At 39.5% G+C, this 72,089-nt stretch overlaps 1 protein-coding gene across 1 annotated transcript; it reads right to left on the reverse strand.

The window, feature by feature from the left end:
* Window positions 1-18,001: 18,001 nt before the first annotated feature.
* LOC137216534 (polyadenylate-binding protein 1-like 2) lies at window positions 18,002-20,585 on the reverse strand. The gene has a single exon (XM_067722618.1). It carries the CDS (start codon window positions 20,150-20,152, stop codon window positions 19,514-19,516), a length of 639 nt encoding a protein of 212 aa, XP_067578719.1. The 5' UTR covers window positions 20,153-20,585; the 3' UTR covers window positions 18,002-19,513.
* Between the last annotated feature and the right edge of the window lie 51,504 nt (window positions 20,586-72,089).

Raw genomic sequence — 72,089 nt, forward strand, 5'->3', positions numbered from 1 at the left:
AAAATATCAAACTGCGAAAATCTCCCAGAGATCTCCATCTCAACACCAGCACCCAGCTTCATTCAACGACCAGCAAGCTACAGTGCTAGACACCCTATGCAAAACAACTAGCAAAACAGGAACACAACCCCACCCATTAGCAGAGAGGCGCATAAAATCATAATAAGTTCACAGACACCCCAAAACACACTACCAGATGTGGACCTGCCCACCAGAGAGACAAGATCCAGCCTCATCCACCAGAACACAGGCACTAGTCCCCTCCACAAGGAAGCCTACACAGCCCACTGAACCAACCTTCGCCACTGGGGACAGACATCAAAAACAACGGGAACTACAAACCTGAAGCCTGCAAAAAGGATACCACAAACACAGTAAGATAAGCAAAAGGAGAAGACAGAAAAACACACCGCAGATGAAGGAACAAGATAAAAACCCACTAGACCTAACAAATGAAGAGGAAATAGGCAGTCTATCTGAAAAAGAATTCAGAATAATGATAGTAAAGATGATCCAAAATCTCGGAAATAGAAGAGACAAAATGCAAGAAACATTTAAAAACGACCTAGAAGAACTAAAGATGAAACAAACAGTGAGGAACAACACAATATATGAAATGAAAAATACTCTAGATGGGATCAATAGCAGAATAACTGAGGCAGAAGAACGGATAAGTGGCCTGGAAGATGACACAGTGGAAAAAACTACTGCAGAGCAGAATAAAGAAAAAAGAATGAAAAGAACTGAGGACAGTCTCAGAGACCTCTGGGACAAAATTAAATGCACCAACATTTGAATTATAGGGGTTCCAGAAGAAGAAGAGAAAAAGAAAGGGACTGAGAAAATATTTGAAGAGATTATAGTTGAAAACTTGCCTAATATGGGAAAGGAAATAGTTAATCAAGTTCAGGAAGCACAGAGAGTCCCATACAAGATAAATCCAAGGAGAAATACGCCAAGGCACATATTAATCAAACTGTCAAAAACTAAATACAAAGAAAGCATATTAAAAGCAGCAAGGGAAGAACAACAAATAACACACAAGGTAATCCCCATAAGGTTAACAGCTGATCTCTCATCAGAAACTCTGCAAGCCAGAAGAGATTGACAGGACATACTGAAAGTGATGAAGGAGAAAAACCTGCAACGAAGATTACTCTACCCAGGAAGGATCTCATCAGATTTGATGGAGAAATTAAAAGCTTTACAGACAAGCAAAAGCTGAGAGAGTTCAGCTCCACCAAACCAGCTTTACAACAAATGCTAAAGGAACTTCTCTAGGCAAGAAATACAAGAGAAGGAAAAGACCTACAATAACGAACACAAAACAATTTAGAAAATGGGAATACGAACATACATATCAATAATTACCTTAAAAGTAAATGGACAAAATACTCCCACCAACAGACACAGATTGGCTGAATGGATACAAAAACAAGACCCATATATTTGCTGTCTATAAGAGACCCACTTCAAACCTAGAGACACATACAGACTGAAAGTAAGGGGATGGAAAAAGATATTCCATGCAAATGGAAACCAAAAGAAAGCTGGAGTAGCAATTCTCATATCAGACAAAATAGACTTTAAAATAAAGACTATTACAAGAGACAGAGAAGGACACTACATAATGATCAAGGGATCAATCCAAGAAGAAGATATAACAATTGTAAATATTTATGCACCCAACATAGGAGCACCTAAATACATAAGGCAAATGCTAACAGCCGTAAAAGGGGAAATCGACAATAACACATTCATAGGAGGGGACTTTAGCACCCCACTTTCACTAATGGACAGATCATCCAAAATGAAAATAAATAAGGAAACACAAGCTTTAAATGATATATTAAACAAGATGGACTTAATTGATATTTATAGGACATTCCATCCAAAAACAACAGAATACACAACTTTCTCAAGTGCTCATGGAACATTCTCCAGGATACATCATATTTTGGGTCACAAATCAAGCCTTGGTAAATTTAAGAAAATTCAAATTGTATCAAGTATCTTTTCCGACCACAACGCCATGAGACTAGATATCAATTACAGGAAAAGACCTGTAAAAAATACAAACACATGGAGGCTAAGCAATACACTACTTAATAACGAAGTGATCACTGAAGAAATCAAAAAGGAAATAAATAAATACCTAGAAACAAATGACAATGGAGACACAATGACCCAAAACCTATGGGATGCAGAAAAAGCAGTTCTAAGAGCAAGGTTTATAGCAATACTAGCCCACCTTAAGAAAAGGGAAACCTCTTGAATAAACAACCTAACCTTGCACCTAAAGCAAGTAGAGAAAGAAGAACAAAAAAACCCCAAAGTTAGCAGAAGGAAAGAAATCATAAAAATCTGATCAGAAATAAATGAAAAAGAAATTAAGGAAACAATAGCAAAGATCAATAAAACTAAAAGCTGGTTCTTTGAGAAGATAAACAAAATAGATAAACCATTAGCCAGACTCATCAAGAAAAAAAGGCAGAAGACTCAAATCAATAGAACTAGAAATGAAAAAGGACAAGTAACAACTGACACTGCAGAAATACAAAAGATCATGAGAGATTACTACAAGCAACTCTATACCAAAAAAATGGACAATCTGGAAGAAATGGACAAATTCTTAGAAAAGCACAACCTGCCAAGACTGAATCTGGAAGAAATAGAAAATATGAACAGACCAATCACAAGCACTGAAATTGAAACTGTGATTAAAAATCTTCCAAAGAACAAAAGCCCAGGACCAGATGGCTTCACAGGCGAATTCTATCAAACATTTAGAAAAGAGCTAACACCTATCCTTCTCAAACTCTTCCAAAATATAGCAGAGGTAGGAACACTCCCAAATTCCCTCTACGAGGTGACCATCACCTTGACACCAAAACCAGACAAGATTGTCACAAAGAAAGAAAACTACAGGCCAATATCACTGATGAACATACATGCAAAAAACCTCAACAAAATACTAGCAAACAGAATCCAACAGCACATTAAAAGGATCATACACCATGATCAAGTGGGGTTTATTCCCAGAATGCAAGGACTCTTCAATATACGCAAATCAATCAATGTGATAAACCATATTAACAAATTGAATGAGAAAAACAATATGATCATCTCAATAGATGCAGAGAAAGCTTTTGACAAAATTCAACACCGATTTATGATAAAAAAAAAACACTGCAGAAAGTAGGCATAGAGGGAACTTTCCTCAACATAATAAAGGCCATATATGACAAACCCACACATAGCATCATCCTCAATGGTGAAAAACTGAAAGCATTTGCACTAAGATCAGGAACAAGACAAGGTTGCCCACTCTCACCACTCTTATTCAACATAGTTTTGGAAGTTTGAGACACAGCAATCAGAGAAGAAAAAGAAATAAAAGGAATCCAAATCAGAAAAGAAGAAGTAAAGCTGTCACTCTATCCAGATGCCATGATACTATACATAGAGAATCCTAAAGATGCTACCAGAAAACTACTAGAGCTGATGAATGAATTTGGTAAAGTAGCAGGATACAAAATTAATGCAAATAAATCTCTGGCATTCCTATACACTAATGATGAAAAGTCTGAAAGTGAAATAATGAAAACTCTCCCATTTACCATTGTAACAAAATGAATAAAACATCTAGGAATAAACCTCCCTAAGGAGACAAAAGACCTGTATGCAGAGAATTATAAGACACTGATGAAAGAAATTAAAGATGATACAAATAGATGGAGAGATATACCATGTTCTTGGATTGGAAGAATCAACATGGCGAAAATGACTCTACTACCCAAAGCAATCTACAGATTCAATGCAATCTCTATCAAACTACCACTGGCATTTTTCACAGAACTAGAACAATAAATTTCACAATTTGTATGGAAACACAAAAGACCCTGAATAGCCAAAGCAATATTGAGAATGAAAAATGGAGCTGGAGGAATCAGGCTCTCCAATTTCAGACAATACTACAAAGCTACTGTAATCAAGACATTATTGTACTGGCACAAAAACAGAAATATAGATCATGGAACAGGATAGAAAGCCCAGAGGTAAACCCATGCACATATGGTCGCCTTATCTTTGATAAAGGAGACAGGAGTGTACAGTGGAGAAAGGACAGCCTCTTCAATAAGTGGTGCTGGGAAAACTGGACAGGTACATGTAAAAGTATGAGATTAGAACACTCCCTAACACCATACAGAAAAATAAGCTCAAAATGGATTAAGACCTAAATATAAGGCCAGAAACTATGAAACTCTTAGAGGAAAACATAGGTAGAACACTCTATGACATAAATCACAGCGAGATCCTTTTTGACCCACCTCCTAGAGAAATGGAAATAAAAACAAAAATAAACAAATGGGACCTAATGAAACTTCAAAGCTTTTGCACAGCAAAGGAAACCATAAACAAGACCAAAAGACAACCCTCAGAATGGGGGAAAATATTTTCAAATGAAGCACCTGACAAAGGATTAATCTCCAAAATTTACACGCAGCTCATGCAGCTCAACAACAAAAAAACAAACAACTCAATCCAAAAATGGGCAGAAGACCTAAATAGACATTTCTCCAAAGAAGATAAACAGATTGCCAACAAACACACGAAAGAATGCTCAACATCATTAGAGAAATGCAAATCAAAACTACAATGAGATATCATCCCACACCAGTCAGAATGGCCATCATCTAAATATCTAGAAACAATAAATGCTGGAGAGGGTTTGGAGAAAATGGAATGCTCTTGCACTGCTGGTGGGAATGTGAATTGTTACAGCCACTATGGAGAACAGTATGGAGGTTCCTTAAAAAACTGCAAATAGAACTACCATATGACCCAGCAATCTCACTACTGTGCATATACCCTGAGAAAACCATAATTGAAAAAGAGTCATGTCCTAAAGTGTTCATTGCAGCTCTATTTACAATAGCCGGGAGATGGAAGCAACCTAAGTTTCCGTCATCACACGAATGTATAAAGAAGATGTGGCACATATATACAATGGAATATTAGCCATAAAAAGAAACGAAATTGAGTTATTTGTAGTGAGCTTGGTGAGCCTAGAGTCTGTCATACGGAGTGTATTAAGTCAGAACGAGAAAGACAAATACCATATGCTAACACATATATATGGAATTTTAAAAAAATGTGATGAAGAACTTAAGGGTAAGATGGGAATAAAGACACAGACCTACTAGAGAATGGAGTTGAGGATATGGGGAGGGCGAAGGGTAAGCTGTGACTAAGTGAGTGGCATGGTCATATATACACTACCAAACGTAAAATAGATAGCTAGTGGGAAGCAGCCACGTAGCACAGGGAGATCAGCTCGGTGCTTTGTGACCACCTAGAGGGGTTGGATAGGGAGTGTGGGAGGGAGGGAGACGCAAGAGGGAAGAGATATGGGAACATATGTATATGTATAACTGAGTCACTTTGTTATAAAGCAGAAACTAACACACCATTGTAAAGCAATTATACTCCAATAAAGATGTTTAAAAAAAGAATCCTCCTGCCAGTGCAGGCTGCATGGGTGCTAACCCTGGTCTAGGAAGATCTCACCTGTCGTGAAACAACTAAGCCTGTCCTCCACAAGTACTGAGTCTGTGCTCTCAATCCCATGAGCCACAACTACTGAGCCTGCGTTCCACAATTACTGAAGCTCTCACACCTAGAGCCCGTCCTCTGCAACAAGAGAAGCCACCACAATGCGAAGTCCACACACTGCAACGAAGAATAACCCCTGCTCACTGCAACTAGAGAAAGCTCGGCCACAGCAATGAAGACCAAATGCAGCCAAAAATAAATAAATAAATAAATTTATTTTTAAAAATTCATGTACCACAATGTTCATTGCAGCACTATTTAATAGCCAGGACATGGAAGCAACCGAAGTGTTCATCGACAGATGAATGTATAAAGAAGTTATGGCACATATATACAATGGAATATTGCTCAGCCATAAAAAAGTAATGAACTTGAGTTATTTGTAGTGAGGTGGATGGAACTGGAGTCTGTCATATAGAGTGAAGTAAGTCAGAAAGAGAAAAATAATACTGTACGCTAACACATATATATGGAATCTAAAAAAAAATGGTCCTGCCTCTCCTAGGGGCAGGAGAGGTATAAAGATAAAGACTCAGATGTAAAGAATTGACTTGTAGACACAGGGAGGGGGAAGGCTAAGCTGGGACAATGTGAGAGAGTAGCATTTATGTATATACACTACCAAATGTAAAATGGATGGCTAGTGGAAAGCTGCTGCATAACACAGGGAGATCTTTGTGACCACCTAGGTGGCTGGGATAGGGAGAGTGGGAGGGAGATGCAAGAGGGAGGGTATATGGGGTTATATGTATACATATCACTGATTTACATTGTTATACAGCAGAAACTAATACAACGTTGTAAAACAATTATACCCCAATAAAGATAAAACAAAACAAATCCAAAAAACCTAAAGCTATCATTTAAGACCATCCAATTCATAAAGTTTAAAAACAGTTTTAATAATAAGTGATCAAGTTTGTTTATGGAAATGAAGAGTCTCCCAGTGTTGATAGGAGTATATATTACTACAACCATAATAAATTGCAATTGGTGATTATAATAAGAAACCATCAAGATGCTAAGGTAAACGGTAATTTTTTTTAATCTTAAGATTTTAATTTTTCTTTACTTAGAATGTATTTTACCATTTATCTTGATATTTTACAATTCCAGATTAAAATACAAATATAAGAGCATTCAACTCAATTGTGGAATCATCAAAATTACAGAATTCATATTTCATAGCTTTAAAAATCTTAAAGATATTTTTATCTATGAATTCTTCTGACAATGTGTACCAAATTAATAATCTTTAAGATGAGGATTATCCTATGATCATAGCAGCCTTGATTTTTCAGAATTAATAAACTTTATATAGTAGAACTCTTTTATATTTACAGGAAAATTGAGCAGGTTAAACAGGGCATTCCCATATAACTCAGTCCTTCTATGCACAGTAGTTCCCCTTATTATCTTGTTAGTGTGGTACATTTATTACAATAAATGAAGCAATACTGATACCTTATCATTAACAAAGATCTATACTTTACACTATGTTTTATTAATTTTGTTGTGCAGTTCTATCGGTTTTAGCAAATGCATAGTGTTATGTATCCATCATTAAAGTCCCATAGAGAATAATTTCACCAAAAACATTCTGTACTTTACCTATCCGTCCTTCTCTCCCTCCCACAGAACCCCTGGCAAGCACTGATATTTTTATTGTCTCTATTGTTCTGCCTTTTCTGGAATGTCATATAGTTAGAACAGTATAGTATGTAGTCTTTTCAGACTGACTGATTTTGTATTTAATTCATTTAAGTATCCTCCATGTGTTTTTGTGGCATGGTAGCTCATTTCTTTTTCACACTGAAAAATATTCCACTCTACAGTATGAAAGTATATCTATTTACCTATTGAATGATATCTTGGTTGTTTCTAGATTTTGGAAATTATGAATAATGGCACTATACAAATTTATATGCAGGTTTTTGTGTTGACATGTTTTCAACTCATTTGGGTAAATACCTAGGAGCAGTGTTTCTGGATCTTACGGTAAGCCTATGTTTAGCTTTGTACAAAACTGCCAAATGTTTTTGCTACATTTTGTATTACCAGCAGCTATGATGGCAGTGTCTGTTTCTCTTCATCATTGCCACCATTTGTTGTTATCAGTGTTTTGGATTTTGACCATTCTATAGTATGTGTGTGGTGGATCTCATTGTAGTTTCAATTTTCAATTCCCTAATGACCTGTGTTGCTGAGCATCTTTTCATGTGCTTATTTGCTATCTGCATATATTCTTAGATTGGGGCTTCTGTTCAAATATTTTGCCAATTTTTAAATTGGAATGCTTTTCATCTTATTTATTTATTTAAAAAAATTTTGTCTGTGCCGTGGGGCATGTGGGGTCTTAGCTCCCCGACCAGGGATTGAACCCGTGCCCCCTGCAGTGGAAGAATGGAATCTTAACCACTGGGCTGCCAGGGAAGTCCCAGAATGTTTGTTTTCTTATTGTGGAGCTTTAAGAGTTCTTTGAGTGTTTTGGATACAAGTCCCTTACCAGATATGTGGTTTGAAAATATTTTCTCCTAGCCTCTGGCATGCTTTTACATTCTCTTAACAGTGACTTTCACAGAGCAAAAGTTTCAAATTTTTATTTTATTTTTGTAGGATTATTGAGGTATAATTGACACATAAAGCTGTATACATGTAAAGTGTACAACGTGAGGATTTAATATACATATACATAGTGAAATTATTACCACCATCAAGTTAATTAACATATACATTACCTCACATAGTTACCTTTTTTGGTGTGGTGAAAATGATTAAGATTTACTCTTTGAGCAAATTTCAAGTGTACAATAAAATATTATTAACTATATTCACTGTGCTGTACATTAGATCCTCAAAACTTTTTCATAACTGAAATTTTGTACCCTTTGACCAACATATCCCCATTCTCCCAACCCCCACTCCTCGGTCACCACCATTCTACTTTCTGTTTCAATGAGTGTGTCTTTTTCTTAAAAAATTCCACATAAAAGTGAGATCATATATATTTGTTTTCCCCTGCTTGGCTTATTTCACTTAGCATAATGTCCTTCGGATTCATCAGTGTTGTCGCAAACGTCAGGATTTCCTTCTTTTTATAGCTCAAGTGCATATATTTTAAGAAATTTTATATCCTCTTCTTGTACTGATCTCTTTATCAGTATATAATACCTTCCTTTGCCATTTGTTGTAGACTTTGTTTTAAAGTCTACTTTGTCTAATATGAGTATTGCTACACCAGCTTTCTTGTCATTTCCATCTGCATGAAATATTTTTTTCCATCCTCTCATGTTCAGTCTGTGTGTTTCTTTAGCTCTGAAGTGTGTCTCTTTTAAGCAGCATCTAGATAGATCTGTTTTTTTAAATCAAGTCAGCCACCCCACATATTCTGATGGGAGCATTTAGTTCATTGACATTTAAAATGATTAATGATAGGTATGTACTTATTGTCACTTACTCGTTTTTCTGGTTGTTTTTGTAATTCTTCTCTGTTCTTTTCTTCATTTAGTTTCTTCCTTTGTGGTTTGATGATTTTCTTTAGTGATATGGTTTGCTCCTTTCTCTTTTAGTTCTTGTGTATCTATTGTAGGATTTTGATTTGTGCTTGCCATGAAGATCGTACATGACCTATATCTCCTTTTTTAAAACTCATAATTATTTAAGTTCAAACACTTTCTAAATGATCTTCATTTTACTCACCTCTCCCACATTTTGTGTTTTTAATGTCATATTTTATATCTTCATGTTCATTTCTCCACTGTTTATTGTAGTTGTAGTTAATTTTATAATTTTTCATCTTTTAATCTTTGTAATAGTTTACTTACATGACTGATTTGCAGCCTTTATTTTATCTTTTTTTTACTATTGCAATTTTTCCTTTCTACTATTTCTTACTTCTTGTTGTAACTTTTTCTTTTCCACTTAATAAAGACCCTTCAATACTTCTAAAGTCATTTTAATATGATGAAATCTTTTAGTTCTTGCTTGTCAGAGAAGCTCTTTATCCCTCCTTCAATTCTGAATGATAATTTTGCTGGGTAGATTATTCTAGGTTGTAGGTTTTGCCTTTTCAGAACTTTAAATATATCATGACACTCCCTTCTGACTTGCAAATTTCTGCAGAAAAATCTATGGATAGACTTATATGAGTTCTCTTCTATGTGTCTCTGTTTTTCTCTTGCAACATTTAGGAATCTCTCTTTAACTTTTGCCATTTTAATTATGACATGTCTTGGTGTGGGTCTCTTTGGGTTCATCCTCTTTGGCACTCTGTGCTTCTTGTTCCTGGATATCTGTTTCCTTTTTCAGGTTCAGGAAGTTTTCAACCATAATTTCATCAAATTCATTTCTGACACCTTTCTCTCTTTCTTCTCCTTCTGGGACCCCTATGATGCAGATGTTGGTATACTTGATGTTACCCAAGAGGTCCCTCAAACTGTTCTCATTTTTTACATTTGTTTTTCTTTTTGCTGTTCTGACTGGGTGATTTCCATTATTCTGTCTTCCAGATCACTTGTGTGTTCTTTTGCATCATCTAGTTTGCTGTTAATTCCTTCTAGTATATTTTTCATTTCAGTTATTGTATTCTTCAAGTCTGATTCTTTTTATTATATTTTCTAGTTTCTTGTTAAAACAATCACTGTGTTCATTTATTTTTTCTCTAATCCAGTTAACATTCTTATTACTAATGCATTGAACTCTTTATCTGGTAAGTTATTTCTCACTGTTTCACTAGTTGTTCTTTTCAGGGATTTTTTTTTCTGGTTCTTTCATTTGAAACAAATTTCTGTGCCCTCTCATTTTGCTTAACTTCTCTGTCTGTATGAAATTAGGTGAAACAGTTACTTAGTCCAGTCTTGAAGGGGTGTCCTTGTGTGGGAGCATCCCTATACAGTCTGCATGTGCCCAGTGGCCTTGATGGGAATCTGGATCTGAAGTGAGCATGAATCACTTCCTCCCTCAGGGTGTGCTGGCAGCTCTCACATTGGTAGGAGGTGGGGCTGGAGATGGAGAGGTTAGAACCAGAGCCAGGTATGAGCTGGGACTCTGCCTCTATTCATTGGCCAACACCACCATATTGGGGGCACAGTCAGGCTTTCAGTTGCTGGAGCAGAATCCCTGAGGGTCATTTCTGAGATAGTTCTCTTTCCTCTGAGTGTGCATTCTCCCCCCTCCCAGCATTGGCATCTTTGCCAGAGAAGAGAGGAGTGGAAGAGTAAGAAGGGCCAGAGTGGGCACTCAGCATAGTCAGGGCATGTGCTGGGGCCATCCCACAACGAGTCAGAGCTCTAGACCACTTCCAATTTGCCACCCCCATGAAGGCCAATAAATGGCTGCCCTTGCCCTGTGTGGATGTCATTCCAGTTCCGAGCTGGCTCTGTCCCCTACAACTGTGCACTTTCCTCAGCTGAGGCAGCCTTCACTCTTGTGTTGAGCTGCCCCATGCAGTAAAAGGGGAAGGATTGGGGTTGGCTGGGCTGGGGCACACACTGGAGCAGTCATGGGAAATTGGCTAGAGTCTCAGGCAGTTTCAATCTGTTCCCTTTGCCTTGTTTTGAGAGTAAGCAAATGTGTGTGTGTGCTGTTGCCACGTGGAGTCTAGATTTCTAACGGCCCTGTTGTCAGTCTCACTGGTTTTCAAACCAACTAAGGGGACTTGTCCTCCCTTTCTGGGACCTCAGGGCTGGGACACCAAATATGTAGTTCAAACCACTCACTCCCCAGGGAGGATCTCCAAGCCTATGTAATCCATCTCCTCTACTGTGTCTCCTTCCAGGGACACACGTCCTGGCCTGATCACCTCTCTTCCCTTCCCACCTGATTCCATGTGGTTCTTTCTTACAGCCTTTGTTTTATAAGACTCTTTCTGCCAGACTCCAGTATTTTTTTTTCAGTGAGAATTGCTCCACATGTAGATGTATTTTTGATGTGTTCATGGGGGGGTTTCATGAGCTCCATGTCCTCCTACCCTGCCATCTTGATTTCCTCCCTCCAGCAATAAACTATTTTCAAATTAAGGTATGTACATTGTTTTTTTAGACATAATGGTATTACACACTTAATAGACTACATTATATTGTAAAAATAACTTCTGTATGCACTGGGAAGCCAAAAAATGAGTATAACTCACTTTATTGTGATATTCTCTTTATTGTCTGGATTTGAAGGCACATCTATGAGATATGCCTGTATACCCAGAATTGGGATTGAGGAATCGTATAGTAGCTCTAGTTTAAACTTTTTTAGTAACCTCCAAAGTGTTTTCCATAATGGCTGTGCCACTTTACATTCCCACCAATAGTGTAGAAGAGCTCCCTTTTCTCCACATCCTAGCCAACACTTGTTGTTGCTTATCTTTTTGATAATTGTCATTCAATAGTGTGAGGTGATATCTCATTGTGGTTTTGATATGCACTTCCCTGATTATTAGTGATGTTGAGCATATTCTCATGTACCTGTTGACCATTTGAATATTGTTTTATGGGAAAATATATATTCAGGTCCTTTGCCCCTTTTAAAATTTATTGTTATTTTTATATTGAGATGTATGATTTCCTTGTATATTTTGGAAATTATCATATATATAGTTTGCAAATATTTTTTCCCATTCCGTAGGTTGCCTTTTCACTCTACTGATTGTTTTCTTTGCTGTGCAGAAGCTTTTTAGTTTGATATTATTCCACTTGTCTATATTTGCTTTGGTTGCCTATGCTTTTGGTGTTATATGCAAAAAATCAGTGCCAAGATCAATGTCAGGATCTTTTTTCCAAACCTTTTCCTTTTTCTGGAAGTTTTACGATTTCCAGTTTTATATTTAAGCCTTTAATCTATTTCAAGTTAATATTTGAGCAGTGTAACATAGGAGTTCACTTTCATTCTTTCACATGTGGTTATTCAGTTTCCGAACACCATTTATTGAAGAGACTATCCTTTCCCAATTGCGTGTTTTTAGTGCCCTTTTCAAAGATTACTTGACTATATAAGGATGAGTTTATCTCTGGGCTCTCTATTCTGTCTCTCTTATTCTTCTCCTTGATTGAGTATGCTGTTGAAGCTCTCTATTGAATTCTTCAGTACAGTTAGTGCATTCTTCAGCTCTAGTATTTCTGTTTGTTTTGGATTTTTGTTGGTGTCTATTTCTTTGTTGAACTTCTCATTTTGTTCACACATTGTTTTCTAAATTTCATGTAGTTGTCCATCTGCGTGTTTTTGTAGTTCACTAAAGTTTAAGATGATTATTCTGAATTCTTTGTAAGACAGTTCATACACAGATCTCCATTTCTTTGAGATCAGTTATTGGAACTGTATTAGTTTCCATTGGTGGAATCATAATTACTTGATTCTGCATGATTCTTGATCCCTTGCATTAGTATCTGCTCATTTGAGTAAATGATCTTGTCTTCAGTACTTTATAAGTTTGCTTCAGCATGAAAAGACCTTCACAAGTCTGTTCAGCTTGGGAAACTAGATGGATCAAGCTGGTAAAATCTGTGAGCATGTGAGGATTGTCTCTGAGATCTCTAGTTGGGTGAGGCCACTGCCTCCATGGTCAGGTGAGACCACTAACTGGGCTCTGCAACCACATCTTACCAGGTGAGGTCATAGGCTGTGTTCACAGGCAGGGTGGTGAAAACGGTGGACTCTGCAATTGGGTAAGGCTGTGGGTTGAGATCCAAAATATTTCCTGGTTGGGTGGGGTATTTGGCTATATTTCCAGACCAGGTGGTCCTGCTAGCTGGACTCTGTGTTCAGTTGGGGCTGCAGGCAGGGCTTCATAATCAGAAGGAGGCTTGGGCTGTGCTCTGATATCAGGCAGGGCCACAGTCTGTGCCCCCAAGCTAGGTGGGGCCACAGGCTGGACTTCTCAGTCAGGTAGGCCATGGCTGTTCTCTGCTCTGCTCTTGGGTAAGGTTGCTGGCTGGGCTATCTGGTTGGTGGGGTGAGGGGGAGGGTTGCTGCATCTTTTAGTTCGGTGGGCTAGAGACTGTGCAAAATGCTTTGTAGTCATGTGGCATCACATTTCAAGCTCTCTCTTCAGGTGGTGATGTGGGCTATATTCTTTTATTGGGCATGGTTGCTGGATGGGCTCCCTGCCTGGGCAGGGCCAAAGGCTATGTTCATCCAGAGCTGGAGGCTGGGCTTCGCATCTCAGCAGTACCACGGGCTGGGCTCTGAACCTGCCCAGGGTCACTGTTCAGACTCCCTGGTTATGTGGGGTGAGATGCTATGCTTAATAGTTTGACAGGGCTTCTGGCTTGGCTACCCGCCTGAGCAAGGCTGTAGAATAAGCTCTGTGGCTGTCAGTGCTCTTTGGTCAGGTTTCCAAATGGGTATAACTGTTGGGAAAGGCTGCAAATTTGCTTCTCTGCCTGGGTGTGGCAGTAGAACAGGTTCTACAGTTGTTAAGTCCTGTTGACTGGAGACCAACATCAGGCATAACTGCCAACTGAGCTCCCTGGCCACACAGGGCCATTGGCTCAGCTCTGCAGATGGGAAGAGCCACTGGTTGGAATCTCTGCTCTGGCATCACTGCAAGCAGGAATGTTATCTGCCAAGGTCTGAGCAGTGGTTGCTGTAAGGTCCACTTTTCTGTCTCTATCTTACCCCCAGTGATCAATCCTCACAGATTCTCCCACTGACCCCTGTGAGACAAGACCTGAGTGGGCCTCTTAGGAAGCATCCTGCAATACTGGTGAAGCTAGATGTTCACCTTGGGTTCTGTTTTTACCACTGGAGAAACCATGGGCCCAGGGAGCATTCTTTGTGTGGCTCCATGCCAGCCTGGGGGAGAGGCAATGCTGCTAGAGTGTAGTCCCTCCTCTTACCCTTCTAACATGGTCCTTCTGGTCTCTGTGGCCCAGGGGGTTGCTTCAGTTTGACTCTTGGGTTCTGAGATTTTCTTAATCATGTCTTAGCTATGGATAGTTGCAAGCTGGTCTTGTGAGTAGGACTAAAGATGGGAATGACCTACATCACCATCTTGATGATGTCATCCTCTCATTTTTAAGGATGTGTTTTATTAAATAAAACCTTTAAGGAAAACTTATTCGAATATTTTTTGTTAAAATATGCTTACATGTGCATAAGAAAAAGGGATTTGGAGGCATAAAAAATTATGAACATTCATTATGCCTTCTTTTCATTATAATTCAGTAGTTAAGGGCACAGACTATGAATCTACACTACATGGGTTTAATCCTATCTGTGTTAATTGCTAGCTGTATGACTTTGGACTGTTACTTAACCTCTCTCTCTATGCCTCAGTTACCTCATCTGTAAAATTGGGAAAACAATACTATATACCATATACAGCTTTTTGTAAGGATTAAATTAGTTATTATGTGAGAAGCACTTAGTGCCTCACACAAATTAAGGATCATATTAGATCATTATATTCTGACTCAAACAGTTTCAAATCGTTTTTTGAAAATAAGTAGAAAATGATTTACCTTTTGAAATATCTTTTTCCCATAGTTTAAAAAGAATTACAAGTGAAGACAACAATGCAAAACAATGGACACAATTGTAAACTGGGAATGGATTATGGTTAGTGTAGAATGATCTTGTAGTCTTTCTGACAGTGTGATTTACTTTGTAGTTAGACTTCTAATAAATGTATGATAAATAAATACTCCTGAATGTGTGTGAAGACATGGCTGCAAAAATAGTCTTCCCACAGGCTTTATTTTAATATGAAAAAACTGGAAACAAAAATCCACTAGGTAAGTCATGTGGCTTACAAAATTGATGGCCTATAGATACCATAATATACTATGTGACAACCGTCAAAAGGATTATGTAATATTAATTCACATGGACATATTTTTATGAGATATTTTAGTTTAAAAAGCAGGCATTATATTAGTATTTATGAATATGTACATACAGGTGTATCCATCTAACAATATGCATATATAAACGTGTGAAGGATTATACAACCACATTTTATATGTAGTTTTTAGCCGGAGGTAGGATTATGGTTATGTTCCATGTTATTCACTCAGTTTAACAATACCTTATGATATTTCTAGGATTTGTTTGCCTAGCAAACAAATAAAGAGGTTAATAAAGGCTAATAAATAATAAAAGTGAATAAAAAGAAAAAAGTTTATTATAACAAGGAAAATTTTAAACTATGAATTCTTTTATCCATTGAAAACTTAGTAAAGTTTAATATAAATTCTAATACCCAGTTCAGAGCCCTAGGCAAAGAACTGGTCACATATATAGACTGGAAATAACAGAATAATAGAGTAAGTTGACACAACTTTATGAACGAAAATTTGATTCCATATTTGTTTTAAATTTTATGGACAAATAGTCTGAAAAATGCTCTATAAATTTTTTCTGCTTTTTTTTCTTCTAGGAGTGTTTACTATAGAAACAATTATGCAAGTGACTGTAAATTTAGGCAAAAGGTAGTCAACATAGTGGTCTGAAATTAAAAGAGAATTGGGAACAAAGAAAGTACCTAACAATGTAGGAATTAAGAAATGAATTGATCCACATACACAATAGATGTTCAGAGACCATTTTAAATGATATGAAAAAATAAACAAGAAAATATAACCAAGGTTTATTTATACTGAATAAGGTTTTGAAACAATGTAAAGCATGATTTGATATCTTATGTATATAAATATTTAAATTATAATATGTAATAATGATGTATTATACAATGCAATATGATATATACATATATGTATAGCTAAATGTTTTAGATTTAATTCTTTATATTATCAGTGCTACTTTTATTTTCTTTATTTTGCCTATCAATGCTATGTGATATTTGTAATGAGTCTGTATTCCTTGAATAAGAAGCAAAACAAAATATTTTTTAAAAATTGAAAAGGAAAAACAAAAAATTAGGAGTTTTATAGCATTTATGTCAGTTTAAAAAAAAAAGTTTGTAATATCCAGGGAGAAACCTGTGTAGAAAAATGGGCATTCTTCCAAAGTATTGGTTGAAGTGTAAATTGGTACATCCAGGCCACCTGATGGTACAGTTAAAAAAATCTTAAAAGGCCTTTACTTTTCAATATCACTTCTATGTATTTATGTAAGTACAATAATTCTGCAGGAAAATTATTCACCATAGACTGGGGTTTAATGGGGAAATTTTAGAAACTACTTTAAAGTCCAAAGTACAGAAACACTTCTAAAAATTCTGATCCCCCAATACAATGATAATGAGTTGTGGGAGAATACTGAATAGCCAAAGATGTTTTAGATATATTTACAATATATTGAAAAGGAAATTTTGACAGAATATATTCAGTATGATCCTATATTTGTTTTAAATTTTATTGACAAATAGGGAAAGCCTGAAAAGGCAAAAAATAATCTCTTTAAAATGGTTGTTGTGTATATTTAATATGCCCTCTTTTCCAAGCAATGCACTTTTAAACGAAATAATAAAAGAAACATCCACAAAGCCAAATCAGTTTCTCAAACTTAAAAAAAATACTAAGTTATTTAAGAAGATAAACAGGGAAATATGCAATCTCTTACACTGTTGAGAGACATAATCTTGATGAAAGAAGCATTTAGCAACAGACTGGCAAGTTATATAAGTCAATTAAATATCTCCACATGTCAGTAAACATTCAGCTACAAATGTGTTCCCCATAGAGTTAAACCTACTGGGAAAACCCAGAAAAATATAAGCATACATCAAGGGGCTAAGTTTAATGAATTATAGCTCATTCATAATATAGAATATAAAGTAAAAACAAAATTACAGAATATTTAATAATTTGGAAATATTATAAGAAAGACCAATTATTGTGAAATTATCCCATAATGAAACAATACATATTACATTTTTAAAGTATTATTTATGTACATATTTCCTGTGTTTCAAAGTTTTTCTTTTTGTCAAGTGGTAGAATTAGGAGTGATTTTGACTTTTTTCTTGTCAATTAAAAAAGCTTGCCATTATGATACTGTATTATTTGTATGAAAATAAATGTTTAAAATAAATAAAAACAAAAAAGCTCCAGCTATAGCAAGTCCAGAAAATCGTCCAGGTTTCCAGGTCCTCTCACAATGTTATTGTACTTATGAGGGTGAATTGATAATTATATCTGTGAACAGTTGCTTAATAATGAACCAAAAAAAAAAAGATTTCAAAACTTGAACCATTCAAATCTTCTTTTAGGAATGTTTGTTCAGGAAATAATCTTGAATGTAAGCAAGGTTTATGCACTATGATATAAGCAGCTTGGGCTTGAATAAGAAAGCAAAGAAACCACCCATATGTGCAATAATGACAAAGCAGTGAAAACAAATATACCCATATCTATATCTAAATATGGATATAGATGCATACATCTATCTATTTCTCTATCTAGCCCATCCACTGGAATACAACAGCCACAGAAACTATTTTAGAAGAATATTTAATGACATGAAAGGAAGTTCAAGAATATCTATGTATACATCTATATCTATCTATATCATATATTTATGTGTGAAAAAGCCGATATTGAAACAGTATATACATTAAAATTCACATATATATCACATGAAAAATACTGGGCAGGTGCAGATGAAAATGATTCAGGGAGGTATGGGTGCTCATTAGGATTGATTACAGGTGACATTAATTTTCTTCTGTTAACTTGTCCGCTTTGTGATTTGTATTCTGCAATGAAGCTGAATTATTTTTCTGAGAATGGGGAAAAGGGCAGGAAGTGGGCACAGGGGAAGGAGGTGAAAAACAGTATTTAAATTCAGCAAAGCAACCAAGGACAGTGAAATACCATTTGCAGCCCATCAAGCTGGCCAAGACACACACACACACACACACACACACACACACACACACACACACACATCAATTACAGTGACCAGGAGACTATGCAGGGGAAATGGGCATACTCTTTTTACTAGCTGAGCTGGCTGGCATGAATGAAAATCGGTACAATGCTTATGAAGGGGCCATTTGGCAACACACAGGAAAAGTCTTTAAAATGTCCATATGTGGATCCTGCAAGTCCACAATTAAGATCATCAGGTATGCTTGTGAAGATTTGGCTTGACAAGGGAGAATTCACTCATTGCAGTATACACAATGCTGGGTTTAAACACAGGGAAAGAACTAGGCACCACCTGAATGTCCAACAATGCAGGAATGACTACAGAAATGTTAGGGTCCATCGATACACTCTTCAGGCACTGAAGATGACGGTTCTGAAGCCTGTTGAATAACATGGAAAGAAGTTCAATGGGTTGATTTTTGTTTGGTTTTAGTTTTTGAAAAAGCAGATTAAGAAACACCACATACATGAACCATTCTATAACAGTGTGTTAAAAGGGAAGGTGGGGTGGAGGTGAGGAAGGGAGGGAGAGAGGAGAGGAGAGAGCCTGGAAAACAGCACACGGAAATGGTAAAAGTGGTTGTCTCCCGGTAGTAAGGTCATGGGGAGCAATTACTCTCTTGGGTTTCCCTCATCTGATTTCCTTCTCCTTCCTGATGTTTCTACCATGAAATTGTATCACCTGTGCAATAAACAAAGAGAGAAAGTGCTTTTTAAACCAAACCACAAGGAGAAGACAGCCTTTAACCTGTCAAGTGGCACAGATTAGCAAGATTATTCACAGCACCCAAGGTGGGTGTGGGGGGAAGGGAGGGGAGAGGAGAGGTAGGGACGACAGGGGAGTGGAGAGAAAGTCAGAGAGAGACACAGAGTGAGAGGGACTGAGACAGGTGGAGGGAGGGAGAGATGGAGGGAAGGAAGACGGGGGTGGGGGGCGGGGGGGCGGTTGTGAGAGAGAGAGACCTGCACTCCCAATACAATACACTGCTGGTGGGTTAGGGGGGCAAAGGGTGGGGCTGTAAACCGGGTGGGAGCCAAGGTTTGGCTCTGCTGGCTGGCTCGCTCCTGGGATGTCTTCATCGCAAGGTGGCCTCCTCATCGGTGTCTTCCTCGAAATCCTTGACGTCAGCACTGGTGGACTGTCTGGCCCAGGCTCCCCTTTCGGCCTCTCGTTCCTTATGCGACTTGAATCTCCCAACGAAAATTTTGCGGTAGTTCAGGAACATGCCATTCATCGCATCAATGGCCCGCTCGGCGGACTCCTGCTTCTGGAAGTGCACGAACCCGTAGCCCTTGGGCCCCTTTTCGTCGCAGGCCACTTTGCAGGAGAGGATGTTGCCGAACGCCGAGAAGATGTTGTACAGCGCCTTGTTGTCGATGGTTTTGCCCAGGTTCTTGATGAAGACGTTGCCCACCCCGCTCTTGCGGAGCGAGGGGTCCCGCTGGGACCACATGATGCGAACTGGCCTGCCCTTGATGACATCAAAGTTCAGGGTCTCCAGGGCCCGCTTGGCGTCTACCGGTTGCTGGTAGTTGACATACGCATAGCCCAACGAGCGGCGGGTGATCTTGTCCCTGCAAATGCGGATGGAGAGGATGGGCCCGGCTGGGCTGAACTTCTCGTACAGCATTGCCTCCGTCACCTCAGGGTGCAGGTCGCCCACGTACAGCGAAGCCATAGGAAAGTCCGGATTCCCCCCTGAGCCCCCGCCCATCTCCGCATCAGCATCCGCGGCGGCCACCGCCGCCGCCACCTCCGCATCTGCATCCGCATCCGCCTCCGCCTCCGCCTCCCCCAAGGGGGGCGTCGCAGCCTCTGCCGCCGCGGCGGCTTCGGCCACACTGGCCTCCGCCACGGCTACTGCCGCTGCCGCCAGGGAGGCCTCCGCCTCCTCCTCCGCTAGGGCTGCCGCCGCCTCCCCCAGGGTGACCTCCGCCACTGCCTCCTCCACTGAGGCCTCGGCCTCCAACTCAGCCTCCACCTCTGCTTCCGCCTCCGCCACGGAGGCCTCCGCCACCGCTTCTGCCACGGTCGCCGCCGCAGCCTCCGCCGCCGCCGCAGCCGCCGCCGCCACCGCCGCCGCCACTGTCGCCGCTGTCGCCACGGTCGCCGGTGCCCCCGGGCCGCTGCCGCGACCTCCCTTCCCGCGAGCTGGGGGGCGGAGAGGCGGGAGAGGGCAGGAGGGCGGGTGGGCGCCGGAACCCGGGCCGGGGGCGCGAGCGCGAGCTGGGGCGGGGGACCCCGGGCCAGCCGATCTGGCGAGTCCCAGTCACCTGGTATGGCGAGCGCTGCCAGGAGCGCCCCGGTGCGAGTCGCAGCAGCCTGCAGCCCACTGCTGCTGCCGCCGCCGCTCGGTCGTGGGCTAGCGTGCGGGGCGCGGGCGGGCGGCGTGTGGTGGGGGGCGGGGGGTGTTGGCGTCTGTGGTCCGGGCAGCTGGGAAGGCTTCTGTCTCTTTGGTTCCCCCTGTGGCTGCTGCGGGGCTGCGGGGCCGCGGACGGTGGGAGGGGGCGGGAGCGGGAGGCTTGAGGTTGGGGGACGGGAGTGTGAGTCCTCAGCCTGTCGGATCGGCTGGATGTGTTTGAAGAGGAAGCCAGGGAAAGGGCTCCATGTGGACCGAGGGAATCTGGGTTAGATTTAGGGAGTTTTGTTTTATCCTTCCTCTCCCCATAGAACATTTAAATGATTAAATCAAGCACCTTGCAAGAGAAGGTGGGTGGCGTTGAGAATACACTTGCCCGGCCTAAACAAACCCAAGAAAATGGTTTTCTCACGTTCAGGGGTTCTCCCCACCTCAAGGCACACACGCTCTCCAGCATCACCGCCACCAAGGCGGCAACTCTTACTCTGAGCTGGAGCTGGGGCAAGTGAGGCAAGCTCCCACTGCAGCCTGCTGACCCATTTTCTCAGAGATTCCTCCCCCTTTTCGGGCTCTTTCCCTCCTCTGCAACACTTGCAGAAGAGGAAATAAAGAACACAAGAACACGTATTCATTCATCCATAATGCCATGCCACAAATATTTATGGAGCCATTGCCGGTCCCTAGGGATATACAGGGGTCCAGGAGGCAAGAGGAAATAGACCAGTCAACTCCCAAGGTTGACCTTGGGAGTGGACAGTCTGGACTAGAAACCCTGTCCCTGCTCCAGACTATGGGAGAACTAGGGACCTGGGGTTCTTCAGCCCCCACCACCCCCCAACTCCTCCCACCCATCCAAGTCTCAATTCATGCAGCCTGGAAGCGGGGGAATCAAGAGCACCCTGTCCTTAGTGCTGTCCTCCATGATAGGTGAGGTAAGCCAAATCAAGAGCTGGGGACAGGGCCTGGTCCAGAGCCAGGCACTAGTTTGCTCTTGTCTCTGCCCTCAAGGTGCTGAAGTTCCCAACGTGAACCAAGAAAGGCATATCCATGTTCAAAACAAAAGCAAAACCTGAAATCTCTCTAGAATGAGGTGTCTCATTCCAGTTCACCAGCTAGTATTTATGGAAGCCTTATCCAGTACTTGGCACTGGGGGCTCAGAGACAGGCAGTGTGGTAAGTGAGCAGTGAACGTTGATGTGTTGGAGGTGTGGGGCAAGGTGAGGAAAGGTGAGCAGAGTGTATTGTGGGAGCAGAGAGGCCACACAAGCCCAAAAGCTGAGGGGATAGGCAAGTGAGCAACCATTAGAGTAGAGGGCAACAGAGGCTAGAGTCCCACTTCTTCCAGAAAGGAGGACCCAGCCACTAACCATTCCTGGTAGGAATCAAGCAAGGCAGCAAAGGAGACAAAACCCCCAAGGCAAGCTCTGAAAGATGAGTAGCAGTCCACCACATCGAAGCAGAAGGGAAGGCACTCCAGACAGAGGCATCAGTCTGTGTCCAAGGCTCTGTGGCATGCTAGCACATGCATGGTCACTTCTGGTCATGCCTAATAATCTGGTGTGGACAGAGCTCATGATCTTCAAGAGTATATGGCAGGAGATGGGGCTGGAAGGTGTGGGGGGCCCTGAAAAGCAAGCTAAGGTGCTTGGACTCTATACCCAAGCTCACGGGGCCCACTCAGTACATTTAAGGAGGGACTCGGTATGATCAGATCTTTAGAAAGAGTACAAACTAAACATTAACACAGAAAGTAGTTAAGAGAGTAGATCTTAAAAGTTCTCAGTACAAGGGGAAAACAAAGTGCAACTAACTGAGGTGATGGATGTTTATTAAACTTCTTGTGGTAATCATTTAGCGATGTGTACCTATATCAAATCATTATGTTGTACACCTTAAACTTATACGGTGTTATATGTCAATTATATCTCAATGAAACTGGAGAGAAACCCATCAATACACATGTAAATGCACGCACACACACACACACACACACACACACACACACACACACATGCCCCTGAGACAGAGCTGATAGAACAAAAAGAAGACAGTCAGTTGTGACCAGTTCCAAAAGAGTCAGAACAACCATTCCCTCCGTCCCTCCTTTCCTTCCATAAATAGGGGTTTCACATTTACCATGAGCCAGGCATTGAACTGTGGACTTCGGGGTCAGATATAAAAAATGATCAAGCCATAGTGCCTTTCCTCACTCCACTAAAGCTCAGGCTGCCCATACAAATAAGAGAAATGCCAGCAGAGGGCTATATGTACTATGTGATTGGACTATGGTGGCCATGGAGTTTCATCTGCCCAGCACATATTCTCACCTCCCCCTCACTCCCACCCATCCACCTTCCTTGGGTAAATAAAGCTGTTTTCTGTGGTGGCAGTGTTGGCTGGACCTGGGCAATTGCACATCATAGAACAACCCTGAACCTTCAGAACTGACTGGGTCACCATGGGGTGTGAGGCAGTGAGAACTTTCTCATCGCTGGCTGGAAAGCATCCCAAGATGGCTGAGAAGCAGACATACAGACGTGTGTCTCGCCAGCTTGCAAAGTCTAGCCCTCTGCCCCTAGACAGGGTGTCAGCAAAGGGCAGGGACAGAGACTTAGGAAAAGCCTGCTGTGCTGCTGGTGCCTTGACCAAGGTGGTCACTGTCACCGCTCTTAGGAGCCATCTCCTGAGGGTCTAGGTTGCTTGTAGGCAGGAGGCAGATGAACTTTGCCTCACCATTCCAGGTGGCCACCAAGAGGGACTTGAGGAGGCAGCGGCCAAGAGGGGAGCCATGATTGCTGCGAGGTAAGGGATGTGGGGATGACGAGAAGAGCTTCTTGGCCCATTGTCTGGAGACAGAAGTGACAAGAGGGACCAATTCAAGGACCAGGAGTCAACAAGGTCTCTTCCTCTGGCTTTGACTTCCAGCCCACAGAGCAACAGAAATCTGTAGGAGAAAGAGGTTCAGCAAAGTCATGCTGTGGCCAGTGAATCCACAAACCTGTCAAACCAGAAGACAATCCCCAGGCCCTTGACCCTCCAGCAACAGGAAGAAGGCTACTACAGTGACAAGGAGAGCAGCTGGGGAATGCTCTCCAAGTCCTTTCTCACAGAGGCTTCTCTGGGGTTCCCGTCTCCTTTTTTTCAGTTCCTGGTCACATCTGCAATCAAAAGTGTTCTGACTACTGGTTGCTATGATTGAGGCAAAAGTGAAGAGCCCTGTGGAGTGTCAGCAGAGGGAGGGAGAGGTCCCTTTCTTGTGGGAGGAAGTGTTACTCATTTTATTCACTCGATGATTCAACAAGTATTTATGGAGGGCTACCTTGTACCAGGCATTCTTCCAGGCAGAGAGCCCCTGCATCCAAGGAACTTATCTTCTAGTGGCGAAGACAGACAATAAACATGGCAGAAAATGTAAAAGCACTTAAAGGTTGCTGCAAATGCCCTCAGGGAAATAAATGAGATGATTTGGTACATCTTACCTAGAACCCAAGAGAAGTGGCAAAGGTCAGGGATGGCCTTTCTGAGGACAGTGATGTGTGGCCAGTCCTGCTGGAAAACAGGGGGAAAACCTGCCTAGCAGGGAGAACTGCAATTCCTCTGGCCTTGTGACAAAAAAGAGGGGCACTGGAGCCGCAGAAGAGATGCCGGTGTAGCTGGAGCCCAGTGAGAGAGGGGATGGAGGGAACAAAGGACAGTGTAGTGGTGGGAAGGAGCCATGATGGAGTTTGGTTTTCACTCAAAGAGCTCTGGGGAGCCAAAGAGAGAATTGAATCAAGGGAGTGCCATGATCTAATTATATTCAGTAATTTCTCTCTGGCTGCTCTCTGTGGAAAAAACTACAAGTGGGCAGGGCACAAAGCAAAGCACGGAGACCAATTCGGGCCCTCTTGCAGTAGCCCAGTTGGGAGATGGCAGTGGCTTGGCCCAGACTGGCAGCACGAATTTAGAGAATAGTGCATGGGTTCACGTGATATTTTGGAAAGAGAACAGACAACACTTGCTGGTGGATTGAAGGCAGTTGGTGAACAAACTTAAGAAATGAATGATTACTATGAGAGTCTTTTCTTGCAAGTCTTGGTCATGGAGGTGTTATGTATAATCACAGAAAATACGGAGAGTGGATGTGATAGATTTGGACAAGGGAGAAAGACAGTTGGGGATGTGTGTCAAGAGTTCCAATTTGCACATGTTACGTGTCTGAAGTCTGGAAAAGTCTGCTCTCCATGTAGGCTGCAGAAACAGAATTATCAAGACAACAGGACACAGATAGTATTCAAAGCCACAAGACTGGGCAGAATCACCTAGAGAGAGTACTGTCAGGAGAAGAAAGTGCAGGGCTATTCCCTGAGACATGCCAACATGTAGAAGTTGAGTTGAGGATAACAAGCCAGCAGAAGAGATTGAGAAGGACTGGACGGTAAACGGGCTGGCCCTAAACCTGACTCCTCTCCAGGGCCGTGCGGGGTCCAGCCTCAGTGTCCTTACTCGGGTCCTGCTTTCAGTGCTCCTGGCTGTATGTGCATGGGACTTGGTTTAAAACGGGAGGACAACAAGGACTTTGTGTGCTAAGGGTTAGATTTCTCTTTCTGTTCATTTCAAGGTGGAGCTTTAAGGAGATAGGTTCAGATACAGAGACATTCAAAGAGTGTTTGGAGCCGGCCCTTCTCTTCCCATTTCATATGGCCCACCTCCTTCTTCCTATCAGGAGGGAGTAATAGAAAGGAATGGGGATGCGGTTCAGAGAGCAGGAGAAAAGAATAGAAAATAATGGAAGAAGGTAGGGGATGGGGGTGGGTACCAGCGGGGAGAGGGACAGATCAGCTCTACAGGTAAAAAATGAATCAAAACACTGAAAACAGGGATCTACATAAAGAAGTCTCTTCCTATGAATTTCTCGTTGACATAGCTGTAGGAAGGATGCTCAGGGGAATAGAGAATGAAAACATACATGTATTTTGTAGTAGGTAAATTTATTTTGTCAATTCACACTGCCCCCAAACTCCCCCGAATGGAAATAATCTTGACATACAGGCCAGAAAAAATAGCAGCCTTAGACTTTTATTTAGGAAGAATTGGAAAGTGTTTGGGTGTGTGCCCCTGTTATTTAACAAATAAGAACAATGATTATTAAATTGTCTTGAATAAATACAGCACATTTAGCAAATGGTCCTTTGGATCCTTATAAAGTGAAGAGTTAAGGGAGGCAGAGATATAGGGCAGGGAAGGAATGAGAATTGAGTCAATAGACATAAGAGCCCCAGGACATCAGGATATACACACATGAGCATGTTTATCACCTAAGGATTCACACTGGGCAAACTAGGATACAAAGCAAGCACTCATCAACTGGGGAATGACTGGAGACATTGTGGCACAGCCATTCCATGGATTATTATGCAATCATTACCAAGCACGAGTTATGTCTATAGGGTCTGATTTAGGGGGACCTTCAAAATATGCTATTATTAAGTGAGGAAAGCAAATTGCAGAGAGGGGACAGTATATGGTCTCATTTGCATGTTGGGGGTCAGGGCACGGGAGGGAAGATAAGAGGTTGTGATCCCATATTTATTTGTATGCCTACTTGACATTGCCACCTGGATGTCTCATAGGTATTTCATCCTTAAATGGCATCACCATGCACTCGGGTATTCAAGTGAAATAAAAATGGAGAGCACCCTTATTTCCTTCCTCTCCCACTCCCACATCTTCCTCTGGACGCTGTCTCATCCTTCAGCCACTCCTATCACCTCTACCTCCCAAACACCACTTGAACCTCTCCAACTTCACTGGAGTCCACCATTAAGCCTCTCATGGGATCCTGCCAAGCCTCCTAACTGTTCTCCCACTTCCACCAAACTTCCTTGTCCATCCAGTTGCCAGACTGATCTTTCAGAAAAATGAATGGTGCCTTTTGCCTCCCCTACTCAAAACCCCAGAAGGCTTCCCACTTCACTTGGACTAAAAGGCAAACTCCTCAACATGACTTAAATATAATGAGCTGCATGACCTGGCCCTTGCCAACCTCCCCATTCTCACCTTTCTCTATCCTGGTCATTGTGGGCCTTCATAGAATACTCTGACTACTCCATCATCCAATCTCCATCCTTCCTGCGGGCTTTCACCTACCTCAAACTGTCTTTCTCCATCTTTTTAAAATCGTTAACAGGTTTTTAAACATACAAAATATTATAGTGGGTCACAGAACATGCCCCCAAGTACACATCACTCAAACTGAAAAAAATAAAACATTTGTCCTATTTTTGTATCAGTTGGTTAGATTTTTAGGATAATAAAAAAACACAAAATACAGCTACCATCCCCTTTGGAGCCCGCCCCCCCAATCCCATTCTCCTTGCCACCCCGCATAGGGCACAAACCTTGGTTACTTCTGGGTGTGATTAAAGGCAGGATACAAGTAAGTCCTCAGTTTCTCTCTCTAATTTCTTTTTCTCTCTCTGTCTCTTTTCCCTTACTCCTTTCATGAGAATTTCTCTGACCCTTTGCTATTTGTCTCTCAGAAACAGACAGGGTCCACAAAAGGGAACATGATTGGTGATATTTGGGCTCAGGATGGTCGTGAGAAATGAAGAAGCCTATACTCCTAGCAGTCCTTGTATGTTCCTGGATTCCTGGGCTTAAATTCCTCAAAGAACATGGGCCTTGGAGTCAAGTGGACTCTCTTGTAGGCAGAGTTCCAGAGCAAAACACTTAACCGCTCTGAGCCTCGGTTTGTGCTTTGAGTATGAATTTCAGAAATTGTAATTAAGGTTCTTAGGAATTTTTTAAATAACAAGTAGTTTTGCCCAACCCTACTTAGGAACCAAGAACAGAGGGCTGACTGATGGTTTTTACATAGAATTTCAGATACTTTTCTCTCTGGGAACCAATTCTCCTCCCAATGTATGCTTAAAACTTTAATGACCTTCTTTGTCATAATCTTAGGCAGTTTACAGGCATGACCTTATAAAAATATACCGTAGGTATATCCCCAGTCCATGACTTACTAGCTATGCTTACCTTGGTCAAGTTGCTTTGCCTTTTTTGTTTGTTTCCTTAGCTTTGGAGTCCTCATCTGTACAAAGGGATGCATATTTGTAAGGACAAAAAGACGTGATAATGTTTGGAAAATGCTTTTCACAGTGCCTGGTATGCATTCAGTGCCCAACACAAGGGACTCCTTATTAATGTCAGTTCCCTCTGTCCTGAGTATATCCTTGTTCAGCTGGTTTTTGAAGGCCCAGTGTCTCTCCTTTCTGGTGTCCAAGGAAGCTTGGCACTTTCTCTCTAACCAGGAGCAAGGTGTCAGTTCAGAGGGAGTCTGATCCTCTGGGTTATATCCCAGGTTATGGCTGGATTTTACTCTAGGCAAGTGCCTGATTCTCCGGCCTGAACTCACCTAACTTACACTCGCATTCAGGTTTTCCTTCGTTCTCCTGACCTTAGGACCTTTTTTTGACCCATTTATTTATCTTCCCTGAGATCCAAGGACCTTGCAAGTCAACACATGAAAGAATGCCATTTTCTGTACTCAAGATACCTCCCTAGAAGATTTGATAATACTGTCTCATAGAATGGGGTGTTGAGTCAGGAGTTGAATTTTCCCTCAGCTGCTATTCATCCCTTTGAGCACCCTTTTTTGGGACCATATGGGAGATAAATTACTATGAGGCAGTACGTTCCTTCAAGTTCTTTCCTATAGGACACTTGAATGCATTTTCACGTGTTCATGATGTCTCTGGAACTCTCCTACCAACATTCATGATTGTGCTAAGACACATTCATGGGTTATTGGCATATGAGTAGCTGATCTTCATTACCATGAGTTGCTGAGCAATTTAAGTTTTCACTGCGTATAATAGATGTAAGATGAAATCTCCTTCCATGTGGTAAAGCCTTGGTAAAGTCACGATGATTAGCTTTGGGACCTCCTTCCATACACACCATCTTTTAGAAACCATGCTCAAAAATAAAAATTGCTCTTACTGAAAGGAAGTCACGCACATGGTAAATAAAATAGTGGTGACCAGAAAGTACAAACGAGCTTGTGATAAAAGGCAAAGGTCTGACACCCCATCACTTCCCACTCCCCAGTTGTGCTTCCCAGGGTAGATCATTTCAATAATTCCCGCTTGCACTGTTTTGGCAGTTACCGTATTACAGCTAAATAAAGTGCTTAATCTGCTATTTCACATCATCCATCAACTTTAGCCATCATCAAGTGACCACATTCTTCTTACAGAAGAGAATTTAACTCATTCACTGTGTCTTCATTCTGCCCTCACTTTCTTTCTCTCAGATTTTATACTTTCTTTTGATTTTTAGTTTCTCTATTGATGACTCTAGTAACTTTAAATAATGTACTTAACCCTCAGTTCCTTGCATACACCTTAGTCACTTTAACTTTTCTTTTCTTTTTCTATAAAATGAGGATATTACCACTTCTATCCTTCCCTTCCTTCAATCTCTCTTCCTCATTTCTACATCCTCTTCTTACCAGGTTCATTATTATTTACATCCATTTTTGGAAACCTAAAAAACATTTTCTGCTTTGAAAAGCAGTACAAGTTCTTTTACTTTTTAATGAATCTCTAATAATTTTGATCATAGGTCCACATTTCTTCACTGAGTGTAGGTTGGACCAGAGAAGGAGATTAAATCCTGGTGTCAAGTCCAAATCCTCTCTATATCTTTATTCCAGTCATTTCTGAAAGGACTGCCAAATTTGAGTTTGACTTATATGTGATCTATGCATCAAACATTCTCTCTCTCTCCTTCTCTCTCTCTCTCTCTCTCTCTCTCTCTCTCTCTCTCTCTCTCTCCCCCCCTCGCTCTCTCTCTCTCTCTCTCTCACACACACACACACACACACACAAACACCCATACAATTAAATGGTTGCCAGGCAATTGATCATTAAACCACTTAATCTTATAACAATTTATAAAATGGGTGTCCTTATAATCTCTATTTTATACCTGGGAAAATTTGGTAGCAAGGACCTAAATAACAGGCAAGGTCTCATATAGTGTAAGTGGTAGAGCCTGGAATTGATTCAAAGGCAGGCAGTCTTGTTCCAGAATTGGTCCTGGTGACCACCATGTTATTCTACAATAAGTTTCTCTCTTTCAGTTTATCAGAATCTGTAACTATTGACAAATTAACCCATGCTGTTAAAACAGGTGGAACAGCTCACAGATGTATGAATAGTGGTTGACAATCAATCACCCTACTTTCAAAACCCCCACCAATCCCAGACATCAGAGGTTACAGAGAACAAAGTTACCTGATTGATTTTTTTTAAAAACTTTCCTCAGGTTCATAGAAATCTCTAAAAGCAGACTGACCCTATCCTGAGTAGATATTCTTTTATTTTGTCAAAAAAAGATTACAATTTTCTGTGACTTGCTACATTCACAGAGCAGGTTAACACACGTAGATTAAATTAATTTTGTTATATTAAAATCTGCACTAGGGGAAAAACTGGAATTTATGCAACAATGCCCTGATTGCTTCAAGTGTTTCATTTAAAATTTTTGCAGACAGGAAGAAAAAAGTCATTTTTACATTTACTCTCCTTTCTGTAGTGCATCTTTTTATTCTCAGCCTGCTTTTAAGTATTTAAACGTGTTTTTGTTTTTAAAGCAGTTAATTAATGGTGTGCATTAGTGACATTTTTTTTGTTATTATTTTTTTTACATCTTTATTGGAGTATAATTGCTTTACAATGGTGTGTTAGTTTCTGCTTTATAACAAAGTGAATCAGCTATACATAAACATATATCCCCAAATCTCCTCCCTCTTACGTCTCCCTCCCACCCTCCCTATCCCACCCCTCTAGGTGGACACAAATCACCGAGCTGACTTTCCTATGCTACGTGGCAGCTTCCTACTAGCTATCTATTTTACATTTGTAAGTGTATGTATGTCCATAGCACTCTCTCACTTCATCCCAGCTTACCCTCCCCATCCCCGTGTCCTCAAGTCCATTCTCTAGGTATCTGTCTTCATTCTTGTCCTGGCCCTAGGTTCTTCAGAAACATTTTTTATTTTATTACTAGATTCCGTATATATGTGTTACCATACGGTATCTGTTTTTCTCTTTCTGACTTACTTCATTCTGTATGACAGACTCTAGGTCCATCCAACTCACTACAAATAATTCAATTTCGTTTTTTTTATGGCTGAGTAATATTCCATTGTATACATGTGCCACATCTTCTCTAACCATTCATCTGTCGATGGACACTTAGGTTGCTTCCATGTCCTGGCTATTGTAAATAGAGCTGCAATGAACATTATGATGCATGACTTTTTTGAATTATGATTTTCTCACTGTATATGTCCAGTAGTGGGTTTGCTGGATCGTATGGTAGTTCTATTTTTAGTTTTTAAAGGAACCTCCATACTGTTCTACATAGTGGCTGTATCAGTTTACATTCCCACCAATAGTGCGAGAGGGCTCCCTTTTCTCCACACCTTCTCCAGGATTTATTGTTTGTAGATTTTTCGATGATGGCCATTGTGACCAGTGTGAGGAGATACCTCATTGTAGTTTTGATTTGCGTTTCTCTAATGATTAGTGATATTGAGCATCCTTTCATGTATTTGTTGGTAATCTGTGTATCTTCTTTGGAGAAATGTCTACTTAGGTCATCTGCCCATTTTTGGATTGGGCTGTTTGTTTTTTTGATATTGAGCTGCATGAGCTGCCTGTATATTTTGGAGACTAATCCTTTGTCAGTTGCTCCATTGGGAAATATTTTCTCCCATTCTGTGGGTTGCCTTTTTGTCTTGTTTCTAATTCTGTGCAAAATGCCATTGGTAGTTTGATAGGGATTGCATTGAATCTGTAGATTGCTTTTGGTAGTATAGTCATTTTCACAGTGTTGATTCTTCCAGTCAAAGAACATGGTATATCTCTCCATCTGTTTGTATCATGTATAATTTCTTTCATCAGTGTCTTATAGTTTTCTGCATACAGGTTTTCTGTCTCCTTAGGTAGGTTTATTCCTACGTATTTTATTCTTTTTGTTGCAATGGTAAATGAGAGTGTTTCCTTAATTTCTCTTTCAGATTTTTCATCATTAATGTATAGGAATTTTATATCCTGCTACTTTACCAAATTCATTGATTAGCTCTAGTAGTTTTCTGGTAGCATGTTTGGGACTATCTATGCATAGCATCGTGCCATCTGCAAACAGTGACAGTTTAATTTCTTCTTTTCCGATTTGCATTCCATTGATTTCTTTTTCTTCTCTGATGGCTGTGGCTAAAACTTCCAAAACTATGTTGAATAATAGTGGTGAGAGTGGGCAACCTTGTCTTCTTCCTGATCTTAGTGGAAATGGTTTCAGTTTTTCACCATTGAGAACGATGTGGGCTGTGGATTTGTCATATATGGCCTTTATTATTTTGAGGTAAGTTCCCTCTGTGCCTACTTTCTGGAGGGTTTTTATCATAAATGGGTGTTGAATTTTGTCGAAAGCTTTTTCTGCATCTATTGAGATGATCATATGGTTTTTCTCCTTCAATTTGTTAATATGGTTTATCACATTGATTGATTTGCGTATATTGAAGAATCACTGTTTTCCTGGGGTAAACCCCATTTGATCATGGTGGATGATCCTTGAATGTGCTGTTGGATTCTGTTTGCTAGTATTGTGTTGAGGATTTTTCATCTATGCTCCTCAGTGATATTGGTCTGTAGTTTTCTTTTTTTGTGACATCTTTGTCTGGTTTTGGAATCAGGGTGATCGTGGCCTCATAGAAGGATTTAGGGAGTGTTCCTCCCTCTGCTATATTTTGGAAGAGTTTGAGAAGGATAGGTGTTAGCTCTTCACTAAATGTTTGATAGAATTCACCTGTGAAGGCATTCGGTCCTGGGCTTTTGTTTGTTGGAAGAATTTTAATCACAGTCTCAATTTCAGTGCTTGTGATTGGTCTGTTTATATTTTCTATTTCTTCCCAGTTCAGTCTCGGGCAGTTGTGCTTTTCTAAGAATTTGTCTATTTCTTCCACTTGTCCATTTTATTGACATAGAGTTGCTTGTAGTAATATCTCATGATCTTTTGTATTTCTGCAGTGTCAGTTGTTACTTCTCTCTTTTCATTTCTAATTCTATTGATTTGAGTCTTCTCTCATTTTATCTTGATGACTCTGGCTAGTGGTTTATCAATTTTGTTTATCTTCTCAAAGAGGAAGCTTTTTGTTTTATTGATCTTATCTATTGTTTCCTTCATTTCTTTATCATTTATTTCTGATCTGATCTTTATGATTTCTTTCCTTTGGCTAACTTTGGGTTTTTTTTGCTATTCTTTCTCTAATTGCTTTGGCTGTAAGGTTAGGTTGTTTATGTGAGATATTTCTTGTTTCTTGAGGTAGGATACTACTGCTGTAAACTTCCCTCTTAGAACTGCTTTTGCTGCATCCCATAGGTTTCGGGTCATTGTGTTTTCATGGTCATTTGTTACTAAGTGTTTTTTTTATTTCCTTTTTGATTTCTTCAGTGATCTCTTGGTTCTTTACTAGTGTATTGTTTAGCCCTCATATGTTTTTATTTTTGACAGATTTTTTCCTGTAATTGATATCTAATCTCATAGTGTTGTGGTCAGAAAAGATACTTGATATGATTATAATTTTCTTAAATTTGCTAAGGCTTGATCTGTGACCCAAGATACGATCTATCCTGGATAATGTTCCATGAGCACTTGACAAGAATGTGTATTCTGTTGTTTTTGGATGGAATGTCCTATAAATATCAATTAAGTCCATCTTGTTTAATGTATCATTTAAAGCTTGTGTTTTCTTATTAAGTTTCTGTCTGCATGATCTGTCCATTTAAGGAAGTGGAGTGTTAAAATCCCCCACTACGATTGTGTTACTGTCAATTTCACCTTTGTATGGCTGTTAGCATTTTCCTTATGTATTGGGGTGCTCCTATGTTGGGTGCATAAATATTTACAATTGTTATATCTTCTTCTTGGATCGATCCCTTGATCATTTTGTAGTGTCCTTCCTTATCTCTTGTAATAGTCTTTATTTTAAAGTCTATTTTGTCTGATATGAGAATTGCTAGCCCAGCTTTCTTTTGATTTCCATTTGCATGGAATATCTTTTTCCATCCTCACACTTTCAGTCTGTATGTGTCCCTTCATCTGAACTGGGTCTCTTGTAGACATTCATTCAGTCTATGTCTTTTGGTTGGAGCACTTAATCCATTTACATTTAAGGTATTTATTGATATGTATTTTCCTATTACCATTTTCTTAATTATTTTGCGTTTGTTACTGTAGGTCTTTTACTTGTCTTGTGTTTCCTGCCTATAGAAGTTCCTTTAGGATTTGTTTTAAAGCTGGTTTGGTGGTGCTGAATTCTCTTAGCTTTTTCTTGTCTGTAAAGTTTTTAATTTCTCCACCAAATCTGAAGGAGATTCTTGCTGGATAGAGCAACCTTGGTTGTAGGTTTTTCTCCTTCATCACATTAAATATGTACTGCCCCTCCCTTCTGGCTTGCAGAGTTTCTGCTGAAAGATCAGCTGTTAACCTTATGGGGATTCCCTTGTATGTTATTTGTTGCTTTCCCCTCGCTGCTCTTAATATTTTTTCTTTGTATTTAATTTTTGACCATTTGATTAATATGTGTCTTGGCATGTTTCTTCTTGGATTTATTCTGTTGGGACTCTCTGTGCTTCCTGGACTTGAATGACTATTTCCTTTCCCATATTAGGGTAATTTTCAACTTTAATCTCTTCAAATATTTTCTCAGTCCCTTTCTTTTCCTTTTCTTCTTCTGGTACCCCTATAATTCGAGTGTTGGTGCATTTAGTGTTGTCCCAGAAGTCTCTGAGACTGTCCTCAATTCTTTTCGTTCTTTTTTCTTTAGTCTGCTCTGTGGTAGTTATTTCCACTATTTTATCTTCCAGGTCACTTTTCCGTTCTTCTGCCTCAGTTATTCTGCTATCGTTACCTTGTAGAGAATTTAAAATTTCATTTATTGTGTTGTTCATCATTGTTTGTTTGCTCTGTAGTTCTTCTAGGTCCTTGTTAGACGTTTTTTGTATTTTCTCCATTGTATTTACAAGATTTGGATCATCTTTATTATCATTACTCTGAATTATTTTTCAGGTAGACTGCCTATTTCCTCTTCATTTGTTTGGTCTAATGGGTTTTTTCCTTGATCCTTCATCTGCTGCATATTTCTCTGTCTTCTCATTTCACTTAACTTACTGTGTTTGGGGTCTACTTTTCACAGTCTGCGGGTTCGTTGTCCCCGTTGTTTTTCGTGTCTGCCCCCAGTGGCTAAGGTTGGTTCAGTTGGTTGTGGACCCTTCCTGGTGCAGGGGATTGTGGCCTGTGTTCTGGGGGATGAGGCTGGATCTTGTGTTTCTGGTGGACAGGACCACGTCCAGTGACGTGTTTTGAGGTGTCTGTGACGTTATTATGATTTCAGGCAGCCTCTCTGCTAATGGGTTGAGTTGTGTTCCTGTCTTGCTAGTTGTTTGGCATAGGGTGTCCAGCACTGTAGCTTTATGGTCATCGAGTCAAGCTGGATTTTTGCATTGAGATGGAGATCTCTGAGAGAGCTTTCGCCTTTTGATATTTTGTCGGGCTGGGAGGTCTCTGGTGGACAAATGTCCTGAACTCAGCTCTCCCACCTCAGAGGCTCAGGCCTGACACCCGGCCAGAGCACCAAGACCCTGTCAGCCACACTGCTCAGAAGAAAAGGGAGAAAAAATAGAAAGAAGGAAAGAAAAATAAAGTTATTAAAATAAAAAAGTATTATTAAAAATAAAAAGTAATTAAAAAAAGAAGAAAAGAAGGGAGCAACCAAACCAAAAACCAAATCCACCAACAATCACAAACACTAAAAACTATACTTAAAAATAAAATAAAGACAGAACCCTAGGACAAATGGTAAAAACAAAGTCATGCAGACAAAATCACACAAAGAAACATACACACTCATAAAAGGAGAAAAAGGAAATATATATATATATATATATATATATTAGAAAAAAAGGAACACAGCAACGAAAGCAATAAACAAATGTACCAGTGATAATAAGCTCTAAATACTAAACTAAGATAAACATAAAACCGGAAACAAATTAGATGTAGAAAGCCAACCCCAAGTCTACAGTTGCTCCCAAAGTCCATCACATCAATTTTGGGATGATTCGTTGTCTATTCAGGTATTCCACAGACGCAGGGTACATCAATTTGATTGTGCAGATTTAATCCCCTGCTCCTGAGGCTGCTGGGAGAGATTTCCCTTTCTCTTCTTTGTTTGCACAGCTCCTGGAGTTCAGCTTTTGATTTGTCCCCGCCTCTGCTTGTAGGTCACCTGAGGACGTCTGTACCCCACCCAGACAGGACGGGGATAAATTAGCAGCTGATTAGGGGGCTCTGGCTCATTCAGGCCAGGGGGAGGGAGGGGTACGGAATGCAGGGTGAGCCTGTGGCGGCAGAGGCCAGCATGACATTGCAGCAGCCTGAGGCACAACGTGTGTTCTCCTGGGAAAGTTTTCCCTGGATGATGAGACCCTGGCAGTGGCATGCTGCACAGGCTCCCGGGAGGGGAGGTGTGGATAGTGACCTGTGCTTGCACACAGGCTTCTTGGTGGCTGCAGCAGCCGCCTTAGTGTCTCATGCCCGTCTCTGGTGTCCACCCTGATAGGCATGGCTCACGCCTGTCTCTGGAGCTCATTTAGGCGGTGCTCTGAATCCCCTCTCCTCGCACACCATGAAACCTCTTGCCTCTTTGGCAGCTCCAGACCTTTTCCCGGACTCTCTCCTGGCCAGCTGTGGTGCACTAGCCCCCTTCAGGCTGTGTTCACATGGCCAACCCCAGTCCTTTCCCTGGGATCTGACCTCCAAAGCCCAAGCCTCAGCTCCCAGCCTCCACCCACCCTGGTATGTGGGCTGACAAACCTCTCAGGCTGGTGAGTGCTGGTTGGCACCAATCCTCTGTGCGGGCATCTCTCTGCTTTGCCCTCTGCACCCCTGTTGCTGAGCTCTCCTCCGTGGCTCTGAAACATCCCCTCCACCCACCCACCATCTCCGCCAGTGAAGGGGCTTCCTAGTATGTGGAAACTTTTCCTCTTCGCAGCTCCTTCCCAGAGGTGCAGGTCCCACCCCTATTCTTTTGTCTCTGTTTTTTCTTTTTTCTTTTCCCCTACCCAGGTACGTGTGGAGTTTCTTGCCTTTTGGGAAGTCTGAGGTCTTCTGCCAGCATTCAGTAGGTGTTCTGTAGGAGCTGTTCCACATGTAGATGTATTTTTGATGTATTTGTGGGGAGGAAGGTGATCTCCACATCCTACTCTTCCACCATCTTGAAGCTATCTCCTTAGTGAGACTTTTATTCTGTATCCCTCTTGGAATTCATAGGCCTTCTTGGAGCTGTGGGTTAATAGTTTTGCCTCATATTTGGAACATTTTCTACCATTAAATGCTCAAATATTTTTCTGTCCCTTCCTCACTTCCTCTTTTTTCTTCAGTGACAACAATTGCATGTAGGTTTGGTGACTTGATGTTGTCCCACAGGTCAAGGAGGCTCTTTCTGTTTTTGTTTGTTTGATTTTTAAATGCTTTATTGAGGTATAACTGACATACAAGAAAATGCACATGTTTAAAGTACACAATTTGATATGTTTGGCACTTGACCCATGAAATTATGTCCAGAATTAAGAAACAATTCCTTGTGCCCCTTGCAACCCCTCCCCCTGATTCTCCCTGACACTTCCCTCCCCACCACCAGGAACAAACACTATTACTTTCCATTTTCTAGAATTTTTCACAACTTATGATTGTCACACACACACACACACACACACACACATGCATGCACGCACACGTGCACATACATCATGACATGAACTTTTCTTGGTCTGGCTTCTTTCAATCAGAGTAATTATTTTGAGATTCACCCATGCATCAGTAGTTCATTACAATTTATTGCAAACTAGTATTCCATTTTGTAGATGTACAGCCGTTTATTTATGCCTTCACCTGCCGACAGACTTTCTAATTTTTGGTTATTGCATATAAAGCTGCCATGAGCATCCATGTAGAACTTTTGTGTGGGTGTATGGTTTCATTTGGCTTTGGTAAATACCTAGGAATGGAAAGGCTGTGTAATATGGTAGGTATGTATTTAACTTTTCAATGAACTACAAAAATAGCTTTGCAAAGTGGTTGTGCATTTTACATTTCCATAGTGGTATACAATGGTTCCAATTCCTTCAAATCCTAGCTCATACTTGCTATGGAGAGTCTTTTTAAATCTTAGCCATCCTAAGAGTTGTGTAGTGCTATCAAATTGTGGTTTTTAGCTGTAACTCTCTAATGACCAGGGATGTTGAACATGTGCTCATGTGCTTATTTCCCATCTGTGGATGAATGGTGAAGTATCTGTTCTAGTCTTTTGTCCACTTTTAACTCGGTTGTATGTATTCTTAATATTGAGTTTTGAAAGTTCTCTCTATATGTTCTGGATAACTGCCCTTGATCAGATTTATTTATGTTCTTTCTGAGAATACTTGGCCCAACACAAGGTCAGAACAGGTTTTCTTCTAAAGCTTACCTTTAGGTCTGTCATCCATTTTGAGTCCATTTTTGCTGATATATAGTAAGAGATATTAATGCTCATATTTGAGGGATAGGAATATCCAACGTTGCTAGCACCACTTCTTGAAAAGACAATCCTTTCTACACTGAACTGCCTTTCTAACTATGTCAAAAATGAGTTGTCCTTATGCGGGTGGGTTTAGTTCTGCATTATCTATTCTGTTCCAGTGGTCCATTTGTCCATGTTCATGCCAAAATCACAGTGTTGTGATGACTATCGCTTTACAGTAAGTCTTGAAATAAGGTACTGTTAACTCTCCAAATTTGTTCATCTTTCTTAAGGTTATATTGGCTGCTTCTGGTCCTTTGTATTCCCATGTGAAATTTAAAATATTCTTGAAATTTAAAATTTCTACCAAAAAAAGATCCCTTCTGGAATTTTCAGTGGGTTTGTGTTGAGTCAATTTGGGAAGAACTGACATGGTAACTACATTGAATCTTCTGAACAATGAGCATGGAATATCTCTCCATTTATTTAAGTCTCCTTTGATTTCTCTCAACAGCAGTTTCACGGCATATAGCTTGAAGGTGTTAGCCCTGAGTATCTCATATTTTCTGTTGTGGTTATACATTTATTTTAATTTCTCACTGCCTGGTACGAGTACACACAAATACAACTAAGTTTTCTATATTGATATTGTATTATATCCTCCAACCTGGCTAAACTGGCTTATGAGTCCAGTTCCTTTTTTTTGTGGGTTCCTTATGATTTTCTGTATATAAGACCATGACATCTTCAAAGAGAGATCATTTTACTTATTCCTTTCCAATCTGGGTGACTTTTATTTCTTTTTTTATCTTTTTTTCCCTGGCTAGACCCTCCCTCCATAAAAGTGGTGAGTGTGGACATCCATACCTTGATCTTGGGGGGCGGGGGCGAAATCATTCAGTGGTTCACCATTAAGTATGGTGTTAGCTGTTAGGTATTTTTCAGTGCTCATTATATCTGGCTGAGTAAGTTGCCTTCTCTTGCCAGTTTGGTGAGAGCTTTTATCATGAAATGGTGTTGGATTTTTTAAATGCTTTGTGAAGATGATGATATGGGTTTTTCTTTTCTCCTGAATTTGGTTTGTCAGCATGGTGAGTTACTCTCTGATTTTTGAAAATCTGGTGAACCTTGTATTCCAAACCCCAAGTGATAATGATGTATTAATATTAAAATATATTTTGTATTTGACTTGCTGAAATATCATTTAGTAATTTTGCATCTTGTTCATGAGTGATGTTGGTCTACACTTTTCCTTTCTTGTAATGTCTTTTTCTGGTTTTGGTGTCAGAGTGATGTTGGCATCACCAAATGAGTATGAAAATTAAATTTAAATTAATGTGAAGTTTTCTGAAGGAGCTTATGTTAAAATGGTATTATTTCTTCCTTGAGTGTTTGGTAGCTTTCACCAGTAGAGCTATATGGAGTTTTCTTCGTGGGAAAATGTTTACTTGTGAATTAAATTTCCTTGGTAGATATAAGACTCTTCAGGTTATCCATTCTTACTGAATGAACTTTGGTAGTTTTTGTATTTCAAGAAACGTGTCCATTTCATCTAAGTCGTCAGATTTATTGGCATAGAGTTGTTCACAGTATTTCTTTGTTATCATTTTAATATCTACAGACTCTGTCATGATGCCACCTGCCTCATTGTGAGGTTGGCAATTTGTGTCTTCTCTCTCTTTTCCCTGAACTGTTAACCTACAGGTTTATCAGGTACATTGATCTTCTCCAAGGAAATAGCTTTCTTTGCATTCATTTCCCCTATTGTCTTCCTCTTTCTGTTTTACTGATGTCTGCTCTGATCCTTACTATTTCCTTTCTTCTTTACTTTGGCTTGAATATGGCCTTACTTTGGCTTGAATTCTCCCTCCTTTCTTAAAATGGCATCTGAGGTCACTGATTTGAGGCATTTCTTCTTTTCTTTATATATAAAGAGTATTTCTTGCAGACATTTGCAAGCGTATTGCTGGGGTTTGTTTTTTTGGTGATAGCCTTTCAAAATCTTTGATGGATATTGAACTTTGAAAGTTTTAAGATTAATGGCATTTTCTGTATATTTTTATTTATTATTACTTAACTTATCTGTCCAATTTTCAAAGGTATTTTAAAACCTCCCACTCTAGTTCTTCTTGTGATTTTAAGATTTCTATGCTACTGGTTTCTGGGGTTTCTTGTTTTAATCCACCCTGACAATATGTGTTCGAACTGGTATATTTAGACCATTCACATTTAAAGTCATTATTATTACTATAAATTTTTACATCTTTATTGGAGTATAATTGCTTTACAATGGTGTGCCACTTTCTGCTTTATAACAAAGTGAATTAGTTACACATAAATACGTTACCATATCTCTTCCCTCTTGCGTCTCCCTCCCTCTCTCCCTCCCTATGCCAACCCTAAAGGCAGTCACAAAGCACCAAGCTGATCTCCCTGTGTTATGCGGCTGCTTCCCACTAGCTATCTACCTTAAGTTTGTAGTGGATATATGTCCATGCCACTCTCTCACTTTGTCACAGCTTCCCCTTCCCCTTCCCCATTTCCTCAAGTCCATTCTCTAGTAGGTCTGTATCTTTATTCCTGTCTTACCCCTAGGTACATCATGACATCTTTTTTCTTAAATTCCATATATATGTGTTAGCATATGGTATTTGTCTTTCTCTTTCTGACTTACTTCACTCTGTATGACAGACTCTTGGTCCATCCACCTCATTACAAATAGCTCAATTTCGTTTCTTTTTACGGCTGAGTAATATTCCATTGTATATATGTGCCACATCTTCTTTATCCATTCATCCGATCATGGGCACTTAGGTTGTTTCCGTCTCTGGGCTATTGTAAATAGAGCTGCAATGAACATTTTGATACATGAAACTTTTTGAATTATGGTTCTCTCAGGGTATATGCCCAGTAGTGGTATTGCTGGGTCATATGGTAGTTGAATTTGTGGTTTTTTAAGGAACCTCCATACTGTTCTCCATAGTGGCTGTACCAATTCACATTCCCACCAGCAGTGCAAGAGTGTTCCCTTTTCTCCACACCCTCTCCAGCATTTATTGTTTCTAGATTTTTTGATGATGGCCATTCTGACTGGTTTGAGATGATATCTCATTGTAGTTTTGATTTGCATATCTCTAGTGATTAATGATGTTGAGCATTCTTTAATGTGTTTGTTGGCAGTCTGTATATCTTCTTCAGAGAAATGTCTATTTAGGTCTTCTGCCCATTTTTGGATTAGGTTGTTTGTTTTTATGTTATTGAGCTGCATGAGCTGCTTGTAAATTTTGGAGATTAATTCTTTGTCACTTGCTTCATTTGCAAATATTTTCTCCCATTCTGAGGGTTGTCTTTTGGTCTTGTTTATGGTTTCCTTTGCTGTGCAAAAGCTTTCAAGTTTCATTAGGTTCCATTTGTTTATTTTTGTTTTTATTTCCATTTCTCTAGGAGGTGGGTCAGAAAGGATCTTGCTGTGATTTTTGACATAGAGAGTTCTGCCTATGATTTCCTCTAAGAGTTTGACAGTTTCTGGCCTTACATTTAGGTTTTTAATCCATTTTGAGATTATTTTTGTGTATGGTGTTAGGGAGTGATCTAGTCTTATACCTTTACATGTACCTGTCCAGTTTTCCCATCACCAATTATTGAAGAGGCTGTACTTTCTCCACTATACATTCCTGCCTCCCTTATCAAAGATAAGGTGACCATATGTGTGTGGGTTTATCTCTGGGATTTCTATCCTGTTCCATTGATCTATCTTTCTGTTTTTGTGCCACTATCATACTGTCTTGATTACTGTGGCTTTGTAGTATAGTCTGAAGTCAGGGAGCCTGATTTCTCCAGCTCCATTTCTCGTTCTCAAGATTGCTTTGGCTATTCGGGGTCTTTTGTGTTTCCATACAAATTGTGAAATTTTTTGATCTAGTTCTGTGAAAAATGCCATTGGTAGTTTGATAGGGATTGCACTGAATCTGTAGATTGCTTTGGGTAGTAGAGTCATTTTCACAATGTTGATACTTATCCAAGAACATGGTATTTCTCTCCATCTATTTGTATCATCTGTAATTTATTTCATCAGTGTCTTATAATTTTCTGCATACAGGTCTTTTGTCTCCTTAAGTAGGTTTATTCCTAGATATTTTATTCTTTTTGTTCCAGTGGTAAATGGGAGTGTTTTCTTGATTTCACTTTCGGATTTTTCATCATTAGTGTATAGGAATGAAAGAGATTTCTGTGCATTAATTTTGTATCCTGCTACTTTATCAAATTCATTGATTAGCTCTAGCAGTTTTCTGGTAGCATCTTTAGGGTTCTCTATGTATAGTATCATGTCATCTGCAAACAGTGACAGCTTTATTTCTTCTTTTCTAATTTGGATTCCCTTTAGTTCCTTTTCTTTTCTGATTGCTGTGTCTAAAACTTCCAAAATTATGTTGAATAAGGGTGGTGAGAATGGACAACCTTGTATTGTTCCTGATCTTAGTGGAAATGTTTTCAGTTTTTCACCATTGAGGACAATGTTGGCCGTGGGTTTTTCATATATGGCCTTTATTATGTTGAGGAAAATTCCCTCTATGCCTACTTTCTGCAGGGTTTTTATTATAAATGGGTGTTGAATTTTGTCAAAAGCTTTCTCTGCATCTATTGAGAAGATCATATGGTTTTTCTCCTTCAATTTCTTAATATGGTGTATCACGTTGATTGATTTGCATATACTGAAGAATCCTTGCATTCCTGGAATAAACCCCACTTGATGATGGTGTATGATCCTTTTAATGTGCTGTTGGATTCTGTTTCCTAGTATTTTCTTGCGGATATTTGCATGTATGTTCATCATGTATGTTCTTTCTTTGTGACATCCTTGTCCGGTTTTGGTGTCAAGGTGATGGTCGCCTCATAGAAGGAATTTGGGAGTGTTCCTCCCTCTGCTATATTTTGGAAGAGTTTAAGAAGGATAGGTGTTAGCTCTTCTCTAAATGTTTGATAGAATTCGCCTGTGAAGCCGTCTGGTCCTGGGCTTTTGTTTGTTGGAAGATTTTTAATCACAGTTTCAATTTCAGTGCTTGTGATTGTTACTTCTCCTTTTTCATTTCTAATTCTATTGATTTGAGTCTTCTGCCTTTTTTTCTTGATGAGTCTGGCTTACGGTTTATCTATTTTGTTTATCTTCTCAAAGAACCAGCTTTTAGTTTTATTGATCTTTGCTATCATTTCCTTCATTTCTTTTTCATTTATTTCTGATCAGATTTTTATGAGTTCTTTCCTTCTGCTAACTTGGGGGTTTTTTGTTCTTCTTTCTCTAATTGCTTTAGGTGCAAGGTTAGGTTGTTTATTCAAGATGTTTCCTGCTTCTTAAGGTGGTCTTGTATTGCTATAAACTTCCCTCTTAGAACTGCTTTTGCTGCATCCCATAGGTTTTGGGTCGTTGTATCTCCATTGTCGTCTCTTTCTAGGTATTTTTTAATTTCCTCTTTGATTTCTTCAGTGATCACTTCGTTATTAAGTAGTGTATTGTTTAGCCTCAATGTGTTTGTATTTTTTACAGATCTTTTCCTGTAATTTGTATCTAGTCTCATGGCGTTGTGGTCGGAAAAGATACTTGATACAATTTCAATTTTCTTAAATTTACCAAGGCTTGATTTGTGACCCAGGATATGAACTATCCTGGAGAATGTTCCATGAGCACTTGAGAAAAAAGTGTATTCTGTTGTTTTTGGATGGAATGTCCTATAGATATCAATTAAGTCCATCTTGTTTAATGTATCATTTAAAGCTTGTGTTTCCTTATTTGTTTTCATTTTGGATGTTCTGTCCATTAGCGAAAGTGGGGTGTTAAAGACCTCTACTAGGAATGTGCTACTGTCAATTTCCCCTTTTATAGCTGTTAGTATTTGCCTTATGTATTGAGGTGCTCCTATATTGGGTGCATAAATATTTGCAATTGTTATATCTTCTTCTTTGATCGATCCCTTGATCATTACATAGTGTCCTTCTTTGTCTCTTGTAATAGTCTTTATTTTAAAGTCTATTTTGTCTGATATGAGAATTGCTACCCAAGCTTTCTCTTGGTTTCCCTTTGCATGGAATATCTTTTTCCATCCCCTTACTTTCAGTCTGTATGTGTCTCTAGGTTTGAAGTGGCTCTCTTTTAGACAGCATATATATAGGCATTGTTTTTTTATCCATTCAGCCAATTTGTGTCTTTTGATGGGAGCATTTATTCCATTTACTTTTAAGGTAATTATCGATATGTATGTTCCTATTCCCATTTTCTTAATTGTTTTGGGTTCGTTATTGTATGTCTTTTCCTTCTCTTGTGTTTCTTGCCTAGAGAAGTTCCTTTAGCATTTGTTGTAAAGCTGGTTTAGTGGTGCTGAACTGTCTCAGACTTTGCTTGTTTGTAAAGCTTTTAATTTCTCCATCAAATCTGAATGAGATCCTTGCTGGGTAGAGTAATCTTCGTTGCAGGTTTTTCTCCTTCATCACTTTAAATATGTCCTGCCAGTCCTTTCTGGCTTGCAGAGTTTCTGCTGAAAGATCAGCTCTTAACCTTATGGGGATTCCCTTGTGTGTTATTTGTTGTTTTTCCTGTGCTGCTTTTAATATGTTTTCTTTGTATTTAATTTTTGACAGTTTGATTAATATGTGTCTTGGCGTGTTTCTCCTTGGATTTATCTTGTATGGGACTCTCTGTGCTCCCTGAACTTGATTAACTATTTCCTTTCCCATATTAGGCAAGTTTTCAACTATAATCACTTTAAATATTTTCTCAGTCCCTTTCTTTTTCTCTTCTTCTTCTGGAACCCCTATAATTCGAATGTTGGTGCGTTTAATGTTGTCCCAGAGGTTTCTGAGACTCTCCTCAGTTATTTTCATTCTTTTACTTTATTCTGCTCTGCAGTAGTTATTTCCACTATTTTATCTTCCCTGTCACTTATCCTTTCTTCTGCCTCAGTTATTCTGCTATTGATTCCTTCTAGAGTATTTTGAATTTCATTTATTGTGTTGTTCATCATTGCTTGTTTCATCTTTAGTTCTTCTAGGTCCTTGTTAAATGTTTCTTGCATTTTCTCTATTCTATTTCTAAGATTTTGGATCATCTTTACTATCATTATTCTGAATTCTTTTTCATGTAGACTGCTTATTTCCTCTTCATTTGTTAGGTCTTGCTCCTTTATCTGTGCTGTGTGTTTTTCTGTCTTCTCATTTTGCTTATCTTACTGTGTTTGGGGTATCCTTTTTGCAGGCTGCACGTTCATAGTTCCCATTGTTTTTGGTGTCTCTCCCCGGTGGCTAAGGTTGGTTCAGTGGGTTGTGTAAGCTTCCTGGTGGAGGGGACTAGTGCCTGTGTTCTGGTGGATGAGGCTGGATCTTGTCTTTCTGGTGGGCAGTTCCACGTTTGGTGGTGTGTTTTGGGTTGTCTGTGGACTTATTATGATTTTAGGCAGCCTCTCTGCTCATAGGTGGGATTGTGTTCCTGTCTTGCTAGTTGTTTGGCCTATGGTGTCCCGCACTGTAGCTTGCTGGTCGTTGTGTGAAGTTGGCTGCTGGTGTTGAGATGGAGATCTCTGGGAGATTTTCGCCATTTGATGTTATGTGGAGCTGGGAGGTCTCTTGTGGATCAGTGTCCTGAATTTGACTCTCCCACCTCAGAGGCACAGCACTGACTACTGGCTGCAGCATCAAGAGCCTTTCATTCACACGGCTCTGAATAAAAGAGAAAATGTAGAAAGAAAGAATTACTAGAAGTAGAAAAAAGAAAGAAAGAAAGAAAGAAAGCATAGAGAGAAAGAAAGCAAGAAGGAAAGAAAGAAGAAAAGAGTGAGGGAGGCAGGGTGGAAGGAAGGAAGGAGGGAAGGAAGGAAAGAAAGAAAGAATATAAAGTTAAATAAAGTAAGATAAAATATAATAAATTTATTAAAATTAAAAATAATTATTAAAAAAAAACGGACAGATAGAACCCTAGGACAAATGGTGGAAGCAAAGCTATACAGACAAAATCTCATACAGAAGCATACACATACACACTCACAAAAAGAGGAAAAGGGGAAAAAATCATAAATCTGGCTGTCAAAGTCCACCTCCTCAATTTGGGATGATTCGTTGTCTATTCATTTATTCCACAGATGCAGGGTACATCAAGTTGATTGTGGAGCTTTAATCCACTGCTTCTTAGGCTGCTGGGAGAGATTTCCCTTTCTCTTCTTTGTTCTCACAGCTCCTGGGGCTCAGCTTTGGATGTGGCCCTGCCTCTGCCTGTAGGTCGCCGGAGGGCGTCTGTTCTTCGCTCAGACAGGACGGGGTTAAAGGAGCAGCTGCTTCGGGGACTCTGGCTCACTAAGGCCGGAGGGAGGGAGGGGTACGGAGTGCGGGGCTAGCCTGCAGTGGCAGAGGCCGGCGTGACCTTGCACCAGCCTGAGGCGCGCTTTACGTTCTCCCGGGGAAGTTGTCCCTGGATCCTGGGACCCTGGCTGTGGCGGGCTGCCCAGGCTCCCCAGAAGGGGGGTGTGGACAGTGACCTGTGCTCGCACACAGGCTTCTTGGTGGCAGCAGCAGCAGCCTTAGCGTCTCATGCCTGTCTCTGTGGTCCACGCTGTTAGCCGCGGCTCATGCCCGTCTCTGGAGCTCCTTTAAGCAGCACTCTTAATCCCCTCTCCTTGCGCACCAGGAAACAAAGAGGGAAGAAAATGTCTCTTGCCTCTTCGGCAGGTCCAGACTTTTCTCCGGACTCCCTCCCGGCTAGCCGTGGTGCACTAACCCCCTACAGGCTGTGTTCATGCCGCCAACCCCAGTACTCTCCCTGCGCTCCGACCGAAGCCCAAGACTCAGCTCCCAGTGCCGCCCACCCCAGCGGGTGAGCAGACAAGCCTCTCGAGCTGCTGAGTGCCAGTCGGCACTGATCCTCTGTGCACGAATGTCTCCGCTTTGCCCTCTGCACCCCTGTTGCTGTGCTCTCCTCCGCGGCTCCAAAGCTTTCCCCCTCTGCCACCCGCAGTCTCTGCCTGCGAAGGGGCTTCCTAGTGTGTGGAAACCTTTCCTCCTTCACAGCTCCCTCCCACTGGTGCAGGTCCCGTCCCTATCCTTTTGTCTCTGTTTATTCTTTTTTCTTTTGCCCTACCCAGGTACGTGGGGAGTTTCTTGCCTTTTGGGAGGTCTGAGGTCTTCTGCCAGCGTTCAGTAGGTGTTCTGTAGGAGTTGTTCCACGTGTAGATGTATTTCTGGTGTATCTGTGGGGAGGAAGGTGATCTCCGCGTCTTACTCTTCCGCCATCTTTCCCTCGTTCCTAAAGTCATTATTGACGTAGATGAATTAACATCTACTATATTTATAACTGTTTCCTCTTCATTACACTCATTCTTTGTCCTTTCTTCCCCTCTTTTTCTGCCTTCTCTGGGTTCAGTTGAGCATTGTATATGATTCCATTTTATCTTCTCCTTTAGCATATTGATTATGATTTTAAACAAATTTAAGTGGTTACCCTAGAATTTGCAATATACATTTATAGCTAATCAAAGTCCACCTTCAAATAGCACTACACTGCTTCATGTGTACTACAGGTACCTTATATCAGAGTCTTCCCCATTCCTTCCTCCTGTTCCTAATGCCAATACTGTCATTCATTTCACTTATCAGTGTGATATAGTTATTGAATACGTTGTTACCATTATTACTTCAAACAAGCAGTTACCTTTTAGAAAAGCTAAGAATAAGAAGAGTAAGTCGTTTTATTTTACTTTCATTGATTCCTTCTTCTATGTTCTTCCTTTTCCTATGTAGATCTGAGTTTTTGACCTTTATCATTTTCCTTCTCTCTGAGGAACTTCTTTTAGTATTTTGTGCACAGCGGGTCTGCTGGCAATGAATTTCCTCAGTTTGGCTTTGTCTGAGAAAGTCTTTACTTTGCCTTCATTTTCAAAGGATAATTTCACCGGATATAGATTGCTTGGTTGGTGGATTTTTCGTTCAACATTTTAACTGTTTCACTACACTCTCTTCTTGTGTGCGTGGTTCCTGACCAGAAGTCTGATATGATTCTTATCATTGTTCCTCTATAGTTATGGCATTTCCCTGCTTCCCATGGCTTCTTTCAAGATTTCATTCATTGTCTTTTCTTCTGAAGCTTGAAAATGATATTCTAGTTTTTTCGGTATTTATACTGCTTGGTGTTTTCTGAGCTTCTTAGATCCATGTTTTGGTGTCTGTCATTAACTTTGGAATATTTTCAGCCATTATTACATCAAATATTTATTCTGCTTCATTCTCTCTTTCTTTTCCTCCTGGTGTTCCAATTATGCTTCTTTTGTACCTTTTAAACTTATCCTACACTATTTCAATGGTAAGTTATTTTTTCCATATTTTTCTCTTTGTATTTCAGTTTACAAAGTGTCTGTGACCATATATTTAAGCCCACTGATTACTTCATCAGTTGCGGTACACATCAAAGGTATTCTTCATATCTGTTAGCATTTTAAATTTTCAACATTTACTTTTGATTCTTTCTTAGAGTTTCCATCCTTCTGCTTACAATACCCATCTGTTCTTGCATGCCGTCTATTTCTCCCATTAGGTCACTTAATATCGTCATCATAGTTGTTTTAAATTCCCTGTCTCTGTGTGTCTTTTAATGCATAAGTTGTGACTGATGCTAGGCTCAGGGGAAAGACCCTAACCCTGTGACTAGTTGGTTGTGTGTCTAACAAGGCTTTACCCTCTGTTCTGTAGAGCTCTCAAGGGAAAGACATACCCTGTGCTATATACAGGCCCATCAGGTGGTTGCTAATGAAAAAGCAGTAATTAGAGGATTAAAAAAAAAAAGACAGAAACGAGTCTAAAGAGCAGCCATGCTGAGCTAGCTCTACATTTATAAGTGCAGACAGCTCACTAGGACTCTTAAATCCCTCTGATGCTGCTGCTCAGGTTTCCTTCACACATATCCTGATCCTCAGGCTTGTACATTGTAGGAGAAAACACCCATGTTGTCCTGTGGCACAAATGTTTATGAAAAGTGGCACTGAATGCCTTATCTCAGAACCTCCTAATAGGCCAGAGGGCACCATGATCTTACTGCTTAATTGTAAAACAAGCAGTGAATGTGGGTCCTCTTAAGCACTGAAGCATATCAACAAGCCAGAGGACTACTCTGCACTCTGCTCTCTGCTTAAGCCCAAGGCATCTAAAGCTAATTGTGTGGCAACCACAGAGGAATTTCCTAATCCTGATGATATTGATTGGAACTCCCTGGAGAAGGATGCTGCTGTAGACTGAATAATGGCCACCCAAGATATACACATCCCATTGCTGAGCATTTGAATATCACCTTATATGGCAAAGGCTTTGCAGAGGCAATTAAATTAAGGATCTTGAGATTTGGAAGCTGTGTCAGATTACCGAAGTGGGACCTTGGGTAAGTGCAACCACAAGCGACCTCATACGAGGGGGCTTAGGGATATTTGAGACAGAAGAAGAGAAGGCACTGTGATCACAGAGGCAGAGATCGGAGTGATGTGGCCACAAACCAGGGGATGCCAGTAGCCACGAGAAGCTGGAAGAAGCAAGAAGAGATTGTCTGGTAGAGCCTCTTGAAAGGAGCACAACAACCCTGCAGACACCTTGACTGTGGCTCAATGAAACTGATTTCAGACTTCTTGCCTCCAGAACTCAGAGAAAACAAATTTCTGTTGTGCTAAGCCATTTGGTTTGTGGTAATCTGTTACAGCAGCCTCAGGAAACTAATATAGAAGTTTACCAACATGAGTTGGGTAGAGGCGATCCCTCTGAAGCATATTTTATAACCACCGCAAAATAAAAAATACAAGGGAGAGGAAACAAAAACAGGGGTCTAGGTTTGATTTGACTGGAAATTCAAATTTCATTAGAAGATTTAGGCAATTATCTAACGGAAAGGGTGCTGATTGGCTTCTGTGCCTATATGATGCTATCTTTGAATTAACTTTAAGTTCTGCCAAGATGAGCCAATTGTCTGTCATATTTGTGTTCCTTAATAATTTATTATGGGTTCCACTAAACTTATGGAAATAGGTGCATGGTGTCCATTCACCTGAACATACATGGGCATGGCTCGTGGCCTTTTCCTTGCTCCATTGGGTATCCGTAGCATATAAAGTAACTCACTCTACCGTTTCAGTAGAAAACGAGCATGGCTTCATGAACTAGAGTACATTGAGGGGGACGATTATTAAGGAAAATTGGTATAGTTCAATCAGTATATCATTATTCTAAGCACTCCAATGGGCAGGAAACCAAAGCCAGTCCTGAGCAAGCTCCTTTTGAAACCAACACCTGGCAGTTATTTCTCATGGGAGCACCTCAAAGTTATAGGGCTTCCCCACTGCCTTTGATTATTCAAGTGGTTATTAAGGTGGCCTAGATGGCCTAGAATCAATTGATTGCTCATGACGAGGGTCCTGAGATCTAGCTCTTCACTTGCCACGGTAACTACTACTGAGGTGAGACCCCATTTCAGGTTTTTCCTGGGCCACTTCCCACCACTGTGGAGCCCTCACCGAAAGACTTGGTATTGGTGAGTCTGTGACCTGGGCTTCCCCACCTATCTGATTTGGGGTAATATCCCTGAGGAGCTCCAGCTCTTCTATGACAAGCTGCACAAAATATCCAATCTCCTTCTCTCTTGAACACATCCCATGGCACAGGGCCAACTGCCCTATTCCGTAACATAAGTCATGTCCCCAGGTGCCCAGTGACTTCCTGAGGAAACTCTCCAGTGCTAGTCCATTAGTTGTCATACAATACCTTTTATGGCCTTGATTGATACTGGTTCCCAAATTACATTGGTGATCCCCAGAAACCCCACTAAATTTAAAGGAAGAACTCTCTAAGTTTTCCAGGGCATTGCCAGACATACAATGGAAAGTAAAGAAGTCTGCCTTACATCAACCATTTGCCCAATAATTTGACTAATTTTTCAGTGGTCACAGCTCCCACCCCACTTGGATTTCCCCTTAATGGGATGGAGGTTCTAACTAACTCAGTGGCCTCCTGGAATAACATTAACACTTAAGTCCATAAGGTTAGCCTCACCAAATAGGACCCTATAGATCTATCCCAACTCCTTACAATTGTTAATATGGCCCAATATAAATTGAAATAGTGCTTTCAAGGATTGGGACCCATTACACAAGATGTATAAAGCAGGGGGATAATTATCCCCACTGTTTATGTTTCACAGTCCAATTTTGCCTGTTGATTAACCTGAAAAACATAAATGGTGCCTCACAGTGGATTATCGCAAACTTAATGCCACCGTCTCACCCATTTAGGACCCTACATCTAACACCATTGATATGACCGAGGCCATTCAATCTCCAACTGACAGATATTTGCTGTTATAGACCTGGCTGATATGCTCTATTTTCAAGGCCTACTGTAACACCTTCTAAACCTCAGGTCACACTCATCCTTGAAATGACACAATACACCTTTAGTCAGTTGTCCATGGGGTACCTCAATAGCTCAGCCATAGCATACAACCTCTGATGGCAATACCTTAACCCAATCCACTTGTCCCCCGATACTCAGATCTGGAACTACAATGCTGACATCCTCCTGCAAAGAAAATCAGTACAGGCTCTCATAACAAGATAGTCACCACGGCAGCTACTGAGAGGAAATGGGCTGGCATTTGTTTCAAGGGCTGGGCACCTCAGCTAAATCCTTAGGCATCCCTTAGCCTGCTGAGGGTTGCTCCGTTCCTGATGTAGTTAAAAAGCAACTCTTAGCTTTGTCATCCTTAACTACTCTCATGAAGGCCCAGCACTATTAGGTCTCCAGCTCCTGGAGGCCACATTGCCCTCATTTACAAACACTATTATAGCCTATTCACTCAATCTCTCACAAGTTGGCCCACTGTGAGTGGAGCCCTTTAAAACAGAAGTCTCTAGAATCAGTGTACCTCATTTAGTGCTCTTTGGAGACTCTTTTATGGTGGAAGCTCTGGCAACCACCTCCTGTGATTCTTGGAGTTTATGAATCACACATGATAGCCACCACAAATTTCTGGTGCAATAGACTGCCCCTTTTGGCCCCACATTACATATCATTAGAGCAACTTCTGCTTGCATATTAAGCCCTCCTGGAAATGGAGTCTCTCACAGGACTTGAACTTGTGACCCTCTGCACCCAGCTGCCAATTATACCCTGGCGCATGGAAGCAGCACCACACAAGCTTTGCATTGCAACCAAGGCCTTCTTGCTGAAATGGAATTAGTACATACAGAGTAGAGCTATGCCTGGCCCTCTACCCTGCAAGAAGGGGTGGTCTCCCCTATTATCATTTCCTTGCCAGATTCCACGGTGCTGGAGGAGGTCACGTCTCTCTCAAAACCCCTGGCTACCTGAGGATCCCCTTGCGATCAACTGAGTGAACAGCAAAGGAAGTTCATATACTTTATGACATCAGCGCCATCACCAAATGTGATGGAACTTGTTGGAGGTATGCTGCTTTTTAATCTCTTAACCAGAACATCCCTGACAAAGGATGGCACCCACAATTGACACAATTGACCAAACTCCTCGAAGTTGTATTGGTTTTGGAGGATACACTGACCAACAACTGGTCTCAATTACACATCTTTACAGACTCCTGGGTCACTGCCAAAGGTCTAATGATTTGGTCTGGCCACTGGCAACAACAACAATTTCCCATTCAAGGGTACCCCCTTTGAGATAATAATATTGTACGTTCCCTGCCTTTCAGATAGAAAAGATATATATTAGGGTGATGGATATCTCTGCCCACCCCAAGGGTTATTCTACTGATGCCCAAACTAATGCCCAATCTGCTAGACTGGTGCAAATTTTAGAGACTAGGGTCAGACTTCCTTAGATGACACTGCAAATACCATTTTCTTAAATTTGACCCAATGGGCCCATGAGACAGGTCATAGAGGATTCTCTGCCCTTGAAGCTTGGGCTGAATGCAAAGGGTTTATCCCTCTCCTCTGCAATGGCCCACAGGGTGACAAGCTAATTCACTCTCTACAGGAAAACCTAACATTAGCGATATAATCCCTGCAGTGCCACCCCATGGGGAGCCTTCCAGTATCGTTGTTGACAAGTAGGTTTTATTGCGCCACTCCCCCCACACCCCCATCAAGGGTGCTGCTCATTATGTCTCGATCATGGTGAAAATATATACTGACATCTTACTCACCCACACCACTAGACATGCTACTGTTGAAGTGAACAGGGCCTCACAAAAAGACTCCTCATTCCCTTTGGAGTTCCAGATGTTACTGACAGTGTTCAATGCTCTCACTTTAATTTTCAGAATACACAACAAAAATACAAACTCTTGAGCAAAGCGTTCTATGGAACTTTCACCTTCTCTGTTGGCCCAAGGCAGTCACCCTTATAGACTGTCACAATTCTGTGCTTAAACCTTACGGAAAGAAGAAGAAGAAATGTGATGATCTAAATGGGTCTCTCTCCTTCCATTGGCCCTCATTATACTAAATCACCAGCCTTGGTGTCTGCTACTCCATGTCAAAATGCACTGAAAACACATCAGTTGCCTTTCCTTGTTCTCTGTGGTGACACTTGGCATATCAGGGTTTGCAAAGTTCATATTGGGGTAGGCATTTCTCTTTGTCTTTCTTCTCCTTTCATCTACCCCTTTTTCTTTCTCTCCCGCATCCCAAGTCAGATGACAGCTCCACCAAGGACAGATTGTTAGTTCTGATCCACAGAGTACTGAATACCCTCTGGCATCTGCGACAAATAATCTGGCACTCTGATAATGATATTGATGATATACCTAAGGCACAAGCTTTGTCAAAGTTTTCTGGCTACCAAGCATATTTAATTAATAATGACATGATGATCTCACTCAGGAAGTAGAGATCATCACTCCAGGACCCACATCCACAAGAGTGTGAATAGCAGAGAGCATCAAGAAAGAATAAAATCGTTGTTACTCAAGAGCACCCTCTGCCAAGGAATGCAGGCTATCCCTAACCACACAGACCAGGAATGGGGACATCAAGTGATCCACACTGTGCCCATCCTGGTTCAGCATCCCCACATACCTCAGGTTGTAGCATCCACATGGCTCATATGTTATTCTTAGGCCTTCTGGCTTTTCACAGCCTAGCTATGCCTACTTTGGGTAACATTTTGGGCCTGGGGCTCCACAGGCCATTGAGACGACTCCACAAGGAGACAGGAGGTACAGCCATTGGACTGAACTACAACCATGCTGACTTCCACACTTACTTGACCTCTTCAATATCACTGCCATAGCCAATCACTAGATGGAACAACATTTCATCCCCACCTCACTGACAACATTTTCTACAATGTCTAAAGCAGCCTCTACAGGCTATTCAAAACTCAAAAGGAGTCATACACACAGGAGGAAGCCTACATATTTGTGGCATGCCATACTCTTAAGCTTCTTGAATTAATGCCAGGCCCTCACCTCTCAAAATACATGACAAAATACAAGCCTCATGTGGGGACATATGAAACAGGCTCCTTGGAGATTATTATATCCCCAATATGATGCCAAGATAGCGATCTCTTTTGTTGTTCATTGTGTGCCTCGTTATCCCAGTACATTCATGCATCTCTGTGACTCTGTGACCAACAACATTTTATGCCTTAATGTCTTAAATTTGGCCCAACATTATTACAAACCCAAGTGAGGGTTATGACCTTGCCCTCAACCAACTCCCTGATGGCCTAATGGATCATCAGGTGACCTCAGCTCAGCTGGTGGACTCATCCCCACTTATTACCTCAACCCACAAATGGACTCATTCCCCATCCGACTCTTGGACTCATCCCAGATAGAATCCTCCATGACCCCAAGCCCTCATCCCACCTCCTATCAAACATCTCCTGCACCCCTCATACCTCTTGCTGCTCTTCCCAACTTTCATTCTTCCCCAATTCAGCCCCAACCACCACAAGCTACTCTCCCTTCTGCTTTTCTATTCACACCCCCTAATATACCATTAGCTGCAAGTAATTTTTATTTAAGCCTCAATGAGCAAACAGCCCATGTCTTAAAGCATACCAATTGTTGGGCATGCCATAAAGGCACCTCTCAACTGCCTGGCCATACTGCAGTCTGTCCAGCTGATCTTAAGGAAACCTTCACAAGAGCACATTCCATCCTTTATCAAACAAAATGCCCGGCCACATCTCCAAACCTAAACGGTAATAGTTCTCCTGGACTTCCCTTTAAAATACTAACTGCAGCCATTCAAAATGGCTCCCTATGATGCCCTGATCAAAATGCTTACTGGCAACACATTAATTCTTGGTTGCTTGTGCAAAACGCTAAATGTAAGATTTAGCCTCTGAGGCTTATTGGTTTCATTGTCCTAAATACTTTTTGCTTCTTCTTTTATTTATCCTTCCACCTCAAACTTCTCCTCTTAATTTGACTTATACCATCTGGAATTTGGAGCCAAATGTGCTCCTTTAAGGTCATGCCTGTAAACAAACTGAATCAATCTTGTCGCCATGCATGAAGCATGCTATATTCTTACCAACTTAGCTAAATCTGATGACTACATTGGGAATCACTGGTCCCACCTTAGGAGCCCACAATATTCTACAACACAATTAAATAATGGATGCCAATTACAAAATGTTCCAAACAATATCCAAACATGTGATTCAAAGTGCCATGGCCCTCAAAGTCCTAATTGAAGGCCAAGCCTCTTTGGCAGATGTGGTTGTTGATAATCACCTAGCCTGGGACTCTCTATTGGCCAAACAATGGGGTGGTTTTTTTCTCAATGGTACTACTTGCTGCATGTGGATAAACAACACAGGCAAAGTTACTCAAATAGCTCAACAAATAAGACAACAGGTTAAGGTCGTTAATATCACTCAGATGACTTTTAAATTGTGGTCACTTATACAAAACATTAAAAATACCCTTGTTAAGCATTTTTAAGTGTTCAATTCAGTGGCATTAACACAGTCATAATATTGTGCAACCATCCCCACTACTTATTTCCAGAACTTTTTCATCATCCCAAACAGAGACTCTGTATCCATTAAACAATACCTCCCCTTTTGCCCCTCACCCCAACCCCTCATAACTTCTACTCTAGTTTCTGTCTGTACTGAATTTGCCTATTCTTGGTATGTCTTATATTAAGAAACATGCAACATTTATCATTTTGTATCTGGCTTATTTAATTTAGCCTAAAATTTTCAAATTTCTTCCATTTGTAGTATGTATCAGAACTTCCTTTTAAAGGTTAAATAATATACTATTGAATTCATATAGAATATTCTGTTTATCCATTCATCTGTTCACGAACATCTGGGCTGCTGCCATATTTTGGCTATTATGAATAATACTGCTATGACCATTGGTATACAAGTGTTTGAGTCCCTAATTTCAGTTCTTTTGGGTATATATAGAGAATTGGAATTGCTGTATTATATTACAATTCTAATTTAACTTTTTGAGGAAAAGCCTAACTGTTTTCTGCAGTGGCTGCACCATTTCACAATCCTACCAACAATGTACAAAGTTTCCAATTTCTCCACATCCTCCCCAGCACTTGTTTTTCATTTTGTGATGATTACAATTCTAATACATGGGAAGTGGTAGCTCACTGTGATTTTGATTTACATTTCCCTCATGGTTAGAGATGTTGAACACCTACCTTTTCATGTGCTTATTGACCATTTGTATATCTTCTTTAGAGAAATGTCTATTGAAATCCTTTGCCCATTTTTGAATTGGGTTATTTGTTCTTATATTGTTGTTGAGTGGTTGGAGTTCTTTATATATTCTGGAAATTTATCACTTATCATTTATATGATTTGCAAATATTTGCTCCTATTTTGTGGGTTTTTTGCTCTCTCTTGATGGTGTCCTTTGATGCTCAGAAGACTTTGATTTTTATTAAGTTCAATGTATTCATTTTTTCTTTTGTTTCCTGTGCTTTTGGTGTCATATCCATGAAATCACTGTCAAATCCAAGGCATAAAGTTTTTCTACTACATTTTCTTCCAAGAGTTTTACAGTTTTACCTCTTACATTTAGGTTCTCAATCCATGTTGAATTAATTTTTATAGGTGGTGTTAGGTCAGTGTCTAATTTCATTCTTTTTCCTGCAGATATCCAATTTTCCCTGAGCCATTTGTTGAAAAGATTGTCCTTTTCTCTTCAAATGGTCTTGGCACCCTTGTTGAAAATTAATTGACCATATATGCAAGTGTTTAATCCTAGGCTCTCTATTCTCTTACGTATATGTCTGTTTTTATGACAGTTCCACACATTCTGATTGCTTTAGCTTTGTAGTAAGTTTTGAAAACAAGAAGTGTGGTCCTCCAACTTTGTTATTTATTTATTTCAAGATTTGGGTCCCTTGAAACTTCATATGAATATTGTGATGGGGTTTTCTATTTCTGCAAAAAAGATTATTGGGATTTTAATATGGATTTAATTGAATTTGTAGATCAGTTTTGACAGTATTGACATTTTTAAAAAATTAAGTCATCCAATCCATGAACATGGGATGTCTTTCCTTTTATTTATGTGTTCTTTAACTTCCTTCAGCAATGTTTTGTATTTTTCAGTGTGCAAGTCTTTCAGCTCCTTGGTTAACTTTATTCCTAAGTAGTTTATTATTTTGGGTGCTATTTTAAATGTAATCATTTAAATGTTATCATTTTCTTAATTTCCTTTTATGATTTTTTCTTCCTGGTGTATTGAAATGCAACTGATTTCTTTTGTATTGTCTTTGTATCCTGCAGTTTTGTTGAATTCATTCATTAGTTCCAACAGATTTTGGAGAATTTTAGGGCTTCCTACATGTAAGACTAAGTGGTCTGTGAACAGAGATGATTTAACTTCATCCTACATCATGTGGATGCCTTTTATTTCTTTTCCTTCCCTAATTATTCTGGATAGAACTTCAAATATTCTGTTATATAGAAGTGTCAAAAGCAGATATTCTGTCTGTTCCTGGTAAGAAGGGAAAAGCTTTCAGACTTTTACCACAAAGTGTGATCTTAGCTGTGGGTTTTTCACATGGCCTTATCTTGTTGGGAATGTTTCTTTGTAGTCACAGTTTATTGAATGTTTTTACCATTAAAGGGAGTCTAGTTTTTCAAATACATTTCTGTACCGATTGAGATGATCAAGTAATTTTTTTACCTTTTATTCTATTAATGTAGTATATTACATTTATTTTATTTTCATGTGTCAAGTCATCCCTGCCTGTATCCAGGAATAAGTCCCACTTGGTCAAGTTGCAGAATCCTTTTAAAATATTGCTAAATTCAGCTTGCTAGTATTTTGTTGAGGATTTTTGTGTCAATATTTATAAAAGATATTGCTCTGCAGTTTTCTGGTGGTATCCTTCTGTGGATTTGTATCACAATGTTTGACCCATAGAATGTGTTAGGAAGTGTTCCCTCCTCTTCACTTTTGGGAAGAGTTTGAGAATGACTGGTTTAATTCTTTAAATATTTGGTAGAATTCACAAGTGAAATCATCTTGTCTGTACGTTTTCTTTGCTGAGAAATTTCTGATTAGTGATTCAATCTCCTCACTAGTTATAGAGCTGTTTAGATTTTTTATTTCTTCATGATTTCATTTTAGTAGGTTTTGTGCCCTTAGAGGAATTTGTTCATTTTATCTAAGTTATTCAATTTGCTGTACCAATTTGCAAATCATCCAGTTTGAAATTTGATGTACAATGTTCATAGTATTCTCTTATAATCCTTTTTATTTCTGTGAAATCAATAGTAAAGTTCCCACTTCCATTTCCAATTTCAGTAATTCAAGTTTTGTCTATTTTTTCCTCGTTAATCTAGCTAAAGGTTTGTCAATTTTGGTGATCTTTTCAAAGCACCAAAATTTAGGTTTGTCAATTTTCTTTATGTTTTTATTCTTCATTTTATTAATCTCCAGTCTCATATGTGTTATTTCCTTCCTTTCTAGTAGTTTTTGGTTTAGTTTATTACAATTTTTCTTGTTCCATAAAAGGTAAAGTTAGGGTATTGATCTGAGACCTTTTTTCTTTTGTAATGTAAGTGTTTAGAGCTGTACATTTCCCTCTTAGCAATACGTTCACTGCACTCAATAAATTTTACTATGTTGTATATATCTCTTCATGTATTTCCTAATTTCTCTTGTGATTTCTTCTTTAACCCAATGGTTATTTAAGAGTATGTTATTTTCCACATATTTGGAATTTTTCAGTTTTCCTTGTGTTATTGATTTCTAGTTTCAATCCATCAAAAAAGATACTTTTTATGATTTCAATCTTTTAAAATGTATTAAGACTTGTTTTCTGGCCTAATACATGGTTTATTCTGGAGAATGTACCATATGCCCTTGAGAAGTTTTGTATTCTTCTGCTGTTGGGTGGAGTCTTCCATATATGGTTGTTAGGTTAAATTGGTGTATATTGTTAAGTCCTCACGTTCTTATTGATTTTCTTTCTGTCTTTTTGTTCTATCCATTACTGAAAACGGGATATAAAATCTCCCTCCAATTCTGTCAACTATTGCTTCATATATTTAGGGAGACTGACGTTTAGTGCATACATGTTTATAATTGTTATATCTTCTTGATAAATGACCTTATTATCAATATAAAATGCCCTTCCTTCTCTCTTATAACAGTTTTTGACTTGAAGTCTCTATTGTCATATATTAGTGTAGCTACCCGAGCTCTCTTTTGTTTACTATGTGCATGAAATATCTTTTCTTACCCTTTTATTGGAGAATTTATATGTAACACCCTTACTTGTCACTTGTAAAATTTTTGACCCAAAGTCTATTTGTTTGATATTACTATAGCCACCCCACAATTTTTGGTGACTATACATGAAATATCATTTTCATTCTTTCACTTTGAACCTATTTGTGTCTTTAGATATAATGTGAGTCTCTTCTGGACAGTATATAGTTGAATTAGAGTTTTCTTCTCCTATTTTTCCAATTTCTGCCTTGTATTTGACAGTTTAATTCATTTACATTTATGATTATTACTAATAAGGAAGGACTTACTTCTTTTTTGCTATTTTCCTGTATGTCATATAGCTTGTTTTTACTCATTTTCTCTGTTACTGTTTTCTTCTATGTTAGTTGAGTTTTTGTGGTGACATTCTTCAATTCCCTTTTAATTTCCTTTTTTGACATATTCCATAGATATTTTCTATGTGGTTACCATAGAAATTACATATAACATCCTCACATTATAACTACTTGTTTAAAATTATTACCTATTTAACTTCAGTTGCATACAAAAATTCTACTTCTTTATAGCTCCAACCCCCTCTTGAGGTTAGTAATCAACAATTATGTCTTTACACATTGTGTGTGCCCAAAAATATATATTTTGTCTTTCCTATAGAAAATAAGAGGTGGAAAAACAAAGCCGGAGACATCATGCTCCCTGATATCAAGTAATGTTACAAAGTTATAGTAATCAAAAGAGTATGGCATTAGAATTAAGCAGACACATGGAGTCATGGAAGAGTATAGAGAGCCCAGAAATAAACCCATACATATATGTCAATTAACTTATGTCAAATGTACCAAGAATATAGGAAGGGAAAAGGACAGTCACTTCAAAAAATGCTGTTGGGAAAACTGGACATCCACATGTAAAATAATGAAACTATAACACTATCTTACACCACATGCAAAAATTAACTCAAAATGGATTAAAGACTTGAATATAAGACTTAAAACCATGAAACTCCTAAAAGACTCAAATCAATAGAATTAGAAATGAAAAAGGAGAAGTAACAACTGACACTGCAGAAATGTAAAAGATCATGAGAGATTAGTAAAAGCAACTCTATGCCAATAAAATGGACAACCTGGAAGAAATGGACAAATTCTTAGATGCACAACCTGCCAAGACTGAATCAGGAAGAAATAGATAGTATGAACAGACTAATCACAAGCACTGAAACTGAAACTGTGATTAAAAATCCTCCAACAAACAAAAGCCCAGGACCAGATGGCTTCACAGGCGAATTCTATCAAACATTTAGTGAAGAGCTAACACGTATCATTCTCAAACTCTTCCAAAATATAGCAGAGGGAGGAACACACCCAAACTCATTCTACGAGGCCACCATCATGCTGATACCAAAACCAGACAAGGACGTCACAAAGAAAGAAAACTACAGGCCAATATCATGGATGAACACAGATGCAAAAATACTCAACAAAATACTAGCAAACAGAATCCAACAGCACATTAAAAGGATCATACACCATGATCAAGTGGGGTTTATTCCAGGAATGCAAGGTTTCTTCAGTATATGCATATCAATCAACATGATAAACCATATTAACAAATTAAAGGAGAAAAACCATATGATCATCTCAATAGATGCAGAGAAAGCTTTCGACAAAATTCAACACACATTTATGATAAGCACCCTGAAGAAAATAGGCATAGAGGGAACTTTTCTCAACATAATAAAGGCCATATATGACAGCCCCACAGCCAACATCGTCCTCAATGGTGAAAAACTGAAAGCATTTCAACTAAGATCAGTAACAAGACAAGTTTTCCCACTCTCACCACTCTTATTCAACATAGATTTGGAAGTTTTAGCCACAGCAATCAGAGAAGAATAGGAAATAAAAAAAAATCCAAATCGGAAAAGAAGAAGTAAAGCTGTCACTGTTTGCAGATGACATGATACTATACATAGAGAATCCTAAAGATGCTACCAGAAAACTACTAGAGCTAATCAATGAATTTGGTAAAGTACCAGGATACAAAATTAATGCACAGAAATAGCTGGCATTCCTATACACTAATGATGAAAAATCTGAAAGTGAAATCAAGAAAACACTCCCATTTACCACTGCAAGAAAAAGAATAAAATATCTAGGAATAAACCTACCTAAGGAGAAAAAAGACCTGTATGCAGAAAATTATAAGACACTGATGAAAGAAATTAAAGATGATACAAATAGATGGAGAGATATACCATGTTCTTGAATTGGAAGAATCCACATTGTGAAAATGACTCTACTACCCAAAGCAATCTACAGATTCAATGCAATCCCTATCAAACTACCACTGGCATTTTTCACAGAACTAGAACAAAAAATTTCACAATTTGTATGGAAACACAAAAGACTCCGAATAGCCAAAGCAATCATTAGAATGAAAAATGGAGCTGGAGGAATCAGGCTCCCTGACTTCAGACTATACTACAAAGCTACAGTAATCAAAACAGTATGATAGTGGCACAAAAAGAGAAAGATAGATCAATGGAACAGGATAGAAAGCCCAGAGATAAACCCATGCACATATGGTCACCTTATCTTTGATAAAGGAGACAGGAATGTACAGTGGAGAAAGGACAGCCTCTTCAATAAGTGGTGCTGGGAAAACTGGACAGCTACATGTAAAAGTATGAGATTAGATCACTCCCTAACACCATACACAAAAATAAGCTCAAAATGGATTAAAGACCTAAATGTAAGGCCAGACACTATCAAACTCTTAGGGGAAAACATAGGCAGAACACTCTATGAAATAAATCACACCAAGATCCTTTTTGACCCAGCTCCTAGAGAAATGGAAACAAAACCAAAAATTAACAAATGGCACCTAATGAAACTTGAAAGCTTTTGCACAGCAAAGGAAACCATAAACAAGACCAAAAGACAGCCCTCAGAACGTGAGAAAATATTTGCAATTGAAGCAACTGACAAAGAATTAATATCCAAAATTTATAAGCATCTCATGCAGCTCAATAACAAAAAAACAAACAACCCAGTCCAAATATGGGCAGAAGACCTAAATAGACATTTCTCCAAAGAAGATATACAGACTGCCAAGGAACACATGAAAGAATGCTCAACATCATTAATCATTAGAGAAATGCAAATCAAAACTACAATGAGATATCATCTCACACCAGTCAGAATGGCCATCATCAAAAAATTTAGAAACCATAAATGCTGGAGAGGGTGTGGAGAAAAGGGAACATTCTTGCACTGCTGGTGGGAATGTGAATTGGTACAGCCACTATGGAGAACAGTATGGAGGTTCCTTAAAAAACTACAAATACAACTACCATATGACCCAGCAATCCCACTACTGGGCATATACCCTGAGAAAACCATAATTCAAAAAGAGTCATGTACCAAAATGTTCATTGCAGCTCTGTTTACAATATCTTGGAGATGGAAACAACCTAAGTGTCCATTATCAGATGAATGGATAAAGAAGATGTGGCACATATATACAATGGAATATTACTCAGCCATAAAAAGAAATGAAATTGAGCTGTTTGTAATGAGGTGGATGGACCTAGAGTCTGTCATACAGAATGAAGCAAGTCAGAAAGAGAAAGACAAATACCGTATGCTAACACATATATATGGAATTTAAGGGAAAAAATGTCATGTCGAACCTAAGGGTAAGACAGGAATAAAGACACAGATCTACTAGAGAATAGACTTGAGGATATGGGGAGGGGGAATGGTATGTTGTGGCAAAGCGAGAGAGTGGCATGGACATATATACACTACCAAAATTAAAATAAATAGCTAGTGGAAAGCAGCCACATAGCACAGGCAGATCAGCTCGGTGCTTTGTGACCACCTAGAGGGGTGGGATAGGGAGGGTGGGAGGTAGGGAGATGCAAGAGGGAAGAGGTATGGGAACATATATATATGTATAACTGATTCAGTTTGTTATAAAGCAGAAACTAACACACCACTGTAAAGCAATTATACTCCAATAAAGATGTCAAAAAAAAAAAAAAAAACCATGGAACTCCTAGAAGAAAACATAGGGAAAAACCTCAGTGACATTGGTATTGGCAATGATTTTTAAGATCTGACACCAAAAGCAAAGGAGACAAAAACAAAAATTTTAAGTGAGAATATTTTAAGCTGAACAGCCTCTGGACAGCAAAGGAAACCATCAACAAAATGAAAGGGCAACCTACTAAATGGGAGAAAATATTTGCAAATCATATATCTAACAAGGAGTTACTATCCAGAATATAAGAAGTACTCATATAACTAAATAGCATGAAAAGAAAAAATCAGATTAAAAATAGGCAGAGGATCTGAAAAGACATTTTTCCAAGGAAGACACACAAATGGCCAATAGATACGTGAAAATGTCCTCAAGATAACTAATCCTCTGGGAAATGCAAATCAAAACCACAATGAGATATAAACTCAAACCTGTTAAAATGACTACTATCAAACAGACAAGAAATAGTAATTGTTGGCAAGGATGTGTAGAAGAGAGTACCCTTGGGCACTGTTGGTGGAAATGCAAATTGGTGCAGCCACTGTGGAAAACTGCATGGAGGTTCCTCAAAAAATTAAAAATAGAAGTAGCATATGATCCAGAAATCCCACTTCTTGGTATTCATCTAAATAAAACAGAAAACTAACTCCCATGTTCATTGCAGCATTAATTATAATATCCAAATATGGAAATAATGTAGGTTATTTCAGTGGATGAATGGATAAAGAAAATGTGGGATAGATACACTGGAGTATTATTCATCAATAAAAAAGGAAATCTGTGACAATATGAATGGAACTTGAGGGCATTATGCAAAGTGAAAAATGTCAGGCAAAGTTAGGTTCTGTATGTTCTCAATTATATGTGGAATCTAAATAAACCAAAAATCAATTTAAAAAAAAGAACTCATAGATACAGAGAATAAATTGTTGGTTGCCAGAGGCAGGGAGTAGAGGGATGGGCAGATACGGGTGGAAGAAGTCAAAAGGTACAAACTTCCAGTTATAAAATAAATAAGTCACAGGGATATAATATACAGCATAAGGACTAGGTATACAATACAGTATTCTGTATTTGAAAGTTGTTATGAAGGCAAATCTAGCTGATGGCCATTTGTGTGTCTTCCTCAGAAAAATGTCTTTTCAGGTCCTCTGCCCATTTTTAATCTAGTGTTTCCTTTCTTGCTATTGAGTGGTATGAATATTTCTTACATTTTGGATAGTAACTCCTTGTTAGATATATGATTTGAAAATATTTTCTCCAATCAGTAGGTGCCTTTTCATCTTGTTCATGGTTTCCTTTACTGTCCAGAGGTTTTCTTTTTTTTTTTTTTTAACATCTTTATTGGAGTATAACTGCTTTACAATGCTTTGTTAGTTTCTGCTTAGGAACAAAGAGAATCAGTTATACATATACATATATCCCCATATCTCTTCCCTCTTGCATCTCCCTCCCTCCCACCCTTCCTATCCCATCCCTCTAGGTGGTCACAAAGCACAGAGCTGATCTTCCTATGCTATGAGACTGCTTCCCACTAGCTATCTACTTTATATTTGGTAGTGTATATATGTCCATGCCACTCTCATTTTGTCCAATCTTAACCATCTCCCTCCCAGGATCCTCAACTCCATTCTCTAGTAGGTTTGCGTCTTTATTCCCGTCTTGCCCCTAGGTTCTTCATGACCATTTTGTTTGTTTGTTTTTTAGATTCCATATATATGTGTTAGCATACAGTATTTGTTTTTCTCTTTATGACTGACTACACTCTGTAAGACAGACTCTAGGTCCATCTACGTCACTACAAATAACTAAATTTCGTTGCTTTTATAACTGAGTAATATTCCATTATATATATGTACCACGTTTATCCATTCATCTATCAATGGACACTCATGTTGCTTCCATGTCCTTGCTATGATAAAGAGAACTGCAGTGAAGATTGTGGTACATGACGCTTTTTGAATAATCGTTTTCCAGGGTATATGCCCAGTAGTGGGATTGCTGGGTTGTATGATAGTTCTATTTTTAGTTTTTGAAGGAACCTCCGTACTGTTCTCCATAGTAGCTGTATCAATTTACATTCCCGCCAACAGTGCAAGGGGCTTCCCTTTTCTCCACACTCTCTCCAGCAATTACTGTTTGTAGATGTTTTGATGATGGCCATTCAGACCGGTATGAGATGATATCACATTGTAGTATTGATTTGTATTTCCCTAATGATTAATGATGTTGAGCGTTCTTTCATGTGTTTGTTGGCAATCTGTATATCTTCTTTGAAGAAATGTCTATTTAGGTCTTCTGCCCATTTTTGGATTGGGTTGTTTGCTTTTTTGATATTGAGCTGCCTAAGTTGCTTTTAAATTTTGGAAGTTAATCCTTCGTCATTTGCTTCATTTTCAAATATTTTCTCCCATTCTGAGGGTTGTCTTTTGGTCTTGTTTATGGTTTCCTTTTCTGTGCAAAAGCTTTGTAGATTCATTAGGTCCCATTTCTTCATTTTGGTTTTTATTTCCATTTCTCTAGGAGGTGGGTCAAAAGGATCTTCCTGTGATTTAAGTCATAGAGTGTTCTGCCTATGTTTTCCTCTAAGAGTTTGATAGTGTCTGGCCTTACATTTAGGTTTTTAATCCATTTTGAAATTATTTTTGTGTATGGTGTTAGGGACTATTCTAATTTCATTCTTTTACATGTAGCTGTCCAGTTTCCCCAGCACCACTTATTGAAGAGGCTGTCTTTTCTCCACTGTATATTCTTGCCTCCTTTATCAAAGAGAAGATGACCATATGTGCGTGGGTTTATCTCTGGGCTTTCTATCCTGTTCCATTGATCTATATTTCTGTTTCTGTGACAGTACCCTACTATTTTGATTACTGTAGCTTCGTAGTATAGTCTGAAGTCAGGGAGCCTGATTCCTCCAGCTCCGTTTTTCATTCTAATGATTGCTTTGGCTATTCAGGATCTTTTGTGTTTCCATACAAATTGTGAAATTTTTTGTTCTAGTTCTGTGAAAAATGCCAGTGGTAGTTTGATAGGGATTGCACTGAATCTGTAGATAGCTTTGGGTAGTAGAGTCATTTTCACAATGTTGATTCTTCCAGTCCAAGAACATGGTATATCTCTCCATCTATTTCTATCATCTTTAATTTCTTTCATCAGTGTCTTATAATTTTCTGCATATAGGTCTTTTTTCTCCTTAGGTAGGTTTAGTCCTAGGTATTTTATTCTTTTTGTTGCAGTGGTAAATGGAAGTGTTTTCCTACTTTCACTTTCAGATCTTTCATCATTACTGTATAGGAATGCAAGAGATTTCTGTGCATTAATTTTGTATCCTGGTACTTTACCAAATTCACTGATTAGCTCTAGTAGTTTTGTGATGACATCTTTAGGATTCTTTATGTATAGTATCACGTCATCTGCAAACAGTGACAGATTTACTTCTTCTTTTCCAATTTGCATTCCTTTTATTTCTTTTCCTTCTCTGATTGCTGTGCTACAACTTCCGAAACTATATTGAATAATAGTGGTGGTAGTGGGCAACCTTGTCTTGTTCCTGATCTTAGTGGAAATGGTTTCAGTTTTTCGCCATTGAGAACGATGTTGGCTGTGGGCTTGTCATATATGGCCTTTATTATGTAGAGGTAACTTTCCTCTATGCCTACTTTCTGGAGGGTTTTTATTATAAATGTGTGTTGAATTTTGTCGAAAGCTTTCTCTGCATGTATTGAGATGATCACATGTTTTTCTCCTTCAGTTTGTTAATATGGTGTATCACATTATTAATTTGCATATACTGAAGAATCCTTGCATTCCTGGGATAAACCCCACTTGATCCTGGTGTATGAACATTTTAATGTGCTGCTGGATTTTCTTTGCTGGTATTTTGCTGAGGATTTTTGCATCTATGCTCCTCAGTGATATTGGCCTGTAGTTTTCTTTCTCTGTGACATCTTTGTCTGGTTTTGGTATCAGGGTGATGGTGGCCTCATCGAATGAGTTTTGGAGTGTTCCTCCCTCTGCTCTATTTTGGAAGAGTTTGAGAAGGAGAGGTGTTAGCTCTTCTCTAAATGTTTGATATATTCACCTGTGAAGTCATCTGGTCTTGGACTTTTGTTTGCTGGAAGATTTTTAATCACAGTTTCAATTTCAGTGTTTGTGATTGGTCTGATCATATTTTCTATTTCTTCCTGGATCTGTCTCAGAAGGGTGTGCATTTCTAAGAATTTGTCCATTTCTTCCAGGTTGTCCATTTCATTGGCATACAGTTGCTTGTAGTAATCTCTCATGTCCTTTTTATTTCTGCAGTATCAATGGTTACTTCTCCTTTTTCATTTCTAAATCTCTTGATTTGAGTCATCTCCTTTTTTTTCTTGATGAGTGTGGCTAATGGTTTGTCAATTTTGTTTATCTTCTCAAAGAACTAGCTTTTAGTTTTATTGATCTTTGCTATCATTTCCTTCATTTCTTTTTCATTTATTTCTGATCTGATCCTTATGATTTCTTTCCTTCTGCAAACTTTGGGGGTTTTTTGTTCTTCTTTCTCTAGTTGCTTTAGGTGTAAGGTTAGGTTGTTTATTTGAGATGTTTCTTGTTTCTTAATGTAGGATTATACTGGTATAAACTTCCCTCTTAGAACTACTTTTGCTGCATTGCATAAGTTTTGGGTCGTCGTGTTTTCTTTGTTATTTGTTTTTAGGTATTTTTTCATTTCCTCTTTGATTTCTTCAGTGATCTCTTGGTTACCAAGTAGGGTGTTGTTTAGCCTCCATGTGTTTTTATTTATTTTACAGATTTTTCCTGTAATTGATATCTTGTCTTCTAATGTTGTGGTTGGAAAAGATACTTGATACAATTTCAATTTTCTTAAATTTCCCAAGGCTTGGTTTGTGATCCAAGGTATGATCTATCCTGCAGAATGTTCCATGAGCACTTGAGAAGAATGTGTATTCTGTTGTTTTTGGATGGAATGTCCTATAAATATCAATTAAGTCCATCTTGTTTAATGTATCATTTAAAGCTTGTGTTTCCTTATTTATTTTCATTTTGGATGATCTGTCTATTGGTGAAAGTGGGGTGTTAAAGTCCCCTACTATGATTGTGTTACTTTTGATTTCCCCTTTTATGGCTGTTAGTATTTGCCTTGTGTATTGAGGTGCTCCTATTTTGGGTGCATAAATATTTACAATTGTAATATCTTCTTCCTGGATCAATCCCTTTATCATTATGTAGTGTCCTTCCTTTTCTCTTGTAATACTCTTTGTTTTATAGTCTCTTTTTCTTATATGAGAATTGCTAGTCCAGCTTTCTTTCGATTTCCATTTGCATGGAATATCTTTTTCCATCCCCTCAATTTCAGTCTGTATGTGTCCCTAGGTCTGAGGTAGGTCTCTTGTAGACAACATATATATGGGTCTTGTTTTTGAATCCATTCAGTCAGTCTATGTATTTTGGTTGGAGCCTTTAATCCATTTATATTTAATGTATTTACCTATATTTATGTTCCTATTACCATTTTCTTAATTGTTTTGGGTTTGTTATTGTAGGTCTTTTCCTTCTCTTGTGTTTCCTGCCTAGAGAAGGTCCTTTAGCATTTGTTCTAAAGCTGGTTTGGTGGTGCTGAATTCTCTTAGCTTGTCCTTTTCTGTAAAGATTTTAATTTCTCCATCAAAACTGAATGAGATCCTTGCTGGGTAGAGTAATCTTGGTTGTTGATTTTCCCCCTTCATTACTTTAAATATGTCTTGCCACTCCCTTCTGTCCTGCAGAGTTTCTTCTGAAAGATCAGCTGTGAACCTTATGGGATTCCCTTGTATGTTATTTGTTGTTTTTCCCTTGTTGCTTTTAATATTTTTTCTTTGTATTTAATTATTGATAGTTTGATTAATATGTTTCCTGGCATGTTTCTCCTTGGATTTATCCTGTATGGGACTCTCTGTGCTTCCTAGACTTGATTAACTATTTCCTCTCCCATATTAGGGAGGGTTTCAACTATAATCTCTTCAAATATTTTCTCAATCCCTTTCTTTTTCTCTTGTTCTTCTGGGACCCCTATTATTCAAATGTTGGTGCATTTAATGTTGTCCCAGAGGTCTCTGAGACTCTCCTCAATTCTTTTCATTCTTTTTTCTTTATTCTGCTCTGTAGTAGTTACTTCCACTATTTTATCTTCTAGGTCACTTATCCGTTTTTCTGACTCAGTTATTCTGCTATAGATCCCTTCTAGAGTATTTTTAATTTCATTTATTGTGTTGTTCATCACTGTTTGTTTGCTCTTTAGTTCTTCTAGGTCCTTGTTAGACATTCCTTGTATTTTCTCCATTCTATTTCCAAGATTTTAGATCATCTTTACTATCATTATTCTGAACTCTTTTTCAGGTAGACTTCCTATTTCCTCTTCATTTGTTACATCTGGTGGGTTTTTCCCTTGCTCCTTCGTCTGCTGTGTGTCTCTCTGTCCTCTTATTTTGCTTAACTTACTGTTTTGGAGGTCTCATTTTCGCAGGCTGCACGTTTGTAGTTCCCATTGTTTTGCGTGTCTTCCCCCAGTGGCTAAAGTTGGCTTAGTGGGTTGTGTAGGCTTCCTGGTGAAGGGTACTAGGGCCTGTGTTCTGGTAGATGAGGCTGGATCTTGTCTTTCTGGTTGGCAATCCACGTCTGGTGGTGTGTTTTGGGGTGTCTGTGGCCTTATTATGATGTTAGGCAGCCTCTCTGCTAATGGGTGGAGTTGTGTTCCTCTCTTGCTAGTTGTTTGGCATAAGGTGTTCAGCACTGTAGCTTCCTTGTGGTTGAGTGGAGCTGGGTCTTGGCATTGAGATGGAGATCTTTGGGAGATTTTTGCCATTTGGTATTACATGGAGCTAGGAGGTCTCTTGTGGACCCATGTCCTGAACTTGTCTCTTCCACCTCTGAGGCACATCCCTGACACCTGGCTGGAGCACCAAGAACCTGTCATCCTCACGGCTCAGAATAAAAGGGAGAAAAAAAAAGAAAGAAAGAGGAAGATAAATTTAGATTGAATTAAATTAAAAAGTTATTAAAATAAAAAATAATTACTAGAAAACATTTTTAAGTAATAAAAGAAAGAAAGAATGAAAGAGGAGAACAACCAAACCAAAAAACTAATCCACCAATGATAACAAGTGCTAAAAACTATACTAAAAACAAAACAAATCAAAAAACGGATGGACCAAACCCAGGACAAATGGTAAAAGCAAAGCTATACAGACAAAATCACACACAGAAACATACACATACACACTCACAAAAAGAGGAAAAGGGAAAAAAAAATATATATATATCATTGCTCCCAAAGTCCACCTCCTCCATTTGGTATGATTTGTTGTCTATCCAGGTATTCCAGAGATGTAGGGTACATCAACTTGATTGTGGAGATTTATTCCACTACTCCTGAGGCTTCTGGGAGAAATTCCCCTTTCTCTTCTTTGTTCATAGAGCTTCTGGCTTTCAGCTTTGGATTTGGCCCTGCCTCTTCGTGTAGGTCGCCTGAGGGCATCTGTTATTCACTCAGGCAAGACGGGGTTAAAGGAGCAGCTGATTCAGGGTCTCTGGCTCACTCAGGCTGGGAGAAGGGTGGGGTACGGTGTGCAGGCCAAGCCTGTGGCGGCAGAGCCCACCGTAACTTTGCAACAGGCTGAGGCATGCCGTGTGTTGTTCTCCCGGGGAGGTTGTCCCTGCATCACGTGACCCTGGAAGCGGCGTGCTGCACTGGCTCCTGGGAGGGAAGGTGTGGCAAGTGACCTGTGCTTGCACACAGGCTCCTTGGTGGCTGCAGCAGCAATCTTAACGTCTCATGCCTGTCTCTGGGGTCCGCGCTGGCAGTTGCGGCTCACGCCCGTCTCTGGAGCTCCTTTCAGCCACACTCTTAATCCCCTGTCCTCAAGCACCAGGAAACA

The sequence above is a fragment of the Pseudorca crassidens genome, chromosome X (assembly GCF_039906515.1).
Source record: "Pseudorca crassidens isolate mPseCra1 chromosome X, mPseCra1.hap1, whole genome shotgun sequence".
In the NCBI taxonomy this organism is placed as follows: Eukaryota; Metazoa; Chordata; class Mammalia; order Artiodactyla; family Delphinidae; genus Pseudorca; species Pseudorca crassidens.

What these genes read in the sequence shown, in the direction of transcription:
- LOC137216534 (XM_067722618.1), bottom strand. Translation starts at nt 20,152, where the DNA reads ATGGGCGGGGGCTCAGGGGGGAATCCGGACTTTCCTATGGCTTCGCTG.